Raw genomic sequence first — 72,089 nt, 5'->3', positions numbered from 1 at the left:
AGCTCATTCTAAAAACTAAAACTAAGAAAATAAAATAAGAAAATAAGAACTAAAACATGGTTCTTATTTTCAACATAGCTGTGGATATTCTATACCATTTCTGCCAACAAATGCCCCTTAATCCTACACACTGGTCCTTTAAGTAACTTAACTGTGTAGATAGACACTGGGACAGAGACACAGTCAGTGGTTGTGTTTGCTGTGCAGGAAATCCTCAGTATTATTCTATATATACAGCTACATGACTGTGGATTGTTTGATTATCCACTGTAAAACACTGATTTATAAAGTGTCTTTGTTTGCCTATTCCTGTTCAGAGTCAGAAGGGATCAGATCTGGTCAGTTTAATAGGCAGTCCTCTTCATGCTTTTTTTATTATTATTTTGACACATCCTACCAATAAAATATCAGAGCCATACAGCCCACTTTAAAGTTGTTTTTTTAATTCCTTCTTTCTAAACTGAGAACACATCCTATCCGGTTTGTCAGGCGCTTCCTGCAGGAGCAGATGGTCACCTGCCAACCAGTGCAGCTTCTAAAACAAACAACCACTAGGTGGCACACTTACTTACTTTACAAGTAACTTAATTTCAAATACTGTGTTATGAATTTCATTGTTACAATGTGTAGTCAGGGAGAACAAACTACAGTATACAATTTAAAAGCATCATATACATCTGACTGCAATGACATATAACGTTTGTGGTGTTGTAATGTTCATTTTGTTATGACAATCAATATTTATATTCTTTAAAAGCTCAAGGGTTTAGGAAACATCATAATTATGATCCAGTTATACAGTGAGAACATCTCTATCACATGAATTCAAAAAGTCAGGAACTGACATTTTAAAATAGGAAAACTGATAAATGAAATGAATTTAGACTAGAAATCTGTAACCTGTAATAATAATCAAAATGGCTACAGACTATTTTTAATTTAAGACACAGTGACATCAATAGTAAAATGGTGTAAATGAGAAAGTACATTTTAAGACAGAGCACACTACACACTAAAATCAAAAATAATAAACCATGACATGCAGTTGAACGCAAAGAAAAGAGCTAAGAATTGGACCTTGGGTTCCATTTTTCTCAAAGTATTGTTAGAAGAGCTTTGGTCAAATCAGTGTGGGGCTAGTTGTTGTAGTTGTTTGATCATTTGAAAGTTTCAAACAGGGAATAAACATCTTTAGATTTTTATGAGATTTGTTTTTAGGCCTGGGGAGTGACAGGTAAGTAGAGAGAGAGAGGAGATGACACACAGCAAAGGACTCAGCCTACATGGGGCACATCCAGGTGAGCAAGAGATCAACCCAGGAAATTCATATCTGAGGAGAAGCAGAAAACCAACTACGTGCGAACAAGATGTGCAATCTATAAATGTGCAATCTGAGACACATAACAGGTTAATCCAATTGTTCATAACACTTTTAAAGTCAAACATAGTGGTGAAGATGTTCAGGTGTGGAGATGTTTTGCCTGTTATGACTTTCATAGGATAAACAACACAATTACCAAAGAAACATAGATGTCTGTTCAGCAGAGGAAGTGTCATCTCTTGAGTTAAGAGTTATGTGAATGAGGATTCATTTGATCCCAAACACACTCAGTGGTGAAAGAAGTATTCAGATCTCTCACTTATAGAGGAAGTAAACCCCCAAATCACTTTTCCCCAGTTGAAAACCAATGAGTATGGTTTCATTGATTGAATCAAATCCAAATTGTGATCAGCTGATCTGGTGGCAAACAATGTAAATGGTGGCAGCTTTCATCACCAACCAACCTCCCCTTCCCCGCCCCTATATAAAAGCAGCATCTCCCGACTGTGGCAAGTGGATTAATAGTTAGTTAGTTGGTTAGTTAGTTGGTTAGTTAATTATTTATTTATTTAGTTAGTTAGTTACTTAGTTAGCCCCAGATCAGGAGGCGGCAGGAAGGATCGACTGGGTGTGTCTTACCCCCCTCCCAGCCCTGCCCATGGTTTTCATGTTCCAAGGGGCACTGAAGCCAAAATTCTGGGGTTTAATCACTCTTTAAATAAAAGTCCTAATGCAACACATCCTCAACCCAACCATGTCACATATTGACGTTTGGTCATGGACTTTCCACATAGAGATATGACATGCAAGGTACCCTGGGTGTATTGGTTGTTGATGCTCTGGAATGCCATGTTAACTTCAGCCTGTTACATGGATTGTCTGTTGATCAAATGTCAGTTTTCGAAGACTTCGGAGTGAGACCAGGTTGACTAACACCACACTATAAAAATATTACACTGCATGTTTTTACTTGTAGTGGAACAAAAACTTTTTTACGCTAAAACATTTATAAATGCAGGACATCTTCAAAACCTTACTTGAGTATTATCAGCAAAATGTACCTCAAGTATCAAAAGTAAAAATACTCATTTAGCAGAATAATGTGAATTTATATGAATCAGTGTTTTACTGTTCCTTCAGTTTTCTCATCCTTCAGTTTATCACAAACATTCAAAATCCGCACATCTGGAGATATGGTTTTGGACATGGTTTTCACTAGATGGGCAGGGGATGAAAAATTTGAATGGATAAGAAAACTGTCAGACAGTGGAGTAAAAAGCACAATATCTAACTGAGATGTAGTCAAATATTGTGCTTTTTTGTAATTGGAACCTTGAATTTGTACTTAAGTATAGTACTTGTTCCACCACTGTACATCACAGTTTTGCCAGGTCTGTTCAATTCCAAGAGCAACGAGTGTTGAGCTGCATGGTTTTCCATTTCAGACCTCAACCCTAACCCTAATCCCCCTAGTGAAAGGGAAAAAGGTGAAACAGACTCTCTTCTAAAAGAGCTCTGCAATAATGTGGATTCTTACAAAAATGTAGACATGTGAAGGACTAAATGTATGACTTTCTGTGAAATCTAACTTGCTTTTTCCTGAGTTGATATGATAGATGGGTTAGAGTTCAGAGCCCTGCTGTATTTGCACACACTCTCGGTTGTTCCCCAGCAACCATTACAGCATGATTTGGAATAAATATAACATGTACCTCTATGTAAAGATTATGTGACATGATACTGTGACCTGCTGTTCTGGAGACAAATGGCAAACTGAAAGATGTTGGAAAAGCTGTAAATCAGGGTGAAGCCAAACACTGCAGGGCAGCTAATGAATTGGCAAGTGGGAGCCACACTGAGCGACCTCCATTTTGTCACTCATTACTGCTAAAGGAAACTGCGAAGGCCTGCATGGAAACGTACACCTTTCACTGTCCTAAATCAAACAGCAGCAAGCCTACACCACCGCTCTTCAAGCCAAATCACAAACACAGTAACAGCCTGTTGCTCCTCCAGGCCTTTGCAATAGTGGACTTCTGATCATGCCAGAGTCCTTGAGGAAGTGTTTAAAAAGGACAGAAAGAGGAACTATGTGGGATCTGTGTATCTGACCCTGGAGAAATCATTTGCACTGATGGCACTAAGAGGCCTGGCCTCCACACACTGGGCCGACGCAGAAGATGAACACAGGAGATTAGGAAAGACTAACAGTCTCTGTCATGATGAATGGACGCCTGGGCCAAGTCAAGATGCCGAGACTAAACCCGCCAGTCCTTCTAAAAACATACAATCCCCCCTCAACACTTGTCCAAGCTCAGACGCATGTAAAATACATCCCTGGCTGTTTAGATAAACTGTGAGCCGCTCTGCAGACATGCAGTATACTCAGACTGGAATTTGACTGATGCTGCCTCTTTAGAAACAAAGACAGTATACAGTATTTATAAGTGTTGTTTATTAATAAATGACATGTTGGCCAGCCGTAAACATGCCAGTTTGGGAATAACCTTGAGAGACTAATTTAGGGAGAAAGTAGGGAAAGTAAGTTGTTTTTGTTTTCATATTTCTACTCTGCCAGTCTGATGATTGGTGAAGTTTAACCAGTCAGCTCTCTGAAAGCCAGTACCAGAAATGCTGGTCAGAAGCTGCTACATAGCCTGTATTTCGGGTTCAAAATGTAATTAAATGCATAACAGTTTTCAATATGTACTTGAAAAGCTGCCAAAGCAACATGCACCAGAGACCATGAGAAAGAGAGAATCTTTATTGAAACCTAAAATATCAACCTTCTTTAAAGTTCTATTATGGTTACACTGTAAATTATTTGACTGGACATTGACAGTAAATTACCAACGACTAGTTGCATTACTTTCACAGTAAATTATTGTGTCATGACAGCTGTATACTGTGATGTCACCATAGTCATGCCTGCGTGCTACTGTGATTTAGCAGCATGCTGCCTTAGAATTGCTATATTTCACTGTAATCTCACAGTTAAAATGCTTTTATAAAATTACTATATTTACCTGCATGAATTTTACAATAAAATTCTGAATTTGGTTGGTAAAAGCCTGTGAGGTGATAATAATGTAATTTATTGTGAAATATTACAGCTACATATTGTAACTTCATGGAAGTAAATTGCAATGTAGCAGCTGTTTAAAGCAGAATAATGCTGCATCAGAACAATAGGTACAGAGTTTTCAATGAGTGATAAAGAAATACTGTTTGTTGAAATGTTATTTGCCACACCTTATTCATTGTATTAGAGTAGGCTACATAAATATTAGTCAGATCTATACAAATGATTAATTTCTTTACAGCTGCTACAATTGTTGATTTAATATGAACAATTGCTGGCTCACCAGACTTTTCAGTTAAATATTGTTTTCGTACAGTAGGGTGAGCAGTCACAAGAAACAGATATTCCTTTTTCATCATAATTAGTGCATGTATGCAAACCCCGCTAAAACCTGCTAAAAATACACCAGAGACTCCTTTCCCATTGCCAGTAGCCCACAGCTGGGTACACAGCTCTGTGGCAGACGAGTATGTCTTTCTGTATGTGTGTGTGTGTGTGTGTGTGTGTGTGTGTGTGTGTGTGTGTGTGTTTTGTTTTTTTTGTTTTTGGTGTGTCACATTCAATGTCACGGGCAGGCTGGAAAACAGGTCAGTGATAACTTTATGGTGGTTACCTCTTCTCTTACTTATTGAGTTTCTCTTTCTAACTGCAGGCCGATTTGGGACACATTTTGAGTGCTGCTTGGGTGAAGACCAATATGGGGTGTCACTTTATACCACATTTACAGCAATATTTGAAATATGTTAAATATAATGTCACAGTTAAATATAAATATTAAATGTTAAACCTAAATGTTAAATCTAAATCTAATTGTTAAATCTAAATGTTAAATGTGAAATCTAAATGTGCTTGGTGAAACTAAATATGTAGCTAATATGCAAATGCACACTGCCCGTCATATGGAACATATGCTACGCGAGTTAGAAAACAAAGTTTTTTTGTGCAGTGGGAAAGGGGCTGGAGACGCAAAGTTTACAGTGTCAGCTGTTGAGGCTGCTGAACACAGTGTAGCATTTAGCAGTTAAGGAGCAGGGTGTTTTTCTCAGGAGTTGGTGGAGACCAAAACAGAGCTAAAAAGAAAGTTACCATGAGACTTAAATTATCAAGTTGACAAGAACATGACTTCAAATGACTTATAATGTTGCTTTGTGTTTGCTTAATGTGTAAACAAGCCACATTTAAAAATTTCAAGTGCTTTTACACTTTGAGTTACATTCACACACAAACTAGTGGCTGAGGCTACCATAAAAGGTGCTACCTGCTACCCAGTTTTTAGAAATTTCAGGGGGTTCAGTATCTCGCCTTAGGATACTTGGACACGCTACTGAACTGGGGATTGAACTGTTGATCTTTCAATTAGTGGTTGACCCACTCTACCTCCTAAGCCACAGCTGACCCCATATCAGCTTTATAACATTATATGTCAGTGTTGTGTTGTGTTTACAGCTTTTGCTGCCCCCAAGAAGCCAAAAATCGATTAATGCAGGTATAATAATTTAATTCAACATAAATTTTCAACCATGAGGCACATTTCTGTCACCGAGCTGACAATGTCTGAAAATGCTCCAGACCTGCAATGTTCCAGTACGCTGCTGAATAAGGACGTACCTGTATGGCAAACTGAGCCTTCAGTGTTTTATAAAAGCTCTGTCTTAGTTCATAAAAATGAAGTTGGGGAAAAATGTCAGTATTACAGCACTCTATAGTACAGTATTTCTGATCATTTAAGCACACACATTCCATTTATGTATTTGTATCCTCTATGGTTCATGCTAACCTAATCATATTGAATTTAGATGTACAATATTGGCAATTTGTCACTTACATGTATCAGCCAAAACTCCTGTATGTATGGGCATTAATCCCCAAAGCAGTGTGCCATATGCCATACCAGTGAGGTACACTGGTATGGCATAAGTACCAGAACAGTGAGGAAATTATGGGGTCAAGTTTGTCCCAGCTAAAGAGACTTCAGTGGTATCAATAAAGTGAGTGTTTCTGACAGGAAAGCAGGAGTGTTCAAACAAATCACCCACTACTGTGGAAACTTACCTTCCACATCATGACTCAACATCACTTACTGTGGAGAAAACATGCACTCAGCTCACAACACATGGTTCCATTGAAAATGTTATGTTCATCCGTGGTTTGCTGCTCACAGTTTTGAAACCTATAGCTAGGGCTCTAGCATATGCAGAATGCTCTAACTGATGTAATTATTCACAACAAGATAGATGAGATTAATAAAACTGTAAATGGTGAGTTCTGGAACCTCCCTGAGAATATGTACAGTGAAACACATTTGTTTGACTGAACCTCAACTGTCTGAAGTCAACACACACACAGCAATAAATTAGAGAAGTGGTTTAGAGTCAATGCCCATTCCTAAAAAGACATTCCATTAAAACGCTTTTTGACACGAAGTGATCAGCTCCAAAAAACAAGCAAAAAGTGTTGCTTTGACTCAACTGAAAAACTAAACTGACATTACTGACAGATTTCACTGGCTAAAATTTATTACACTATTCTGAACCTATCTGGGATCCATGAACATGTTTGGACAGGCAATGTGTGTTGATTTGTGAAATAGGTCTAAATTAGAAGAATACAATATCAATTCAGCCCTAATGCTGGGGTGAGGGAAACTGTTTGAAAGTTGTACATGTTGCAACATTATGTAAAAGTAAAGCAAGACCTGCGTAGGCCTATGTGTCTTAAATGCAAAAACTCATTATCATGTCACAGTGAGACATTCTGGACTATCAAAATGATGAGTTGAAGCACAGACTGACAGTGAGGTTAGAGCCATTTCTGTAGTGACTCAAAATGTGTACCTCTAATGGTGTGTCAGTTTACATAAAGAGTTTTGAACCTGAAAGGACTCATGTCAATATGTGGTTTTCCCATTTTGCTGTATTTTTATAAACAGTGTTGACAAAAGGACCAATGTTGCGGAGTAACATTTACAATATATGTCAATCACTACAGTGAGAAATACAGTCCAGAATATTTCAGAAGAAATCATGCAAATAAGTTTTTTTTTCTTCTTCTTCTTTTCTTCTTCTTTTTTTGGGACAGATTTTTCTATACTCTATATGTTGTAAGTGCTGGGGGCTGATGAATGTCAGGATACTAGCCTTTAAGGTTACACTCACTCTGAGATGACACTCGCAGTTACAAAGCTCCATGCATAAAGCAATCACCTTGAAAACTAAAATAAAACTGCATTTTAAAAATACTTTTAATAATATTTTCATTTGTGAATTGCTTTATTTAAGTTTTGCATAGGTTTGCAATACATAACATTAACATCTTTGCAATTTAATAACAATGCTTGTTCCATCCATAACACAGTTGAATCAAAAATGAATTTTGAAAAAAAGTGGTGAACAAGATATCATGACCAAAAGCTAATGCTCTACAATAATACCAGTAATTGATATTTTTCTCATGTTTAGAATATTTATTTTGGGTTGTAAATACGTAGATTCAACTCTCGCAGTTATTTTTTAGGTCCATATCAATGACCAACGCCATGCCTACATATTAGTAAACCAATCAAAGGTAAGTAAGGATATTTTTTTACACAAATTGATATCTCAGTGAGTGCACATACATAATAAAAATTCTGTAGCTACAACTGCACGCAAGCACATGCATATAGAATTACATATTGACATCATCATTGCTGGAAGTTTCTCTCTCTTATCCAGTACTCGCACGGTTTGTCTCGTTCATGAGAACAAAGGCTGAACACTTGGAAAAAAGTACTTTCAAATGCATTTTAGATGACTGCTGACAAGTCACTCACACCCAATAAAAACAGAGATATAGTGAAGTGCAGCAAGACAAATGGCTTTTACCGCCAGCAGCAGAGCAAAAGCTGGCAAAGTACAGCCAAAAAGATGTGGACAAAAACTAGTCCCTAAAATCCCCAAGTCCTATTTAATTTTAATGACTCGAACCAAACAATGATTTCAGATGAGCTTGTCTTTGTCACAAGTGTGTATATTTTATGTCACTGTCATAGGCACTGCTGTTTCACATTTAGCTCAGAGGTGTTACAGTGACAAAAGTCCAGCAACAGGGGGTGTTTTAGGAGTAACCAAGCCTCAACAAAGAAACCAGAAAGACAAAGCTTAGAAAGCTGCATGAAAAGACAATGATGTATATTAGGTGTATTCGTTCAAGACTGACAGCATGCTTACCAACCACTGTTGATCAAACATAATGAACACTTTAAAGTCTCAGGTTTATAAATTCAATTCACTTCCAACTGGTTCTATTTCCTTCTGACTGAAGTATGTGGTTTAATAAGTGAGAGTTAAATAGGAGCCAGCCATTTCTGCTCTACATCTGCTATTAGAAAACCACATAAAAGGCAGCAGGGAAAGTCCAAATGTATCACTTCCACATTCTGTGCACATGGCAAAGCCATTTCTCCTCTGAGGCATAAGTAAAACACAGGCACTGAAGTTTGCTGTATTGATAATATGGGAAGGAGGAAGAAGGCGATGAAGGATTTTAGAGCTTCCATCATGGGAGGTCTGAGCAACAGCTTCCAAGAATTGAGCTCAGGCCTGTGAAGTCAGCAGGATAACCGGGTCCCATGTCTGCCATGTCACATGTTAAAGGATCAGAGGAACTGGAGGAGCTGGTTTGTGTATGTGAGTGTAAGTAAGACTATGGGTTTGACCAGATCTTGAACCAAGCAGCACATGATGCCTACATACCGCCAGCTAGGCAGCTACTAAAGTCCAGCTGAATTCAGCAATTGACCCTGACACTAATATTATCAAGCTGAGCTCTGAATTAAATGGCCACAGTGCAAACATGGTGCCCACTTCAAAAGATGTCATTTCACACTTATAACAGCCCGAGCACTCCACAAACAACAACAGCTCTTTGCCAGATGAACTGTAGTGACTAGTGATAATGTGAGAAATATAGTAATAGACATTTATAGTTATGACTAACCACAAATGTAGATACCCATAAAAATAACTTGTAGGTTGTAATTGCAGATGTGCAGATGTAATGTTTTGGTTAATCATAACTGCAGATGTAGGAAAACAGTTTGTTTACTAGTCAGAGATGAACCATCTAAAAGTAGTGGTGTGCAGTGACCTCTGCAGCAGCTCCATCAGAACTCACATGCTAAGAGTGTTTGGGAAAGTGCAGCGGTGTGTCTGTGGCTGTTCATAAAAAGTGGGAGGATGTTGACTCAATGTGAGTTAATTCTCCCTCTTGTATGATGGAGATGCTGGCACCAACCCTCACTGTTTGCTCTGAGCTGTAGGTTAACTGCTCTGCAGTAGATACTCACACTCATTAATGACGTGTATGTAAGCAGATCTGATCTGAGCCAATACTACAGATGAATGGCTTGAACTATTCTCTAAGATGGTATCAGAAGATTTACTGTTCTTATAAGGAAATAAATATCTCTGTGTTGTTAAACATGAAAATGTTTGAGAGATGTTTGGAAAAGAACAGTGAACTGTTAATTATCGATAATATATCGATAATATAATTGATTTTATCAAGGGGCCCATGTGATATCGCACATAGCTGCCACTTGAGGAATAGATGCTTACATTTAGAGAATTCCCCAAACTACAAAAGGAAACACTGAGCCAACTTTCAAATGTGTCAAACCAATCTTTTTAAATGCCTCTGCGAAAACTCTAACCACCGCAAATTAATTGGCCACAGAGGATTTAGGGCTCTGTCTAATGTGACCACACAGCCTACTCCCTCACATAATGAGGATGTTCAAAACAGCACTACAACACATCAAGTGAAGCTAAGGTCCAAACATCTAAAAAAAAATAGCAAACATCACTTTAAGAGGGCAAGTCAAGGCAGTTGAACTGAATCACCTTTAGATTCAGGAATTTCAGAATTCCTGGACCACTGACAAGCTGTTTAGTCACATTTAAACATTCAACTATAGCAATACTTTTCTATGAATGCAAAGCCTCCAGAATATTCAGGACTTTTAAGTTACAACCCAGAAATATATTTGACAAAATGGTTTCAAGTAAAGGTCCACTTACTAGCTTTTTTTGGAGCTTTCAACTGGATTGTATTGTATTTAAAGCAAAAATGGGTGGGAAGTATTACAAATGATGTGGAAATAATCATAACAGCCACTGCCATGACAAGTAAGAAAATTACATCCAATGATTAGGACTGTGCGATAGAGTGGACCTTGAGTTAGGATTTTTTTTCCAGATGTGTTCCTCTTTAGATGCACTATGTTCACAAGCTAGCAGCTAACTTTGCTTGACTGCTCTCTGGGCCCGGAAGGGTAGTGTATATTCGGTTAGAATGGGGATTCTCTTGTTTAAAACTACTTCCTGCTGCTGCAAACAAGATTAATGAGAGCTGACTGAACCAACACAGTAGAGTTCTGGGGTCTCATTACAGAAACTTTCGAACTCTTATCGAAGTCTTATTGTATCTCAGTTTAGAATGACCTTTAAGATTTTTGGTATCACAGAAACATTTTTACCTACTGCATTTAGGAAAAAAATCCTACCTTATTGATTTAGAATTTAGCCTTCACAGAACTGTGCTAACTTAGGGATGTGAGAAACCTTACATTAGGATAGTATAGACCCTGTCCTCAATTCAGAATAACTGCCAAAATTGGCATAAGCACTGTTGTTAGGTCTCTATGGCACTGACAGTGAGGATGACAAAATTAACACCGTAATATAATGATTGAAAGGCTACCCAAACTGTATGGCAGTGCTTAAAATTTCCTGGACCATGCAGAATTACTATTGCAACAACACATCATCAGTAGGGTAAAACTAACCTGTCTCACGACGGTCTAAGCCCAGCTCACGTTCCCTATTAGTGGGTGAACAATCCAACGCTTGGTGAATTCTGCTTCACAATGATAGGAAGAGCCGACATCGAAGGCCCCTCCAATAATTGCCACCTTAATGCGGTGGAGGGGTTTTGCATGTCCCTGTGACCCTGGGAGCTGTGTTTTCTGGGGCAAATAGCCCCTGGTAGGGTCAAGACAAAGTGGTCCCAGGAGAGGGGCCAGACTAAGAGCAATTCACAAACCCTGATGAACTTGGCAAAAAGGAGCTGGAGTACCAGGCTCTCCTTAATCCTCAATCTGGAGCTGCCACCCTGTAGGCCCACCACCCGCAGGAATAGGCATCGGGGTGCGGTACATTGTATGCCAAGTGGCGCTTTTTCCGGTGTTTCCCAGGGTGAGAGGCGCTGGCCAGGGGTGGGGATACTCATGAGCCACTGATTAGGTGCCACTGTGTTGAAGTTCTCCCTTGGGAAAGAGAGGGTTGCTTTGATGCAACTGCAGATCACTCAGAGGAGGTCTCTGACTGCTGTTTGTGCCTGCGCACCAAACAGAGGTTCAGAGTACCTGGTCTTCTTGGAGTGGGGAATGTCCTGGAGAGGCACCAACTGTGGATTCTATAGTTGTGTTGGAGGACTTCAACACTCAAGTGGGCAATGACAGAAACCTGAAGGAGGGAGACATTGAGTCAAATTTAAAACTGCTGGCTAAATCTAAACATAGATTTAGTAAGAACGTTATTCACGTTGGTGGCAATGACACCTGGTTACGCCAATCGGAGGTCACTAAAATTAATGTTGCCTTGGTGTGTGCATATGCAAAAACCCTGTCGGACTCCATAGTTTTCTCTGGACCCCTCCCAAATCTGACCACTGATGACATGTTTAGCTGCATGTCATCATTTAATCGCTGGCTGTCCAGGTGGTGTCCAGCAAACAATGTGGGTTTCGTTAATCATTGGTAAACTTTTTGGGGAAAACCTGGTCTTATTAGGAGAGACAGCATTCATCCCACTTTGGATGGAGCTGCTCTCATTTCTAGGAACCTGGCAAACTTTATTAGTAATTTAAATCCCTGACAACCCAGAGACCAGGACTCAGAGTCAGAGTCCTACATGCTTCTCTGAGCTTCTAGTGCAGTTACCCACCCATAGTTTTATACAAATGGTGTCTGTCCCCCGACCACCTAACTTATCTACTGTAAATCTAAAATTAAACAAAGAGGAGTTGTGCATAACAACCTCAGAAAAATTAAAATCTCTTTTGTGACAGAAAGACAAAACAGGAGAACTAAATGCAGACTGTTAAATATCAGGTCTCTGTCATCTAAAGCAGTGTTAGTAAACAAATTCATATCAGATAATCATATTGATTTACTCAGCCTCACTGAAACCTGGCTGTGTCAAGATGAATATGTCAGTCTAAATGAATCCACTCCTCCCAGTCATAATAATACCCACATTCCTCGAGGCATAAGCTGCGGATGGGGAGTTGCAGCCATTTTTAACTCTAGTCTGTTAATCAGCCCTAAACCTAAACTAGATTATAATTCATTTGAAAGCCTTGTTATTAGTCTTTTGCATCCGACCTGGAAAACCTTGCAGCCACTTTTATTTGTTCTAGCACTACCGTAAGAAACCTCTGAGTAATATTTGATCAAGATTTGTCTTTTAATTCTCATTTAAAACAAACCTCACGGACTGCATTTTTTCATCTGTGTAATATTGTGAAAATTAGGCCCATCCTGACCTGAAAAGATGCAGAAAAATTGGTCCACACTTTTGTTACCTCTAGGCTGGATTACTGTAACTCCCTATTATCAGGTAGCTCTAGTGAGTCTTTAAAATCTCTCCAGCTAATTCAGAACGCAGCGGCATGTGTACTAACAATCAATCAATCAATCAATCAATTTTATTTATACAGCCCAATATCACAAATCACAATTTGCCTCACAGGGCTTTACAGCATACGACATCCCTCTGTCCTTATGACCCTCGCAGCGGATAAGGAAAAACTCCCCAAAAAAAACCCTTTAACGGGGAAAAAAACGGTAGAAACCTCAGGAAATGAAACTGAGGAGGGATCCCTCTTCCAGGACGGACAGACGTGCAATAGATGTCGTACAGAACAGATCAGCATAATAAATTAACAGTAATCCGTATGTCACAATGAGACAGAGAGAGAGATAGAGAGAGAGATGCAGGTAATGACAGTAGCTTACAACAACATTATTGAAAGTAATAATATTATAGTTCTGGCTACTGTGGTACAATATGTTGAAAGTATGTATTAATATCTGGCAGTATACATGTGTGACAATAGTCGTGTATAATAACAGTAGAAGTATGACTAATGACTAATGATGGCAGCAGCAGCAGGAGGCGTCTGGCAGGACCACGGCAGCAGCACAACCACACACGTCACGCTGTCCAGGCACCGCTGCGATATGAGTTAATCTGAGAGACAGTGGAGCACAAAGGCTCCGGAGAAGAAGCCGAGTTAGTGACATCCAGAATGGCCGAGTTAGCAAGATGCAGTAATAGAATACCAGAGAGAGAGAGAGAGAGAGAGAGAGAGAGAGAGAGAGAGAGAGAGAGAAGAAGAAGAAAAGGTGCCCGGTGTATTATAGGGGGGTCCTCCGGCAGACTAGGCCTAAGTCAGCCTAACTAGGGGCTGGTACAGGGCAAGCCTGAGCCAGCCCTAACTATAAGCTTTATCAAAGAGGAAAGTCTTAAGTCTAGTCTTAAATGTGGAAACGGTGTCTGCCTCCCGGACCGTAACAGGAAGATGATTCCACAGGAGAGGAGCCTGATAGCTAAAGGCTCTGGCTCCTGATCTACTTTTGGAGACTTTAGGGACCACGAGTAACCCTGTGTTCTCAGAGCGCAGTGTTCTGGTGGGATAATAAGGCACTATGAGCTCTCTAAGATATGATGGAGCTTGACCATTTAGAGCTTTATAAGTTAACAGTAGGATTTTAAATTCAATTCTGGATTTTACAGGGAGCCAGTGCAGAGAAGCTAAAACAGGAGAAATATGATCTCGTTTCTTAGTTCCTTAGTACAGTACAGGCCAAAAGTTTGGACACACCTTCTCATTCAATGCATTTTCTTTATTTTCATGACTATTTACATTGTAGATTCTCACTGAAGGCATCAAAACTATGAATGAACACATGTGGAGTTATGTACTTAACAAAAAAAAGGTGAAATAACTGAAAACATGTTTTATATTCTAGTTTCTTCAAAATAGCCACCCTTTGCTCTGATTACTGCTTTGCACACTCTTGGCATTCTCTCCATGAGCTTCAAGAGGTAGTCACCTGAAATGGTTTCCACTTCACAGGTGTGCCTTATCAGGGTTAATTAGTGGAATTTCTTGCTTTATCAATGGGGTTGGGACCATCAGTTGTGTTGTGCAGAAGTCAGGTTAATACACAGCCGACAGCCCTATTGGACAACTGTTAAAATTCATATTATGGCAAGAACCAATCAGCTAACTAAAGAAAAACGAGTGGCCATCATTACTTTAAGAAATGAAGGTCAGTCAGTCCGGAAAATTGCAAAAACTTTAAATGTGTCCCCAAGTGGAGTCGCAAAAACCATCAAGCGCTACAACGAAACTGGCACACATGAGGACCGACCCAGGAAAGGAAGACCAAGAGTCACCTCTGCTTCTGAGGATAAGTTCATCCGAGTCACCAGCCTCAGAAATCGCAAGTTAACAGCAGCTCAGATCAGAGACCAAATGAATGCCACACAGAGTTCTAGCAGCAGACCCATCTCTAGAACAACTGTTAAGAGGAGACTGCGTGAATCAGGCCTTCATGGTCAAATAGCTGCTAGGAAACCACTGCTAAGGAGAGGCAACAAGCAGAAGAGATTTGTTTGGGGCAAGAAACACAAGGAATGGACATTAGACCAGTGGAAATCTGTGCTTTGGTCTGATGGGTCCAAATTTGAGATCTTTGGTTCCAACCGCCGTGTCTTTGTGAGACGCAGAAAAGGTGAACGGATGGATTCCACATGCCTGGTTCCCACTGTGAAGCATGGAGGAGGAGGTGTGATGGTGTGGGGGTGTTTTGCTGGTGACACTGTTGGGGATTTATTCAAAATTGAAGGCACACTGAACCAGCATGGCTACCACAGCATCCTGCAGCGACATGCCATCCCATCCGGTTTGCGTTTAGTTGGACGATCATTTATTTTTCAACAGGACAATGACCCCAAACACACCTCCATGCTGTGTAAGGGCTATTTGACCAAGAAGGAGAGTGATGGAGTGCTGCGGCAGATGACCTGGCCTCCACAGTCACCGGACCTGAACCCAATCGAAATGGTTTGGGGTGAGCTGGACCGCAGAGTGAAGGCAAAGGGGCCAACATGTGCTAAACACCTCTGGGAATTCCTTCAAGACTGTTGGAAAACCATTTCAGGTGACTACCTCTTGAAGCTCATGGAGAGAATGCCAAGAGTGTGCAAAGCAGTAATCAGAGCAAAGGGTGGTTATTTTGAAGAAACTAGAATATAAAACATGTTTTCAGTTATTTCACCTTTTTTTGTTAAGTACATAACTCCACATGTGTTCATTCATAGTTTTGATGCCTTCAGTGAGAATCTACAATGTAAATAGTCATGAAAATAAAGAAAACGCATTGAATGAGAAGGTGTGTCCAAACTTTTGGCCTGTACTGTATGTATATGCCTGTAATATTAATTACAATATTATTACTTTCATTATTGCTGTTGTAAGCTACTGTCATTACTGTCTGTCCTGCATCTCTCTCTGTCTCTGTCTCTCTCTCTGTCTCTGTCTGTCTTGCTGTCTCTCTTTCTGTCTCATTGTGTCATACGGATTACTGTTAATTTATCATGTTGATCTGTTCTGTACGACATCTATTGCACGTCTGTCATCTATATCCCCGGCAGAGGTCACTGAAGTAGTCAAAAAGCTCCTTGGCGACAAGGTGTCAGGTGTGGATGAGATTCACCCTGAGATGCTGAGGGCTGTGGACCTTTTTGGGCTGTCTTGGCTGTCTTGGCTTACCTTTTCAGCTGATACCTTTGCTCCAATTATTGGTGTATCACATTGCTCAGCCTCCCTGGAAAGTTTATTCCAGGGTGCTGAATGGGAGGCTACGACCAAGTCTAACCTTGAATTCGGGAGGAGCAATGCAGATTCCATCCTGGTTCCGTCCACAGTTGAGCAGCTCTTTACCTTTGCAGGGATGCTGAAGGGGTCATGGGAGTTTGCCCATCCAGTCTACATGTGTTTTGTGGACTTTGAGAGGGCTTACGACCTCTTCCCTCCTGTGGAGGGTACTGCAGGGATACAGGGTACCAGGGTCATTACTGCAAGCCACCCGGTCCCTGTATAACCAAATTGAGAGCTGTATCCGCATACTCAGCACAAAGTCAAACACATTTACAGTAGGCGTTGGCCTCCACCAGGATTGCCCCTTGACACCAATTCTGTTTGTGATATTCATGGACAGGATCTCAAAGCACACCCTGGGAGAGGAAGGGGTCCAGTTTGGGGACCTCAGAATTGCTTCTCTGGTCTTTGCAGTATGCATGTTTGCAGCCAAGTATGAAGCAGTTGTGATGAGAGTCAGTACCTTCAGATCTGAGGCAATGGTGGTTCTCTGCTAGAAAATGGTGGATTGCCCCCTCTGGGCTGTGAGAGAGGTGCCGCCCTAAGCGAAGGGGTTCAAGTATCTCACGGTCTTGTTCACACGTTAGGGTAAAATGGAGCATGAGATGGACAAGCAGTTTGACATGGCATCAGTACTGATGTGTTTTAGCTCCACCTTTTGGTATTGGATCAGTGTGCTAGGGATAATGAAAAAAATGAGCCAGAATGGAATGGTTCTCTCTGTACCATCCAAAGACAATGGAAACTCTGGTGTCAAGATCTGTCAGTATACTTCAGTGGATTAAACCATTTAGCTTGTGAATTATATTGTTTGGAGGGAGGATATCTTTTGAACAGAACAGAACTGAACTGAACTGAACTGAGAGACTGTAATTATAATTGACTGGACTAGAATTCCTGTGGATACTGAGAAATCCTGGAACAGAGTTTTTGTAGATTGTACTTCAGGACTGTGTTTCTTGCTGGATCTGTTTCACTCACTCCACATTCACTTCTACAGATTAACTGATTACTTGTGCTTTGAATATATTGTTTGTTGGATTTCAAGAGATGTGGTTCAGTGATTTGTTAAAGAGGATGGAAATCATCCAGGGTATTTGAGTCACATTGCAGTGTTTAAAAGGGTTAATTTGATTTTTAAGGTGTATTCTGATACATGTACTTTTTATAGAATTTGACAAGACTCTGACAATGGTCAGGCCCCGACCTGACTGGCACCCCAGCTACTAGTCAAACCATTACAATATGATCTCAGAGCAACTCCACCCTAATACTTTATCACACAACTTACACAACACTTAACTTGCATTTTACTGATGGTCATTGGTGTTGTTTAGATATACTTATGTAATATTTATATGTACATCTTTTTTTAACACTGTTGTGTACATAATAGACTTAACCTTTATTTGTCCAGGTCTGTTGTCCTTGTTCCTAGCTGTTATGCCTATTTCTGTGTAAGTTCATTGAAAGCAATGCAAAAAAAGAGTCAAATTGTATGTGTCCACGTTGGCCAACAAAGGTGATTCTGATTCTGATAACTACTAAAGCATGCTTGAGCAACGTATTGGAGGTCAGCCATGAACAGTATTACACTGGAGGCCTGGGGAGGGGAGCTGAGACAAAAATCTCCGCCTTGTCTGTGAGGCACTAAAGCCATTTAAAGCTCAGCATTGGTGAGGATTGAAAATGGCCAATCGGTGATTAGAAATGAAACAGCATGAAAATTGAGGAGGTGGGAGGGGCCTGACAGTGTATCCAGCTAATAAGAAAGGGAGTCTGAACCTCCGCCATTTTGACTGTAGAAGAAACAAGGAGGTGTAGAACAGATGTAGTAAGAAATGTGGTGGAGTGCATTAGCCAGGCCCCACCCTCTGCCAATTACATAAGAAAATGTTATGCCAGGAAGAGAAAAGGCCAGACCCCCACTGCTATAAATCTGACACCCTACTCCTTCAACCACGACACCAACAGCAGCTTCACTTTAAGTGAGTGAAATCAAAGCCGTTTACTCACTGCACCACTTTGAGGATGAACTGCCTTTTCAGCTTGACAATCTCTGAGGTGTCTGAGACACGCAGTCAAAAGCACTGATAATACAAGGGGGTGAAAATGAAAAACATATTCATCATTTCTAACTGGACAAAATCACTGAATTGGCAGTAAATTGTAAGATCAGCAATCAGTTTATGTCTGAATCATTAATACAGATGTGTCGGAGACTTCTTTTCAGCAATGCAAAATGCAAATACACAGTTTGAATAGAGTTATATCTCAATGCCCTCAAGCAGGAAAATGACCTTGTTTTTAACTGTGGCTGATATTGTAAGTATAACATTGTAAACACAACGACACTGAAAGATTAAAATTAATCTATTCAACAGACAGCACTTGGATGTCAATAAAACTGCTAAAGACTATTTTCCATATGCTGTTTAAGCCATGAATGGGGTCAGATATTTTGACATTAATACTTTGACATCTTGTGCAGTTTATGTCAATACTACTGAAAACTACCTGATTCACAACTTTATGTTACAGTTATTTGAAATTAAATTTGTAAGAAGAGAAGAGCCATTAAATCAGAAAAGTAAACAAACTGGAAGTTGCTGATTTTCTCACATCTCATTGTTATCCTGTGAATCTCCATGTCTCAAAAATATTGAGTTTCATTAGCTAAAACAATAACCCTGTCTTATGTTAAATGAGGATGTGTTTTTAGAAAAAAAGTTGAATTTTTTTAAATGTTTCTTTAACCTCGGTAGTAGTGAAGTATAGAGGTAAATTTTCTCAATCCATAAAGGAAGTAAGGACATTTTATTTGAAAAATCAGAATTACCTCATTTGGAGATACATGTTTATCACTGGACACTGAAATTTTTCATTTTCTTGGTATAAATAAAATATTACTATGAAAAGAGTGGACTGTTAACATAAAGACATGGCAATGTTTTTATAATGTATGACACTATGGAACACAAGCAAGATATTTCAATGTATAAGCATATACAGACAAATAAGGCATTTGATACAGAATGCACTGCAGTTAGGAATTCAGTGGAGGATACACCAATAGAGTTAATGTGGTTGCATGAACTGTGTTTTTTATATTGAAAACGTTACAAAATAAGCTATTTCATACAACTTCTGTGAGACAGGGTTGAGTCCTGGGGATACTGATGTTTTTCTTCCTTCTAGTGATCACCAATTGGAACTCATATTTCCCAGTGCAGCACTGGTGTCAAACTGACTGTTGCTACAACCTCCTCCTGCTCCAACCACGTGACGGTGGGAGTGTGCCTACGTTCAGTTCCTCTTCACAACCTCAGCTCAGATCTGCTCCTATAAAAAATATCTAACTTTTTGATTGCAACAGTTACTTGCAGAGGTGCTGCATGTGTGTGGACACTGAAGGAGCGCAGAGGTCAGAGAGCAAAGCAGGAGGTAAGAGGTAAGAACGGATATCACTAACACTGATCCAAAACTAATCAGTATTTTCTGAGTAGAAGGCTGTTTTTTTAATTATTATTTTTCTTTTTTTTGTACTTGTGGTTAAAACTGTTAATTTTTTCTTAGGGAGTCTGGTGCATTTCTGCCTGACAAAGTCGGTTTCTGCCTTCAGCCTGTTGAAACTGAAAAGTAAAAATAGTTAAATTTGGTATTTGCATGAAATAGCTTTTTTTCTGATCCACTAATGATCACATTTCTGCAGGTTTGCCACCTAAATTTACCTACAGTAAGTCCATTGCCTTTGGCCTCATGACCATAGGGCACCCTTGTTAATGTACTTTACAAAATAAATTTGACAGGTCAGTCTTGTTTTTATCTCATGATAATATTAGAGGTGGGAGATGTAATTACCAGTTCTCCCCAATGTACCCAATGCGTAAATGTAGCAGACTTTACAGGCTGTGAACGAGTTATGATATCATTGTGTTCCAATTAATTTGACTGATTTTCTAATTGGCGATTATTGAAATAAATGCAGCCACATCTTTCTTTCCCTGCTGCGGACAGAACTCGCCTAAACATACCCCAGGCGTTATTTTACAGCCAATAGCTTAATCAACACGCAAACTGAAAGGTGAAAATATGAAAGTAATAGGCTAGAATTAAAAAAAACAATTCAGTGATTAATGGACTTTAAATGGGAGTAAATTAAGCAGATGATGTGATGTTTATAGTGTAGTGTGAGAATGTGTGTGTGGTTAATAGTTTGAGGTTGAAGAATAAAGCACCCAGCAGCCGCTCCAACTACACTTTTCAGCAGATGGAGAGAGTGGTTAGGTGTCTGTCAGCAGCGCGATCAGGCTGCTTGGAAAGGCGGCGGAGCAGAGCTGAAAACATACGCACAGGCGATTGACAAACGGTGGCCGTTCATTTGCCCATGTCACCAACAGATATATAAGTCATACTGGTACCTGATTTATAGACGCGCCGCAGACTTATGCTTCATTTACTGCAAAACCACAAGCACATATTTCACCTGCAAATACAGCGCGGCCATCCACAACCGTGAGGCTGCACCTCTGCAGGATGACGGCTGGTGGTCGGTTGCTACCACACACACACACACACACACACACACACGCACGCACGCACGCACGCACGCACGCACACACGTGCAAAGCATAACTCGCTTGCTTTAAACGCATGAAGTGATCCACTGCGTGACAACACGTTTTTTTTTTCTAACAAAGGTCCGATTACCAGAGTATTTTTGTAAATCAGCCCATTCTTTTATCGCCATTGATTCTATATATAGTCTACCTGCATTTTTAAATGGAAAAATGTAAAACTTCAAGCCTTGAAACTTTAAAACTTGAATTTTAAACTTGAATTTGCATTGTAACAAAACGGGCCCATTTTCTGACACCAGAAAACTAAAGTTTTCCGCAAATAATAATTGTCAGTCATTCAGTCTATTAGTGTGGAGAGTCATTACGTTACAGGTTGGACTAATTTCATTCTTAAAAAGGCAATGAAATTACGGCATTTTATTTTGTAGACTGACAGATAATTTTAAGAGTCGATTTATTGGCTAGAAAATGAAAGAATATTGCTTTACGCGGATTAGAGATTGTTTTCGAGGAATATATCTTAATATTAACTGCCATTATTTGGAAATAAGTTTATCGAAATCTTGATCAGAGGAGATATCTATTTTGGTGGATAAAAAAAATTTGGGGGTTGAAGTATTCTTGTAAAAAAAAAAAACTGGATGTTGATCAACAGTGAATCTCCTGAGGCAGCTGAATGTTGGGGATATCTTTCGGAGTTAAGTTTAATTCAATGCACAAAGTGTTTGTGGCCATTGAGGCCATGGCTATGCTTCTATGAGCAGTGAGTCAACATCAGGTCAACTGAATTAAAGGCTTCCTGAGGTGTAGTCCACACTGCTAACCTAAAACAGGCTAATGACACAGAGACGGCTCGCGTCACAGCGGCTTAATATTGACTGCTCCACAGAGGCAATTACAATGCAAAAGACCAAGTAATCTTTGTCCCCAAATCAAGATTATGTGGAAAATGATACGGCAAATGTATTGCAAAAGTGCATGCATATAGATGCCAAATGTAGATGGTGGTGGTGGCTGGATGTTACCAGGGTTCCGAGGAAGAACACTTGGAAGGCACTGCTTTCCCGCTGCAGCATCGGGGTCAGCCCGGAGAGCGAAACGGGGAGACAAATCTCACACACACATAAAGGGGGCTGAGCAACTGTGTACATGTAACGTGCAGCAATGTATGTGTGTGTGTGTGTGTGTGTGTGATTCCAAGAAAACACCACACTGACTCGCCCCCCCCCCCCCCCGCCCAGAGCTCAGATAGTGCACTGCACATGCGCAGAACCCAGCTCGATGCTGGGTAAGCTGAAAGGCACTAAGGCAGTCGAACCGACCGACGCTCTGACACTACCCAGCGGACAGCCGCCGCCGCAGCCTCCGCACTCCCGCCTGAGAACGGCTCTTTTTAAACCACGTGCAGCCGCTGTGGGAAGGGAAACACCCTGCTGTTAACAGGCTGAAAGACAAAGCTGCGGTGCGCAGGGATGGATTTAAGCAGATGATAGGTGACTGACTGCATGAGGTACAGTAGAGACACGTCTGTGCTTCTGATAAGCTGCAGTGTAAATTAATTATTTGCTGATTATCTGCTTGCGTGTAAACAGCGCTGTGTGTTCCAGACGGGCTATTAAAGACATGGTGTTAGAGGACAAGTGGGCTTTGAAATACACAGTGTCATCCTCTGTGAGGGAGATCAGCTGCGGTACGAATGGTACCACAATCTGATATGGAAGATTTGAATCTGACAGTTAGGGCAGAGGAGGGTGGAGGGAGAGAGCAGGAGTGTGAAATAAGATGAAGTGATTAAGCAAATTAGATTAATACCGAGGCTTTCTTTTTATTTTTCACTGTTCATTGCCTATTGTTCTTTTTTCTTTTTACATGACATTGTTATATTATGTAATTAGGCCTACATCGTAATCAAATGCAAAAGTATCGGTCTTATTTACAGATGCAAGATGGATATTCTTTTTCTGTTAAAACAATTTATAAAAACAACACTTAATTTTACTATAATTATTGTTGTTATTTATTAGACATACATATATAGGCTACATAGGCTAATTACAACTTTTTTTTTTATTGTAGCCTATTGCTAAAATATTGAAAGATGGCAATTTTAACGTAAGGAAATGATGTGAATAGGCTATATAATTTTAAATTCACACTTTACTGTCAAAATATTTTTTTCAGATATGGAGAACGGTGTTTAAAGGATTTGTATTTTCATTTCTCATTAGCTTAAATTAGCCCTGGACAAGACATTGGGTAGCCTATTATTATTATCATTATTATGATTAGCCTATTATTATTGTTATTATTATTATTATTATTATTATTATTATTATTTTCAATGGAATACGGTTAGAAAGCCACACTTGATTGGCACTAAATTCACTGTGGGAGTTTCCATGACGCTGGTCATTGCATTCCATCTTTGAAAAAGTTTACAGTGTTGTTAGATTAAATGCCAAATCAGGGCTTTAATTTATGATGATTTTCTAAAAGTAATTTAAATTTCTGTAGAATGTGCAGATTTGTAGTGAAGTGTCGCCAAATTACTGTGAAACTAGAGAGAGATCTTGGAATTTTATTCTTTCTTTCTTTTTCTTTTTTTGCATGCTTTACGTACGTATTCCTCATCTAATATTGTTTGTTGTTTAGACTGAAGAACGTTCCCTGTTGATGCTCAGGCCTTTATGCATCAGGGCTGCAGACACAAAATGGCGGCGGGTTGAAATTTATTGGGTTACAGCTGTCTCAGTTTGCACGTGTCATATCTTAAATGCACACACACACACACACACACATACACACACACACAGAGACACGCATAACTCATGTATTTCTATTTAAACTTTTCAGGGTATTATATTTTTGCATTTTTGCATTTTTCATTTTAAGGTCTGCACTCTACTTTCTGCAGACCCTTTCCAGGATCTGATATGTTGTCAGTAGAGAATGTGATGTAATGTTGATGGCCAGACCACGTGACCTCCACCAAAAGCATGTAAAATAACAGTGAAGCTTTACATTAATCTGTAGTCAAATGTGCACCAAGGATAACAGAGTTTTTCTGAACCTTTTCTCAACATGCGAACGCTCAAATTTACCTTCTAGATTTTTTCCAGACTTTCCAGATCTGCATATGAAAAAGACTAACACTATTAATCACTGCTGCATAGGCACTATTTCTTCTTGAAGTGCAATGCAGTGTTTTGCAAGCAGATTCACTTAAAGCAAACATTTCTCACAGTACAAACATCAGGCAAAAACCAGACTCCCTTGTGGATTCTGTACATTTAGGCAACATACAACAATATGTGCTCAAAACAAACATCTAACAGCACTTAAGGACAGAACCTATGTTTTCATTTGTTTACCCTTTTTTAGTGTTGACAGGTTATAAAATAGCACTGTATGTGCAGGAATATGTGGCCTGAATAGTTCTCAAACTGAATGCCCAGACACAGTGACAGGAACAGAAGGAGAAGCAGAGTTCTGGCTCATGCTGCTCAGTTAAACCACAGTGAAAGGCCCAGTTTCACTCTGGTCTTGCTCTGGTCATTTCCCAGTCAGTCCTTATCTTTATTAGCTTTCACAGATGTCTTCATTAGTTTACTCTGGACGCCGCCTTTCCACTTTCATGGCTAAGAGAGTGGCAGTTCTGTGTTTACAGACTCACATCCCCTGTGTGCAACCAAGAGGAATGAACAGCACTGTGCTCTCAGAGGCAGGGAGAAGAAAGGAACAGGTTTCACACTGATGTTCAGCAGTAGTTTGTGTAGTTTTTGCCTAAATTCTTTAGAAAGGCCTGTACTTAGTGTCATTGAGAACACTAAAGAGTTACAGAAGAGTGCTGAGAACCTGTTGTTAGTGTGAAATACAGTAGCTGAAACATGATATGAATAAGAAATTATTGTCAGATTATGAAATACTAAAATGTGACGTGTTAAAATGCTTTTGAATTCACTTGAGAATAAAGCATTTTTAAAAAGAGAAAATGTTTGTGAAACAGAAAAAATGGTTTGTTAATCCTTGACCGATAGTTCCAGCCTCTTAAGTAGCACTTAGAGAACAGTGTTTGCAGTTTGGAGCCTGATGGCACCCTCGAGAGTCTTAGGTAGACATGAAGTTCATAGCAGCAGCAGGATGAGACACAGACACAAATGTGGAGGTATGAAGATGTTTGAAAGACAACTTTCAGTGGTTTTGTTGGTTTGAATGACACAAGGACCTATGACCGTCAACATATGACAAGGGCAAATACATCCCCCGTTTTACTCCCACTCTGTTACTTTAACTGGATTTTTTCACTGGTTTTTGGTCCCGACCTTTCTTGCTAAAAACTTGAATCCATCCATTTAGAAAGGGTTTTAAATCGCTGGCCTGTGTACTTCATAATTACATCAAAAATTGGCCTTCAGGAACTCCAGTTTTACAGTGTGTTACAGTACTTCATATACCTCACATCTTCTTATACCATACTGCACTCTCAGTAGTATTTTTACTATAGTTATGACTGAGTATGTCTGTGTGATTTGCTGCTGAGACTTTGAAATCTGAAATACCTGAGCTTTGACTTGTTGACTACCTATTTTTTTTTTTTAATTTTGTCTGAATCCAAAGTAAGACTTGCCCAGCAAAACAGATTCATGTAGAATTTAGAGTCTAACAGCTGATGCTTACACTCCTGGTACAAGGCTGAAAACTCCTCACATTCACTGGAAAAGAGCAACGGAGTGTGCAGAGCAGGCTACATATACATGTTGCAGTCTATAGGCTATATACTGAATGTGTGCATTCTTCATTATATCTGTCAGATGTGTCAGATGCAAGGTCTGATGCACATTGAACATCACAGCTACTCACTGATGAGTCTGACAGCTAAGTATTTTTTCTAATCGTGCAGAGATGCTGCAGGAGAAGCTTTCACCCGTAACGGATGAATGTATGAGCCAGGTCCAGACCGGTCGGGAGACGGATCTCCCTCCAGACCATTCACGACTGGGCCTGTCTACAGCTTCCACCATTCCCAGCTCTAGTGAGCCTGACCAGGTATACATGGAGAGACCTCACAGCAAAAACACACAGTTGCTTCTTGTGGCTGCAGTTTATAGAAATATGGAGGGCTGATTCTCCAAATAGTTAAACCTTAATTAGAATTACATGTTTATTGGGAATTTTTAAATAAATATATTTCATCTAATATATAAATATATATTTTAAAATGAAGCAGTTTCAGTGGAGAAAGACACAGCAGATACATCTGTTTATCACCATAAACAGATGTATCTGCTTTGTCTTTCTGGTGTATCAGACCAACACCTAAATACAGCTCTTCATTAATTGTGCCCTGATGATTTTTTTTTTTTATGGTGTCAAAACAAATGAAATACTCTAATCAAGAATGGTCAAATCAGTACAATAATGGAGTGGATTTAAAATTTGACATAAACTGCAGATGATTTTATACATTGCTCTGCAGCAGTGGTGGACGAAGTACTTAACTAAAAGTAGTGACACCACAGTGTGGAAATATTCTGGTATTAAAAAAAAAAGAATTATGCATCAAAAATGTTAGTTAAGTAAACGTACCAAAGTAACAGCATCAAAACATACTTAGAAGACCAAAAGTAAAAGAACTCATTATGCTGTATGGTCCATTTCAGAATATTATACTGTATATTATATTATATTATATTATATCACATTATTAGATTATGATTATTAATTTCATGATTTTACATGTGTGTGTGTGTGTGTGTGTGTGTGTGTGTGTGTGTGTGTGTGTGTGTGTGTGTAGACATTTTTTTGCAAGGTTTCTTGTGGACCAATAGAGCCCCATTATATATATTATTATTATTATTATAGGCCTAATGTCATTTATTGATTACATTTTGCATTGTTAATCTGAATCTGTAACTAAGTTATCCTAAGTAACTAAAATTGTCAGTTAAGTCGGTTAAGTGTAGTAAAATGTACAATATTTCTACAAAAATAAAGAAGCAGAAAATAGAAATACTCAGTAAAGTACATGTACCTCTAATTTGTCCTCATATACAATTTGAGTAACTATACTTAGTTATACTTTCTACCACTGCTCTGTAGTTTAAATTCAAATACTTAACATAATATTAGGTTTTTCTTGATACCATATGTTGTGGTAATGACAAGATGGTTTGGTTTGTGTTGAGTGTAACAGTGATTTCCACTCTTTTTTCAGAACATTGAGAACATTAAGGTTGTTCTTCATGAGAGTGAGCTGTGGAAGAAGTTCCATGAGGCCGGTACAGAGATGATCATTACTAAAGCAGGCAGGTTAGTACAGCAGTTAACACACCATCTAGAACAGTCTACACGCAGAAATGGGAAATCATCAGTTAGTTTCAGTTTACAAATTAGCCAAAATGCAATAATTCTTAATTTAAACATTTCTTATCCATGACCAAAAAAAGTGATGTCCTGCATGTATTTAGAAAGGTGGTAATTGAGAATGGATGTGTATATATGCTACTATGTTAACATATTCCATTATTAGAAATTACTGTAATAATCACTGCTGGAAGAAGTATTCAGATGTTTAACTTTAGTTAAAAGTAGCAACACCACACTGTAAAATACTGTTAAAAGTCCTGTATTTAACAATTTTAATTGGAAGCACAGAAGTACCAGCAACATTTACTTTAAGTCATCAATAGTAAAAGTACTTGTTTTGCACACTGGCCACTTATAAGAGTGTTGATATGAATTTTGTATTAGTTTACTGATTGGTTTATTTTTTATTGTTGATGTACTGACATGTAAAGATCATGTTAGTGTTGTAGTTTTAAGTATTTCATGTACTGCATGGGTTAACTGAATAAATGAATCTGCATCATTTAATAAGATGAACGTGAGTTTTGTATGTAAAATCTTTATGTGTAAAGTAAGTTGTAACTATAGTCAGACAAATTTAGTGGAGGAAAGAAAATAAAGAAAAATCCTCCAGAAATGTGATAGTAGAGTGTTGGTATAGAACATTAGAATACTCAGAGAACAAATACTTCAACATTCTATGTAATTTAGTACAAAACTAAAATTAATTGAATTACTTACTTTCCACCACTGTGCATAATGAATCATTAGATATTTTACACCACACAAAAATAGGATTAAGACCAAAGTTATAAATAACATAATACATTACACTAGAGTGAAGTCATCACAAACAGGGAGTCAGTGGCTAAAGGGAGCCTTTCCTCAAAAAAACAAAACAAAACAAAAAAAAAAACACTTTCACTTGATTTTAACCAAGACATCAACAGAAACTTGGAAAATTTTACATATATTATTAGTCACATTATTAACCAAAAGTTGCTTATATTCTTCATAAGTTTGTGGAAAATAACAGAGAAAGTGATATTTAAGGGATGGATTCATTGCACAAAATTAGTATCATACCTTTCTGTGACCGTCTGTTTAGGCAGTTAATAGTAACACAAAGCAGTTATAAGTTTGTCTTTCAGGAAGAGACAGAAAGTTCCTGTACCAGTGACTTCATAATTGAAAACACAAATGACTGCTTGGCTTGTTGGATTTAATGCGACCTGAGGATTAGATGGTGAGGCCTTTGGACATTAACCAGAGAATGAGTACACTCTCAAATCGACCTCCGTCTGTCATTCCTCATGGGATGTTTTTTTTTTTTCTCAGTAAAAAATGTAAAAGGTCACCACATTTTTTCCTTAATGCTGCATAACCGTAAGTAATGGGCTTTCCCTTGTCCAGCTGATAAAGTGGGCTCTGAATCCTTAAAGCCCTTTGAAGAGCCATGCAGTGCTTTACCTGTGCAGCTGTACTGGGAAACCTTTCTGGGTTTACCTACTGTCAGTCTGCAGCAGACATACTGAAAGTCGCATGAAACTGGATTCATCCTTCAGGAGCAACAGCTCTGAAAATGAACTCACACTATATGATAACACCAGATTAAATTATTCAAGTATGTTATGAATAATGCATTTAGAGCTACTCCCCATGTTATCATGGCAGAAGACATTTAGTCACATTGAAGTCTGGTAGCCCAGTCAAATACAGAATACCACAGTATTAAATGTGACATTTGAGCAGAGCAGAGCATCCTGTAAGTGCAATCAGAGCATCTTGTACATTAGAAAGTTTTTCAGTGAAGTGAGTCATTTCCATTGATTCTCCCAAAATGTTTCAAATATTAATCACAGAGAATACAAGAAAATGTAACAAAATGAATCATCTAAACCAGGCACAGATTATCTTTTAGTGTTCTCAATTAAAAGTCTAATCTGTGTTTGATTGTTTAATTCTCAAAAATGTCAAATCTATGGCATCACTCAGGACACCAGTTTGTCTCATAATCACAGTTAGATGATAAATCATGAAACAGAAGCCAAAGAGGCTTCATTATTTATTTTATAGAATCACAAACCAGTGCAGATAAAATAATGACTGCATGAATATGTTCTGCTTGATAAAGGAGTGAAATATCTGGGGAAAAGACGCCATAGTCAGCCAAGCCTTAAAATCATAAATCAAATAATGAGAGGCTGGACTCTGGCTAAATGCCAGTGTGGCAACATGCTCCCACTGACAATGCTTACATGGAACAAATACATGAATGAATGAATGAATGAATGAATGAATGAATGAAAATATAGCATTTATCATTTCAGTTCAGCATGTTAGCACATTAACATTAGCCAGTTAGCGCCTAACACAAAGTACAGCTGAGGCTGATGCTGTCACTAGGCTTGTTAGTGCTTGGTCATATACCAGTGTTGATGAAGTATTGGACAAACTAAACATTTTGACCTGATGATGAGGAAAGAACAACAGATCACAAAAATTATTACAATTTATCTTGTAGTGTAAGATGAATATCATAGACATGCTCATTTTCAGGTTTGTTCTTGTATTTTGAGTTTGTATCAGAACATATTTACATGTTTCAATGTTCAAAGAACACGTTTATCTCATTCTGTCTGCTGCATATAGCCTCATTGACCCTTTGTCTGAAACACTCAGTCTCAGTGCCTGTTCCTTCAAAGGGGGCTCTATGCTAAATTCAGAGCGTATGAGTTGTCTACACACAGTTCTCAACATTAAGGTGGCTGAGCCAGCTGCCAGTTGCTAATTCCATAAACAGCACTAGACAATGGTAACAGTGCTAACAATGCTGACCGAGTTTATAGTGCTGTAAGGGGAAGAACTTGAGAGTGAACACAGTGCAAAGCAGCAACAATGAGCTAGCCAGTGGGATAAACATATGCACCGACATGCACACATGTCCCAAATGACTTACAACAACACACTACAGAGAAGCTCGAATCACAACTCACACAGAGGGAGCATGACTTCATTCTAAGCTCAGTAAGCCATTATTCCAGCAAGTAGTGGTCCCCCACCCCCCCAAAAAAATCTCACTCTCTACTCAGATCAGTTTTTCAGCCGTAATCTGATCCGAATTCAGGGCAAAATTAACAACACTGGCAACCAAGATTATAGGCTTCCCTGATTATTATACCTTCCCTGCTATTATACCTCTGTCACATAATGTTAGCTCATGCATACACTCTGTAAACCATAAACAAACACTCTGTTTTATATTTATTGTTTGAAGTTTGGTCACTGACAAGCAGTATCGATCCATCCTTGAGCTTCAGTTTGAAGTGTATCCTGCTGTGTGCAGGAGCATGTCAATATTTCACTTTTTTTCAGTGGAGTTTGTTGTAACTACTTCTCTAATCTCACTCTGTATGGAAAGTAAAAATCAGTGCATTTTTTTTCCCAGAGCAGTTTGGTGTAACTGTTCCTGTCATATGATTCTGTACAGAGAGTTGGGTTCTTTTGTTTATTTGTTTTTCTCAGTGTAGTTTGGTGTAACTGCTCCTTCCATTCAAGTCGGTGACTCTTTTTCTATATGCGGATCTGACAGAGCAGAGGACTCTAGGTAGAGAGAGAGAGGAGGCATATGTTTTATGGTGAATAAGGACTGGTGTAATGGTGGGAATGTGAGGTGTTGTTCACTTCCTCCCCACTATGCGGCCCAAGGAGAATAAACTGTCACTGTCTGTGTTTGAGTGGACTGGCCATGCAGCCATCTTGTTGAGGTCAAGAAATGTGAAATAACTTCAACTCATCCCCCCAGTGACACGAGAGATGGTGTTATCAGAGTCTGGAGCATGTTCCAAGACACCACCACGGACGTCACCCATGTAGTCAACATGGATCTGTGGTGGATTTAATTTGTAAAACAACAGAGACAACAATACCCAAAACTACAGTTAAATCATTCCACAACCACAAACCATGGATTACTAGAACCATCCAGGATGTCATAGACACACACACTGCAGCTCATCTGGGAACATGGACAATTATAAAGCAGCAGCCTACAATGTAAGAAGGGCAGAAAAAGGACAGAATCACAGTGCACAAGTTAGAATAGAATAGAAGGCCTTCTTTCTATTCTAAATGCACAAGTTGAATAAGCTGATCAGATCGCATGTCACAGGAGTCAGACTTTGTATGACTTTGACAAATAAATAAGTGACTGATTGATCGATTGATTGATACCAAATAATACTGGAGGGTATTGCATATACCAATACTTTACATTCATAAGAATGTTATACATTATCTGAGGTAGTCGAATTAGGCACAGAACAGTATACTTCTGATAATTACATTAGCCTACAAGTTGTTTATATTCATATAAGGTTATGAAACATATGTTATACACTGGGCACTTAATGTGCAAATGTAAATGAAAAAAACAAAAACAGTTTCACTGTTTGAAACTGTCGATCTACTTCATCAACATGTTTGTAAAATCGGGAGCCAAAGGAAAAAAAACATATGAAAGGGGTGTCCTGGTTTAAAAAGAGCTTTGGACCCATAGTTGTAACATGAAAGGAGGGTCGGTGCAAAGGTGGCAGGTGAGGAGGTACAGAAGCATCATCATGCAGGAGATCCAACATTTTCCCAACACTCTGAAATGAAACTTGCTCAATCCACTCCCATGCAGCACCTAGCTAAGCCTAGTAGACTTGTTATTGTGAGTGTAATTGTCCAGGCATAATCCTCCCTCTTCAAAGCACCCAGCGCAGCTCTCTCCTCACTCTCCATCTTTGTATACAGCCTGTCAAGAGAGCAGTGGCAGGTTGATAAGAGGAATCTGGCGCCCACAATACTCCACGTCTACTACATTGTAGGACCCCCCCCCCCCCCCGCATCCTTTTGATCTTGCCGTGGTACTGGAGATTCCCAGAGAGGGAATGGATCACCGGAGGGCCTAAACATGTGGGATTGTTAAGAGAAACAGCTGGCTGGGCACAGAAACACACACACACCCTGACACTGATATCATACACACACTCTCAGACTTCCATTTCTCATGCTCCTCTTAAACTCACTCACTTAGTCACACCATTGTATGTATATGTATGCTTTCATATTGTCTGCCTTGGAGAATCTGTTGTCTAGAACTGCAAAACTTAGAATTTTTTAAATAGATTTAGTAGATATACAACTCCAAAATATACCGTGTTTGGACTTTGTAAAACAAAAACTTTGATCCTGTCAGTCAAGTGGGATATGGCAAATGATTGGAACTATATTAATTCTACAACATGGTTTAGGATTAAGCTATGTGGGTTGCATTCGGATAATTTGGTATTATTACATGCAATGTTTTTTTTTTTAAGTGAAAGTTGTGCTATTTCTTATCCAAAAATCAAAACACACTGTCCTTGTTCAACAATAAAGGTTTATCGGCCTCAGTATGCTACCAACAAAGAGTTTGTTGGACTGCCTAATGGCATCTGGAACCTCCTTTCTGATAGTGGAATGGGGAGGCTGTATTAAACCATTTTTGTAACTTTCCAAAAGTGGTAATCCCAGACCGTTGTACGCTGTAATTGGCCAGGCGTGAGGAGATGTAAAAGAAGGCACAGTTAGACCATCTTTAAGCTGTCATTTTGTCATTTTTTACACTTACAGTATGTCACTTTTTGTGTATGCAGCCAAGCGCATTATTTTGATAGCCTCTACGGAGACACTGTCCAAAAGTGTGACAAAATCCCCATTTGTATGTTTTATTTTGTCTCCACCTCACTATAACCTGAAGTGTGGCTGTTCTAAACAATTTCTGCCTTAGACTTGACCAGCTGGCACATCATACAACCCAAATTGTAGTTTGAAGTATACTCAGACGTAACAGCATACTCTAGGACCAAGCTAAGTAATTTGTACAGAACTAAGACACATTTTACTCACAATATTAATTTGTGTATTAGATTGTAGTGCATCCAGTTTATCTGTCTGGCTTGACCATAAGCTGAGGACTGAGCAGCAGCAGAGCCCATCACTAGGTAGTCATGGCCATATTACACAAATCTGAGGGCCACATGTGTTGACACAGGCCTCCATCTGCTCTGTCTGTATAGTGTGAGTGGAGCCAGGGATGGGAAGAGGTCTGTTTTGAATGTTCCTCTAAGATTAACCCGTCTTTCAGTGAGGATGATACCGGGACTGATCTCTCCTACTGATTGGATTTGAAGCCTGGGAGAAAGATTTAAATTACCTGCCCTCAATCCCCCTCTTCTCTCTCTATCTTACGTTAGGGAGTATTTACAGTAACATGATCAGATGGTGTCAGGCATTACGAGCCTTTGAAGGGCATTTGCTCCAATTGGAACAGCAAATATGTAGATAGGGGTTTTGATACTAAGCCATCTTCCAAGAAAGCATTCAGGGTTTTCATTAGAGTGTCCTCCAATGTTTGAACACATTGCCATGACCAGCACCCACAGATAAACTGCAGGCCTTTTTGATTGTAGCCTCTTGAGCAATGATGAGTCGGCTGTCTAAACTACTGTCCAATCTTGGGTGCCATTAAAAAACACTTAGGGCTTTATAAGGGGCAAAGAGCCCCATGCAAAATTTCCTTTGGCACAGATAGGATGAAAACGTTTTTGGTTTCCCAGAAGAGGTCAGGAAAGGTAGTTCCCTTCATATGATGTATTGCTTTGAGTGCTATATTAGCATATTATATGTTTTAGACTGGATGCATTTAAAGATGAAAGATAAAGTGTGTTCCCATACTTTTTATGACCTCTTGGTATCACAAGTATGAGAGAGTTGAAGTTTTCTACCAAATAAATCCCTGCAAGGAGACAAATCATTACCAGGCCAAAATATGTGATATTTTGATGGTAAGGACGACATCAAGAAAATGATCGTGGAAGGTTTGGCAATTGGATTTTATTCTGTACTTTGCTTAACAGGGTTATTTGTATAGAAGTAGGTTTGATCCACTTTATGTACAGGTCAAGGTGTTTCAGGTTTCAGAGAAGGCAGCTTCTCATCCTGCTTTTCTCTCAGTCCCACAATAATAATAATAATAATAATAATAATAATTATAACTTTAATTTATATAGCGCCTTTCAAGAAACCCAAGGTCACTTTACAATACATAGTAATGAAACAATATAATGGGTCCTTTCTCATCCCTATCCCTTAAGAACATCACTGAGCTACAGTCGGTGAGCTAATCCGATCATCATCTGCACTATCTGTGACGATACTGCACTTATCCTGCACACACACCTGTTTTAGTGGCCCCTGCAAATTCAGACCTTTGGTAAAAGCAGGTTTTTATTAGTCCCTGAAATTGTTTGTATATGAAAAGGCAGTTCTTTTTTAGATGTATGATACAGTACGATCAAATCATTCCTAAAGAATCCAACCACACTGATATATGTGTGAGAATACGAATGTATGTTTGTATGTATGTGTATGTTTTTAAGATGATAATCGGATACTCAGTTGTTAAATCAAGTATTGCCTCGGCTTCATGTGAAAGCACATTTCTAACACCTTTTTATTTACATTCTTCAACAGGAGGATGTTTCCCAGCTACAAGGTTAAAGTGACTGGGATGAACCTCAAAACCAAATACATTCTACTTATTGACATTGTCCCGGCTGATGACCATCGCTACAAGTTTTGTGATAATAAGTGGTAAGTTTGCAACTGCCACAGCCATAATGAGTGTTTTTTTTTTTGAGGGGGTGGAGGGGTAACCCGCTGTTTGAAGTGCAGAAGGACCATCTCCATGAGCAGCTCTCCTGCTTTCTCTGCTCTGTTAGAATGAGCTAACACAGCAGCAGCGGCTAACATCTAACACCGAGATGTTAAATGGTCCCAGCATTCTCAAACTGACACTGAAATGGCTCAGCGGTGTTGTTACGCTGTTAACAACAGTTAACAACTGTTGGGTAACGTTAGCTGTGTGATACTTACATTTAGCTCTGTCACTGTGTTTGTGATTCTGTCCCAGGCACAGAGCTCACACTTCTGCAGTGGTCATCTCATAATAAACAAAGAGAGAAAATATAGGAGAGGGGGGCAAGAAGGGGCTGAGCAAATAAAACGCTGCACGCAATTAAATGAGATTTTAATCGTTTTAGTATAAGAATAGTAAAACTTGCATTGAAGTCGCAGTGATGGTTGTGAAGCTTCCAGTGAAGGTCGGCTGAATTTGTGTTAATTGTTGTGATCATAACATCAATATCTTTGAGAGACCATTTTGTGCATCCATTGAAATGATTTTCAAAGTCGTTGCTATCTGTGCAGGGAAACTACTGTATGGTTAGCATTAGGAATATATGTTGATAGCAAAAGACTATGGTCAAGGTGTAGTCAGGATTAGGCAACTTTAATACTTAATTTTATTAATTTCAAGTTTGTTAGGGAATGTGCAGCACTGAATAATATCATAGTATAATTTCAGAGAGGGATATCCTGCATTATTACCTACAGCAATATAGTAAGGTGATGTGGCACTATACAAAAATAATAGTAGACCCAATTTCCAAACGTTCCTTTTTTTCTTTTTCCTTTTTTAGTCCTTATTTTGATTATTGTACAAGAGCAGATCATCTGAGGAATAATCTGATATGTTGGGAACTGGTGGTTAAAAGTTTTAAAATAGCTTTCAGAAAAAAATGAGTGATTATTAAAAATAGTTGTTAATTATATTAATATTATTTAATTTACATTAAATTGCCTTGTGGGACACCCAAAAGAGGAAAATGATAACCAATTAATTAACTCAGTCTCATAAAGTATACTAAACTATCACTTTGGATTAATAATTTAAAAAATAATAACCAAAATAACCGTATCAATAGTAGAGATGGAAGGATTTTGCAGGTCTTGACACAGCAGAGGTTGATGGAATTAGGGCTGAAACGATTCCTGAAGTAACTCGAATAATTCGATTACTAAGCCTCGAGGCATCTTTGTTAAATCCAGTACAAGTACAGCGCGCTGGATATTTATTTCTGTTACACAACCCGCTTACGTTACCTCCACTATAGAGCTATAAATTAATCATCAGTAATATGGTTGACGATTCATAATGAAGATGGTTTGCAGTTAGGCCTACGTGTGATGAATTAGTGGCACGGGGGCTATTGATAGCCACAGCCATGCGTAATGGTCGCTCGTAATGACAGTTATTCTGTTGGAGAACCAGGCTGGTGCAAGACAGTCTGTAAAACTGCATTTCTTCTCTGCCATATTTTGAATCAACAGGTCTAAGTGAGCCACACAGATATCGATTTGCAGAGTGACTGAAGGGTGTTTCTGTATCAATTTATGTCTCACTGTGGGAGTGTCAACAAAGCTTGTGCATGTGCGCCCAGCTCCACAATGCCTGAGACATAAGTGCATGTGAAGCTTTCTAAATCTATAAGTTCCATAAGTTTAACATCCGGGCGTAAAGAGACCTTCACATAACTTTATCAAGCAGCCAGCCGGTCAATAAGCAGGCAGTCCTGCGTGGAGTTTCCGTAACCATGTCAGTGATGACGCCAAGTTACAGACCAGCCATTATGCCAGAAATACGGAACAAATTGCGTCCAGTATTGAATCAGAAAGAGACAGTTCATTTAATTGTTCAACATGGGACGATCCCGTAGCCTATTATATGGGACGGATGGCAATTCTATCGTCTATATTCCTCGGTGTGGTGCTGGCCTAAGTCACATTAGGCTTACCTCAGTTTTACTCCGCATAAAAAGAGTCTGATGCATTTTAGAATTTCTCCTGGGGGAAAAAAGAACTTGTAACTTGTACGGTACTCTACTCGGTCAGTTAATTAAGTTAATTATTGAAAAGCTATTTGACTCAGAAAGTAGTGACGTTACCACTACGCTACTGACATTGCTGTTAAATTCATGACACGGCTACTTGTAGTGAGCTACTGCCCAACAGTGATTAATTTGACAGCGTGAGAAAAAGCGGCGTAGCGTGAGTGCATGTGAAACTGGTTATTTGCATGAAGTTGACAGCTCTGACTTTTTTTTTTTTCTTATTTTCTCGTTTCTCTTTTATATATTACTACTGTCCTTAAATAAAGCGAAAGTAATTTGATGCAGTATTTCTTATCACTTGATTAATCACCAGAATATATTCCATTATTTTTATTGAGTTACACATGCAACTGCATATTGATGTAAAAAGAAATCTGAGTTTGAATTTACACTTTAGAACTAGAACTACAACAGATACGTAGACAGGAAGAGATGCTAAGGGGTGCAAAGGTAGTGGCCCAGGCTAAACAGGGACAGTGGTTGAATTGGGAAAGTGTAGAGAAGAGGAAGCTTAGTTGGAGGGACCTGTGGAGTATGGAGGAGAATCGTATTAGATTCCTGGTAGGAGCTACATACGATGTGTTACCAACCCCCCAGAACCTAAAACTGTGGGTAAATGAGGACCCATCATGCCCATTGTGTTCATGTACCGCAACCTTAAAGCATATTTTGTCAGGCTGTAAAGTTAGCTTGTCACAGGGCCGATATGCATGGCAACATAACCAGGTGTTGAAAAGTTTAGCTGCAGGCATCGAAGGGAAACGAAGACAGGTGAATTCAGAAGGTGTTAAGGATAGGAGTTTAGTAATTCAGTTTGTCCGTGAGGGAGAGAAACACAGAAGAGATAAGTTAGTGAAGAGGCAAGGGTGTGGCCGCCTAGAAGGTGCTTGTGATTGGGAAATGCAAGTAGATTTAGGGGGAAAGCTTGTTGTTCCCCAGGAAATAGTTTGTACCAGGCAGAGGCCTGACTTAGTGTTGTGGTCAGTGAGTCAACGGATAGTTTTTTTCATTGAGCTGACAGTTCCTTGGGAAGACTCAGTGGAAGAAGCCTATGAAAGAAAAAAGCTTAGATATGCAGACTTAGGAGCAGAAGCTGAGCAGCGAGGATGGAAGACTAGGATTTGTCCAGTGGAAGTGGGGTGTACAGGATTCATAGCAAGATCAGCTGTCTCGCTCCTGGGGGAACTCGGAGTGCAGGGACAGAGTTTGAGGAAGACAGTGAGGGAAATGTCAGATGAAGCAATTAAATGTAGCCAGTTTATCTATAAGAGAAAAAGTAATGTCAGTTGGGGGCCAGCAGGGAGAACTACTAAACAGGGCACATAACTCCTTGAGATCAGGTGGAGAGATCCACTTCCTCTCAGGAGGAAATCCAGGAAGAGGAAGGTTATTTAAGTGTGGGAGTGGCCTATCTGAATCCATTTTGTTTGAGGCCATGCGGCAAGTTGAGTGTGCTTGCTGATTCTGTAAGTTCATTTAGCTCCCTTAACTTTAGCTTATATTGTAGTTATGCTATGTAGTGTGTGAAGTAGAGTGTGGTGAATGTGCTAGGAAAGGTAGTATCAGCCCTGCTTCTACCTAGAGCTCGCATGTACGGAGCCTGGGTTTGGTTGAAGGTGGCAGTGCTGTTTGGGCTGAGAAAGCCATGCGTAAGTAAGGTAAAGGAGGTTATTGGGTTGGTGCAGGGAGGGGAGCAGTGAGACCTGGCATTAGGGGAATGTCTCTGGGACGCTAGAGATCACTGTCTAGCCTCCTGGAGGTGTCGTGGGACCAACTAGACGAAACACTGGTGAAAGGAGGTTCCCACCCGATGACCCCAAAGACATGCTAGTTATCACTGCTCATTGGTTTGTATAGTTACGCCTTGCCATATTAGCTTATCATAGGGCTTAGGTTTTTCACTGAGTGTTGATCCTTTTTCTAGAGCACAAACTTCTTGTGTTTATTTGAACTTGGTGAACAGATTCAGAACTGGATGGCAGAAATGATTAAAGGCTACACCCACCATAACTGTGGATGCGACCACTTTACACTTACACATACAGTTAAACAAAACAAAACAAAACAAGCAGCAAAACAAGTAGCAACAACAAAAAACAAACACACAGAGTAATAATACATAGAAAATACATAAGTAAAGGCTTAATTCATGAGACTAGCTGAGGGACAGGAGTTATGAAAATAGTCTAAGAAGGGCTGCCATACCCTGTGGTGCTTCTTGGATAATCCTCTGAGGTGGCACCTGAGTTCCTTTAGCTTAAGGTGTGTCATGACATCCTTTACCCAGTGACCGTGAGAAATGGGAAGTTTATCTTTCCACTTAAGGAGGATGAGTCTGCGGGCTAGGAATAAGGTGAAGGCCACAGCTTGTGCCTGACAGTTCGGGAGAGGTACCTCTTCTGGGACCACACCAAAGATGGCTTATATCAAATCATGTAAATACCCCTTCATGAAAGAGGTCAGTAATGTTTTTCACTCCCTTCTGAAACCAGAGGTGGAATGCAGAATCCAGAAGAGCACGTTTAAAATGGGGATTGCATATTATAGGGATGCATGGGATTTTGTGCTTATAGCCAAAATGAACTCTAACTTGCTTCCATATAAGAAGGGAGCTACTGATGATGGGGTTATTGGGGTGGTGTTTTCTACTAAGTGGCATAGGAGAACAGCAAGTGAAGCAGAGTCCACTAACCCACATGCATGTTGTTCCTTGTGGCACCAATCTGAGAGACAGTGGAGCACAAAGGCTCTGGAGAAGAAGCTGAGTTAGTGACATAGGATAATAAAAAGATAATAGGATACGAGAGAGAGAGAGAGAGAGAGAGAGAGAGAGAGAGAGAGAGAGAGAGAGAGAGAAGGAAAGAAGGTAAGAAGGGGCCCGGTGTATTATAGGGGGTCCTCCGGCAGACTAGGCCTAAGTCAGGCTGGTACAGGGCAAGCCTGAGCCAGCCCTAACTATAAGCTTTATCAAAGAGGAAAGTCTTAAGTCTAGCCTTAAATGTGGAGACGGTGTCTGCCTCCCGGACCGTAACAGGAAGATGATTCCACAGGAGAGGAGCCTGATAGCTGAAGGCTCTGGCTCCTGATCTACTTTTGGAGACTTTAGGGACCACGAGTAACCCTGCGTTCTCAGAGCGCAGTGTTCTGGTGGGATAATATGGCACTATGAGCTCTCTAAGATATGACGGAGCTTGACCATTTAGAGCTTTATAAGTTAACAGTAGGATTTTAAATTCAGTTCTGGATTTTACAGGGAGCCAGTGCAGAGAAGCTAAAACAGGAGAAATGTGATCTCGTTTCTTAGTTCCTGTTAGTACACGTGCTGCTGAAATGACCTATGAATATGCAGGATTTTCTTGCTCCAGATAAATGTGCTAATGTGCTTATCTAGCTCCTTAAAGAATACCTTAGGTATAAAAGTAGGGATTGTGTTATAATAGTCTGGGTAAAATAACCATCTTAAGTGAATTAATTTACCTGCTAATGAAATGGGGAGATATTCCCAGCACTTAAGATCCTCTTTAGCTTTTTCTAGAGCATGTTTGAAATTCTTCTGATATAAGTCTGCATATTCTCTGGTCACGCACACCCCGAGATAGGTAAAACAGTCCAATCCATTTTATTTATAAAGCACAATTTAAATAAACACAAAAGTTTCCAAAGTGCTGTACAGTAAACTAAACACAATAAAACATAATAAAAAGACAAAATACTACATAAAATCAACAACCTACGTTGTGTTACAAGCCAAAGAAAAGAAGTGCGTTTTAAGAAGAGTTTTAAAATTAGACAGTGAGGAGGCCTGTCTAATGTGCAGTGGCAGTTCATTCCACAGTTTTGGAGCTGCAACTGAAAACGCTCGGTCCCCTCTGAGCTTCAGCCTAGTTTTGGGAACCCTCAGGAGCAGCTGGTCAGATGACCTGAGAGATCGGTGGGTGTGTAGGGGTGCAGAAGCTCAGAGAGGTACGCTAGGGCAAGACCATTTAGAGATTTAAAAGCAAATAAAAGAATTTTAAAATTTTAAAAAAATTAAAATTAAATTCTAAAATGAACGGGTAGCCAGTGGAGTGAAGCTAAAATCAGTGAAATATGCTCAAACTTTCTTGTGCCAGTTAAAAGACGTGCGGCTGCATTCTGTACCAGTTGAAAACGTGCAATGGAGGACCCACTGACCCCCATATAAAGTGCATTGCAGTAATCTAGCTGAGTGGTCACAAAGGCATGAATTACTGTTTCAAAGTGCTGTCTCTGGATTTTACTTTTACTTGGTTTTACTTTTGCCAGCTGCCTTAACTGGAGGAAGCTTGTTTTCACCACAGCTTTAATTTGGCTGTCAAACTTGAGATCCGCATCCACTTCTACCCCCAGATCATTAACAATAGGTTTGGCGTACTGTGCCAAGGAACCCAGATCGACTGGGGGGGGGGGTCACAGAGGTGCGACCAAAGACCATCACTTCAGTCTTCTTTTAATTAAAATTTTAAAAGTTTAGAGCCATCCAGGCCTTGACCTCATCTAAACAATTTAACAGTGGCTTAAGGGAGAATGAATCAGCCTTTTTAAGGGGGACATAGATCTGGCTGTCATCAGCATAACAGTGGAATAGAATGCTGTGCTTCCTGAGAATAGAACCAAGTGGGAGAAGATACAAAGAAAATAAAAGAGGGCCCAGCACTGAACCCTGTGGGACCCCACATGAGAGAGAAGCAGTGGAGGACACAGAGTCACCAAGGCTGACACAGAATGCCCGATGAGACAGGTAGGACCTGAACCATTCCAGTGCCGAGCCCCTAATGCCCACCCACTGCTCCAAACGAGCAATCAGGATGTCATGGTCCACCGTGTCAAATGCAGCAGTTAAGTCTAGGAGCACAAGGATTACACAGCGACCAGAGTCAGTAGCTAAAAAGATGTCGTTAAAAACTCTTAAAAGCGCTGATTTTGTGCTGTGCAATGTTTTAAAACCAGGTTGGAAAATTTCAAGAACATTTTGTTCATTTAAAAAGTCCATGAGCTGAGAGTATACAATCTTCTCTAAGATTTTAGAAAGGAAGGACAATTTAGAAATGGGCCTAAAATTAGCCATAGCAGCAGGATCCAGTCCAGGTTTTTTAATTAGTGGCTGCACAACTGCATGTTTAAAATTTACAGGAACAACTCCTGAGGACAGACTGCTGTTAATGATGCTGTGTAAATATGGCCCAACAGTGGGGAAAACCTCCTTAAAAAGTTGAGGAGGAACAGGGTCATTGGGCGAGCCTGATGGCTTTAAATGCCCCACAGTCTCCTGCACAAAAGGCAGGGTCACAGGCTCAATTGAGTCAAAAACAGTAGAACAGGGGACAAACACTGAGGGGTCATAAGCAGGAAGTGAAATAAGTGCTCTGGTAGAAATGACTTTAGCAGTGAAGAATTGCAGAAAGTTTTCACACACAGAAGGGGAGGGCAGACTGTCAATTCCCACAGTCTGTGGTGCATTCAGAGCAGAGTTGATCACGTTAAACAACACATGAGGTTTGTGGCAGTTTAAGACAATAATATCAGAGAAATTTTTCTTTTAGCCTCTTTCACAGAGGACTGGTAACGACGCCAACAATCCCTCAACATTTGAAAAGACACTTCCAGTTTATCCTTTTTCCATTTGCGCTCAGCTCTATGACACTCCTGTCTGGCAGTGCGGGTTGTATCATTCAACCAAGGCTCTGATTTAACTTAATGCTGCCTGCTCTTTAATGGGGCAGCAGAGTCAATGGCAGTTTGACAAGTGTTAAGAAACTGAAAGCTAAGAGCCTCTGTATCATCACACACAGGAATGGGAGTGACACAGTTCTGACTGAAGGCGGCTGAGAAGCGAGCAGCAGTGAAAGGGTTAATAACCCGACATCTGTGAGCAGCAGCGCGAGGTTTAACTGAGTTACAGCACACCGCTGCTTCAGAAAGTACAGACATATCAGCCAAGAACACAGAAAAGTCAGTTAAAAAGTCTCTGTTGTATTTGAGAGGTCGATAAACCACAGCACTCAGCACTGTGTGAGAACTTCCCAGCTCAAACAAACTTAATTCAAAGCTGGCAAGAGCCGATGACAGCAATATCTGTTTACATTTAAAATCGCTTTTGTAATTCCTCCTCCTCGACCAGATGTCCGTGGAGAATTAAAATAGCAACACTCGGCAGGTAAAAGTTCTGTGAGGGCACTGGACTCACCAACACTCAGCCAAGTCTCAGTGACAAAGAGGAAATCCAGTTCACGAAATGTGAAGAAATCCTTCAGATGAAAGTTTTATTCGCAAGCGATCTTGCGTTAACCAGGCCAAACCTGGCAGGAGCTGGCGGGTCTGGGCGAAGAGGCCGCAGGTTCCCCGGATCCACTCCGCGCCAGCAGGGACAAGGAGGGCAGGGACCGCGGGGCAGATCATCCGAGCCGGCCACCGGTACCAAGCAGACAGCGACAGGGTCCAGCCAACATTGAGAGACACAAAGACGAGGCACCGCTCCACATCCACCACGGTCAGGACGCACCAACCCAGCCCTCAGCCTCACCAGACAGCCGCCACGCTTACCACGGCAGCGGTGGCATTTTTGCCGAGGGAGTGGCGCTGGCGTGCGGCAGAGGTATGCCGGGATGTCCGACAAAAAAGGAGGCAGCGTTTGCTGTCCATAATGATCTAAGTTGACTAGATCTTTAGCAGAGATTCTCAGATCTAGCAACGTTTGGCGATCATACACCAGCAGACAGTTGACATTATGTACAACAAGTGTTACAAACAATATAAACACAAACAGCATTCAGAGCGGCTGACGGAACGCCTCACACACTGGCGCCATCTTCAACAACAGAGTGAGTCGCCACCTTGAAAGGAAGTTGCATGAAAGAGAACCTTGATGCACTTGCATTAATTGGGACAAGTATACTTTTCGTTAAGTTAATTTTATAGCCAGATATCTTGCGAAATGAATATATTATATCCAGAGCAACAGAGACTGAAGTGAGAGGCGATGAACAGTACAGGAGCAAATCATCCATGTACAAGGATAGTTTATGCAAAATACCTCCCTTATTGGTTTTACTTTTTAGTAGTATTGTATTATCTGAGGATGACTCGTTTTAGTAACTATCTACAGTAAAAAAGAAAAAAAACAAGCAAAGAAACAAATAAAAATCATTTTATACACTGGGCCTTCAAAGTGCTCTCTGAAACTACACCTGGCATGGCTTGTGTCCAAAAAATGAAAAAATCTAAACTTTGTCGTAGAGCTAAACCAAATGCACCATTGGAAAGGTCTTAACCCGGAGAGTAACATATGTCCGTATGAAGATTCTACATGGCTCCTGCTTTCAGCCATTCACCTTTGAACCTTGTCCTCAGTGCATGTTTGTAGGCTTATAACTCAGCAAGAAAAGGGGGTACAGACATGGGACCAACTGTTATAGAGAGCTCTTGACCTCAACTATCATGTGAGTGTAGTCAACAACTGGGGGTGCTGTCAGATATGGGTAAAATATGGATAAAATTAATATTCACCCATTTAGAAATTAGATATTTAAAATCTGATTACACAAGTGTGTTTACCGTCCCCTTAAAGTCCACAGTGTACTCTCAATTCAGTATTTACAACTTCCAAATCTAGGAATTTCCAGGGTTCTAAATAGGGTTGTAAAAAGATATATCTACCGAATATATCTAATATCTAGTAAAGCCGAACTAGTTATTGCAATGCACTTAGATGAACTATGTTAAAAAAAAAAGTAAAGATGTTGGCTAATTTTTCTAATATGCTAGAAACGGTGTTTTTAGGACGGTAGGTTTGTTTGCAGCTTGTAAAATAGGGTCATAAAAAGATAGATCTACTGAATATATCTAATATCTAGTAAAGCTGAACTAGTAATGACACTGCACCAGGATGAACCTACGTTAAGAAAAGAAGCAAGGATGTTGGCTAATTTTAGATATTTTAGATAGTACTCTAGAAACGGCGTTTTGGGGACGGTAGGTTTTTTGCGGCTTGTTGTAAAATGAGTCGTAAAAAGATACATCTACTGAATATATCAAATGTCTAGTAAAGCAGAACTAGTAATGACAACTGCACCTAGATGAACTATGTTAAGAAAAAGTGAGGATGATGGTTAATTTCAGATAATTTAGCTAGTACTGTAGAAATGGCGTTTTTGGGACTGAATATTTGAATAGACCTATATCAAATATCTAGTACAGCCGAACTATCATGTTATTATTATTATCATTATTATTATTATTATTAACACAGGAATATATTTGCTGTTTTAATATCAAGAACACTTTCGTGTTTTTGTGTGTATACAGGACATTGTTGAATCAGGGAATCCGTGTGGACACCACGACAATGGATCCTAACTGACTTTACATTGGCATTGTTTCCGTGGTACCAGCATGTAATTTCAACCCATTTCGTGCTGCCACCACGGAATGCGGTTAAGAGGTCGTGGTCATTTCACGTATTTCTGTGAGATCAGGTTGTGTCTGAGTGGCTGTTACATGCTGTGTGCAGGCTTTCCATCATCTGCTCCAGTGCCGTGGTCCAACTGCTAACTTGGTCAATGGTACCTCTGAGCTCCTCTCTTAGCTGGGTGATTTCTCGCTTCAGCTCCAGTGATTGAATCTTGGCATTTTTATCGATCTTTTTCAGCAGGTCTTCCCTTAAGCACTGGATTGCTTCCATAGTGGTTGATGAGTTGGTGCTGCTAGCATGGTCTGGAGTTTTGCTAGCATTGGTGCCATTCTTAGCCTTAGCACTAGCTGAGGAGTGTTTCTGCTGAATTGAACTCATAGTCAGAGATTGGGCACAAAATCGAAAAAAGACTGTGGTTGAGAAAGGGTGTGTGTGTGTGTGTGTTAGTGTGAACAAACAAAGACCAATGGCTACCTGAGTCAAAGGCCGCATGGCCTACAGTTAAAAATGGTTGACCAGGGAAAACTACACAGAACATGACCAAATCAAAGATGGTCACTGAGAAGGGTGGGGAGGGAATCTTTCTGATGTGTTACATATGTGGTCTGTGTAGGAGGATGATTAATTTGATTAGTTTGCAAGACCCTGCATTAGCTTACTAACATCAACTTAGCAGTAGCAAAACCCAGTACTACCCAGTAACTTGACTACAAAGAAATCACAACAATAAAACCAACCGAGTAACATCATATCAATATATATATATTGAAAAAAGTTAAGCAGTTTTGCTTAGCCTGTGTTACTGTGCTAATATTAACTAGGTCCAGTTACCTTACCAGTCAGGTCATGAATAGAGTTGCTTTGTTGTGCTACTTGTTAGTCTGAACTATGGTTACAGTGCAGTCTTTGCTGTGCTGTATTCCAGTGGCACAGGTAGGAGGAGGAAACTGGTTGCTCTTTGTCCTTACAGAGTTAGCAGCTGGACGCTAACCTATCCTTGTTGCTCCTACCCAGATAGCAAACATACATCTGGCCGGCATCGGCCCGATGTATCAAGTTTAGATCATTAAGACGTAGCAGGGAGAGCGTTTGCTCATTGCCGATACGTCGCTGAGACGTCGGCCTTTAATCGAAAATGACCACCACACGATGTTCAAATGATCAATAAAAGAAGCTGCGCTCAGTGGGCACTCCTTCTATATTAATATTCATATGTGCCGTTAACTACAACCTTCATTCATTTATGTCGGACCTTTCAAACTACAAATATTTCACCATCCAATGTGAGGAATCACTGCTAACATTCAAAAATAGCTACAATAGCTACATTTCCACAAACAATATCTGATGGCGAGTCCACTTCTTCTGGCAGCCTGCAAGAGACAGAAAAGACGATAAGCATATAACTTCAAGACACAAATCCCAACTTCACTCCTGTATTTTTTTTTTTTTTTTTAGTATTTCAGCTGTCTTTTAGCCAGATTGAAGGCTTTGGGTCTGTCACTCTGCTTAATTTAGTGTTGAAACAGTTAAATAATGGGATCCAATAACTTCATTAACTGTTAACAGCAGCTCACCAATCAGTCCTTCATCTCGGAAAAACAGTGGTTTACTTGTAGCCACCGGGTCAGTTTGCTTTGCAGAGGAGGAGACCTCGACTGATAAATTGCCCATAAAATCACATTGACAACATACCGAATGCATCCTTAAACTTCACTATTTGACCTCCGCGGTCCTCTCCGCTCCTCTGACCTACACTTGAGCACCCGTTCTGGGATACACAGTGTCGGCCCGCCCGGCCTGACCTCCACGGTCCTCTCCACTCCTCTCACCCACACTTGAGCATCCGGCTGCGGTGGTCAGGCTGGGTGGGACCATAGGTGAGTGGATCCCAAGTCTTGAGCCCTGCCCGGGACCATGGGTGGGAGCTCCGGGCACTTCCACTTTAACCCAAAACGAGTGCTCACGATAACCAGATAAGCAGATAGCATCAACTTGGGAAAATAAAATGAAAACACCACAGATGTAGCCTGTTAGCTAACATGAGCTAAACTAGCTAACAGCTAATGAAAGATAACGTTAGCTGGTGGGGACCTGTGCTATATACACCCAGTTGTGCCTCGCCACTCACCAGGAACCTCTTTTAACGGACACAGAATAAACAACATAGCCATTTTCTGCCAATTTATTCCGATTAGTTTACCTGAAACTAACTGCGATGAGATGCTGCGACCTGCGAGCTCAGTTCCAAACAAAGACCGTGGAGATGAAATTGCGCCTTCCGTGGCCAGTGTAACAGAGACGTTTGATGAGCTGGGACAAAAGAGTATTACATTTAAAGATATCCGCCCACGCTTGTTAGACATTATAAATTAAGGGCCGATGTGTCACCCTTAGGCCAACGTCAGCCAGATGTATGTGTGCTATCTGAGTAGTTGCTTGTGATGTTAGCCTGCGGGCATTGTTGTAGCTGCTGGCGCTAACTTGTCTAGTCTCCTCTACCCTAATGCCTGGATTACACTACACGATATCAGCCCGAATATAGCCCGACGCAGCAACAAACAATCCAATCGTTTCTTTTTGTCATTCATGACTGCTCCTTTCACAGCCGTCATTTTGACCAATAGGAACATAGAGCGATATGCTGCCGTGGACAACTGTACCGCAACAACACCTCAGCCTTTTAGATATTTCCTCCAGGGATGTTATCACTAGAGAGTAAAAAGGGAAAAATGATGGGGTGAAACAGCAAAGGCACTTTATTAACCCGCTGAGTACTGCCATCAGCATCAAGTTACCAAACAATGTTACTTTTTCATAATGGAGACGGACATAAAGTACGAAAAATTAAAATATAGTGGCGGGGCTTTTACTTACCACAAGTGCAGAGGCTACCAGCTTCATTTGAATAAGACTACATTATAAATGGGCCATTATTATTATTTATCTGTATTTTTATATTTTTACTTTTTATGTGCTCCCGTTTACCTTGATAAAGTTAATGTATTGCACCGTCATTTCAAACTCAACACCCTCCTGTATCTGTATAAAGTTAAAAGCCCATTATAACTTTGGTGGAGAGAATCCCTTAATTTTCTAAAAAGGCTTTTATTGTGAAACATCTGCAGGAACTTGTGGAGGATTCAGTAGCCCCTTTTACACTGCGAGATTTTCCACGAATGTTGGGCCATTTTGCCGGCCAGCTGCGAGCGTTTAGACACACAGAGGCGGAATGGCGCGTTGATCCGAGGCGCCCAATTTTACACCTCGTAGGGTAGTCATATTGGCGGAACCCTTTTAGTTTAAACAGACTGAGACGGCCTTCCGTAACAGGAGGGGCTGTTAATGACTTGTGGGAGGAGCTGTTGATGATGCTGCACGTGTGAGCCACTGGCGGTGGATAAACAGGAAACAGCTGATAGCAGGAATTAGCGAGCAGCTAGTAGCAAGAGGGAAACACAAACCTGAAAGACACTGTAGAGATGAGCAACTGGGGAGACAAGGCATTGCGTGCCCTCCTTGCCCTCGCAAACGAAGAGGCCATTAACCGTCAGATGATAGGGATGGTAAAGAACAGGCTGACTTATGAGAGAATCACCGCCTGACTAACCGCGGCTTCCCTTCCACGTCACTGTTTATGTCACACGCTGAGCCACACATTTTGTTACTTGCTCACGCCCCCCATTGCCCCGAAAAAGGCGTATTCTGTATAAACAAAAGTAGGTAGGCGGCATTTTGCCGCACTCCCTGATTTTGTTTTTATACTGCCAATGCTGAAAAAAGACTGATTGGACTTTCCTGCAAATTTGCATAATTCTTATCTAAAAAGGGCTAGTGACTTGCATGTTTGCATGTAGCTCCTGCCATCTGGTGGTACTTTTTACGTTACTACAACAACATTTCAGCTGGCACATGAACAGCCACAGTGACTGAAATAAGAGTAACAATAATAAAAATAGGACAAAAAATTGTGTTGTCTGTCATGTCTGTCGGCCAAGTCACGGCATGATTTTATGACTCCACAATCACGTAATCTGACATAGTGACTGTCAGAATGGACAGAAATGTCATGTAGTGTGAACCAGGCATTAGAAGAGTTCAGTGTCTACTTTGAGCGGGTTATATGTGATGATCAGAGAGCCATGGTGGAGAGAGATATTGCTTTGTTACCTAATACAGCAGGGTGGTGAGTAAAAGCTGAAGATGGGCAGGCTGGTCCTTCTGCAGCAGTACCCTCCTTTGTGGAGATTCCAGAAAAGAAGAGCAAGTACATCAGGCGCTATGTTTTTGTTTAGCAGGGTTTTCACGCATAGGATGGAGGGAAGTTTCCATTCCATAATAAAGGTCCATCTTACCTCACAGAAATTAATGAATCATCTGTGGATACCAGAGATCCCAACAAATAGTTGGGATCTCAAAGTGTCAGGTCATCGCTGGCTGAACTCAGTATTTCTCCAGTGAGGTTATTTCCTGTCATTATATCCTGGAGGTTATGCCATTGCAGTTATCGGTCCACCAGTATAAAATTAGAACTTGATCATAGATGGACAGAAGGTTTTTGCCAGGAAAAGTGAAAAGACCACAAAATCTCCCCCAGAAAGAGGTCATTTTACAGCCATTTGTTTTTGATCTTGTAGTATGGCCTACAGTTTGGTGTGTCCTGGTGTTTCTCAGGAACACCTTGGAGAAGCATAATTAGTAATTACATTTTAGCAGAGACCACCTCCTTCCAGTCCTCCATTATGGTAATGGAGGCTTGGTTCATGTGGTGACAGGAACAGACATTTTTAGTAAGCCCCCCAATTATCACGGTTTACTTATGCATATCTCTCAATCTGTTTTTAGGATGGTGGCTGGCAAGGCTGAGCCAGCAATGCCAGGCAGACTCTATGTGCACCCTGATTCCCCTGCTACAGGAGCTCATTGGATGAGGCAATTGGTGTCATTTCAGAAGCTCAAGCTAACAAACAATCACCTGGATCCTTTTGGGCATGTGAGTACCTGCAGAGAATATTAGTGCTTTCTATAACTCAAGGAAAGGTTAGTGTATTTAGAAACTGTCGTGGATTTTTGACATTTAACTTACCAGTGTCATTGCTAAGATCCCAGCACATGGCAACACTTCTTAACTCAGATTTTCAATGGTGTCATTTAGAAATCTGTGGTTTACATCACATGAATCGTGGACAAAACCACTAGAAGAAAACCTACGACTTTAACAAGAGGTTGATGGTATGCTACTGGTTCAATGTAAAGAAAGCCAAACTGTTATAGAGATGAATCAAAGTATTGGACAAGTTGATGATGAAACCTGAATTGAATTGTAATCTATCCAATAGTTTCCCTTTGAAACCACTAAAATGTCCACCTCATGGTGATGCTAAAATGAAATTCAGGAGATCACCAAGGTCATAAATATTTATCCTGTGGGACACATTGTCTGTACCAAACACTTTTACCACGATGAGTATCTGTATCAAGTTTCATGGCAATCCATCCAATAGCTGAGATATTTCAGTCCAGCCCAAGATGGTGGAACAAACAGAAGACCAACATTGCCATCCACAGTGCAAGCATGGCTAAAAACAAGAAAAGGATCAGAGCAAATTAATGCCATTCCTGATGGTCTTTTCAAGTGGGCAAATGATGAGTGAAGTGTTCATCTGCCCTGCACTATACAATTAGAAAAATAGCCTACTAATCAATATATGATTTAATAAAGGGGTTCTAGATGTAATCCCTTTAGATGTAGAACTACAGGCATAAAGATAAACCACAGGTGAAACACTTATTTATTTCTAAAAGCTTTTGTGCCCCCAGGGCACTTTATTCATTTAGACTTTGTCTGTATGGAATACACCTCCTCCAACACTTCAATATGTTGTTGAAATTTTATGACTAGAGGGAACTCTGTTCAGCCAAAAATCCCACCCAGTGTCAGAAACATCAGAGTGAGAAGAAGCTATTTGTGAAACATGCAGCTGATGTGAAAAATTTTGTTGATACATGAGCAAACAGACAAAGCTGAAGGTGTTTTTCACAAGCAGATTTCTGAAAGGAGGGTTAAAAGAAACTCAGGAGGCAGAGTCTGCAGAGGGAGGTGAAGAGTGTGACTGTGGCAGTGCTCCCCAGGGGGACTCCGGGATAGCTTGTCTGAAGCCATTCCATCAATGGGGGGACTCATTAGGTTCATAACCTCTCAGATCAGTGGCGAGGCCTGCTGTCAGATTGAGTTGAGTGCCTGGCCAGTGATAAGGGCAAGTTATGAGGACAGAGTGAGTCTGAGGCCAGGCAGAGCCCAAATGATGCCTAGACCAGGAGGTGTGTAGTAGGGCAGGGCCTCATACCGTGGAGTGAAAGAACTCTGATTCTATGGAAGCACATTGCATTCACTGGATAAAAAAAAAAATTAGACACCTTATCTCGTAATTACGAGATCCTTATCTCGTAATTATGAAAAAAGATTTCATAATTACGAGATAAGGATCTCGTAATTATGAGATCAGGAAAGGTGCCACATTAGCCACTGCTTCACTCAGAACCACATACTGTACATACACGAAGGGGGGTTGGAACTACTGTAACCAGCTGCCACTCAGGTGGTGCCATCTTGACTATATTACACTAAGCAAGGACAACAGTGCGCACCGTATATATTTTGATCTATTTTATACTTCAGATTTATATTGTTTGGCATTAATTGGTGACAGAAAAGAACGAATTTCATTCTGCAGGGAAACATGTGTGCATATTGAATCTTGAATCTGTGTTTTATGAAGACCCTGTGTGCGCTCAGAGCTGTGGCACGGGGTCCTTCGCCTGTGGAACGAGTAACGTGACCACTAATTTGTCCCCAAACGAACGCATGTTTCTGTTAGGCCTATGTGTTTCACTAACGTTCTTTATGTATTATAAAGAATGTCAGACTAGCCAATCAGTGGCAGAGCTGGGCCAGAGTCACAAACAGTGCATTTCGACTGACACAGAACCAAATCATCAGAACACCGGCACGGTGCCGGTTCCTGAACCTAATTAAGTAGGCTACTTACAACGGCATGAAAGACAATCTGACATTCTAACTGTTGTTGGTTATTTCCTTAAAAAACTACAACTTTATTCTCGTAATATTATGATTTCAATCTCATTAAATAACGACTTTAAAGGGCCAGTGTGTAATATTTGGCAAGGTTTATTGTCAAATCTGAATCTGAATCTGAATATTCTACCCATTAATATGTTTATATAAGTGTATAATCGCTATAAAATAAAATTTGTTTGGTTTTCGTAGCCTTATAATCATGCTTTTATATATATATATATATATATATATATATATATATATATATATAGCAAGAGCCTTGCTTTAGAGAGGTCGCAAGAAGGAGGAGGAAACAGCAGAGAGTGTTAGTAGTAGTTCGTCGATGGAGAGTATTGAAAAGTTTTTTTAGTTATAAAGTTTGCGAATGGACCACACTTACCACGCAACAGGAGAGAATGAACCCAAACCATCATCTGCAAGGAAAAGAAGACACAACTTCACTCCTTGTGATGCACTCTCTGCGGCGCTTTTCCTCCTGATGATATATCTCCCCAATGATGGCAGCACCGAATCCCATTCTGTGCCGCCAAATGGGAGCGAAGGATTCAGCCTCTCTTCTCGCCCACTCAGTGTACTCCGGCTCAAACAGGTATGGCTCTGGGTCTGTGTTCGCTGCAAGAAACTCGCGTTCAAAGTCGTCCATTGCAGCTACTATAGTCTGGAGATATTGCTAGGCTAAATAAACAGCTGAGCTCTGTTTACAGGCTACGCTGTCAGTCAGTGTGCAGGCTGGAGATTGGTGGAGCAGAGAGGGGAGTATGTGTGTATGAAGTGTGTGTGTTTTGCCAGAAGAGTCAGAGTTTGGGATGGAGTCTTTTACCCCCTGGAGTGTTACCGGAGTTTTTGGAGTGCTCAAATAAACTGGCCTTTTTCCTGAGTGCTACTCCGGTCTCCTGCTCGAGAGGGATTCATTACAATATCGTAACATGGTTTAGATTTCTAAATAAACATTTACCTCGTTGCTAGATAGACCTACTCCTGAAAAACTCGTGTCTGCGCGAGGGTTTTTGTCCCTACGAGGCCACCGTCATTTACCCGATGGGAGGGGTGAGCGAGTGAGCCCCACAATTTTACACACTGGCCCTTTAATCTCATAATTCGACTTTATTCTCGTAGCCTAATATTATGACTTTTTCTCAGTTATGACTTTATTCTCGAAATCTCCGATTTTTTTTTTCTTCAATGTGGCCCTAATACTCTGTCGTACCCTAATACTCCGTCGTAATTTCCAATATATATACACATTATAATAATGATACGGGATATAGTTGAGATGGCACCACCCGAGTGGCAGCTGGTTACAGTAGTTCCGACCCCCCTTCGTGGATGTGCAGTATGTGGTTCTGAGCAAAGCAGTGGCTAATGTGGCACCTTTCCTGATCTCATAATTACGAGATCCTTATCTCATAATTGTGAGATCCTTATCTCCTAATTACAAGATCTTTTCTCATAATTATGAGATAAGGTGTCTAATTTTTTTTTATCCAGTGAATGCAATGCGCTTCCGTACTGATTCAGTACAAATTATGCGCATTACTGAACAAGCAAATTCAACTACAGTTCTCACTTTACCTTAGAGGAACTGCCCTTTATGGCAGTACAACTTAACAAGTACATTTTACCAAATTGAGAATTCCTGAATTTAAGGATTCCTGAATTCCTGTTTCGGGATTGAAACCCTGTCAAGTCTTTGAAAATCTCTGGTCTACAGAGTGTAGTCCCATTGTAGAGTGCTAGGTTCTCTCGCTGCAGAATAAATAGTTTCTAAATAGTAGAAAATAGTTCTATTGTCAATACTAAAGGTCTATAGACATTTATTTCCAAGTTCCTTCAAATACATAACAGTCATTCTTCTCTACAGTGTACAGTGTACAGTGTCTACAAAGCTCTCACCAACTATTTTCGTGTCTTAACAATGGACCTGCTCAGCATCAGCAATACAAGCTTTCCTCTGTTTACTGATAGCAAACAAATATTAATGACCTGGTATAGATTTGCTGCTGTTAGCCAAGAGATGTTGAGAGCAATCTCCACTTATATGGAGCTGATTCGTTTCATATACTACTGATAGGGTGGTATCTTCACAAACGACAGTCCAGAGTAATTGATGTTGATCATTAACCCCTTCCTAACATGGTACTATGGTTAATTAGCTCAGTATCCCCAAGAATGGCATCCATATTGGGCAATACAGCCCTTTATGATTTGTACCCATTGCCGTGGGTCATTACCATTGCAGGAACAGTCATTACCATTGCAGGAAATATTATGTCTTTAATGAGGCAATGCTGAAAGGGTGTGGAGGTTTGGGTTGGTTGAAGGATGTATAGACTGGAATTTAGCCCTGTTTCCACCAAACACTTTTGGTATGGTACCTTTCAAACCAAAAGTTGCCTTCAGACATGGTACCCAGGCCTTAGCGTTTCCACTGCAAACAGTACCCTTAAATGTGGGTAGGGTTGTTGTCACTCACTGCTTTGTCCAACACTCACTGTATTTCCTCATTACCGGTGACACAGATGAAAGTCTGCACCTCGTTTATCGTCCACAGAACGAGGGTGCAGGCAGACATTTTCAGAACAAAATAAAACAGGCTGCAGTGAGAGTCTCTCTCCATGGGATATTTAAAAAAGGGGGTTTGTGCATTTAGTCCTTCTAAGGCAAGCTCGGGGGTTTAGTGTTGCTGTAGCCCGACACTACACAACCCTTTTTTTTTCTCCATGTGAGGATAAGAATATATATGCAGTTCACATAATCTGGCTGAAATTATTATATATAAATGCTTGAAGATCCACCCATTACTACGAGTGTATGTCATATAAAAACTTAAGTAATGGTCAAAGTTGTGACATGGAATATTTAAGGTGTGTTGATTGATTCACGTTGTGATCTCATGAAGTTATTTTTTCTCCGACTCCAGCTGCTGCAAGAGGCAGCAAAACATCCTTTCATTTTATAGTTACAGTCTACTAATAAAACTCTCCACGGTATAAACAGTGGTTACATGAGCTTCAAAACCAGCCACAACTCAGCCCTGAGAAGAGTGACCATCCGTTATTGACCAGTCAGTGGACTGCAGTGTTCACAGCTCCACCTTTTAGTACCAGATCTGTGTGCTAGGTACCCCAACAGAAGAGTGACCAAAAATGGTAACGGTACAGAACGGTTCCATTGGAACCATCCACAACATTTCACAGTGGAAACAGAAAAGAAGGTGTACCGAAATTAACTGGACCATACTGTATTTTTTTTTTTTTATTATTATTTATTTATGTGTCATACACCAGTGAAGGTGCCCAGCCTATAAGGGCTTACAAGACACAAATTTCATAATCAAAGCCAGCAAACATAATCAGCAGAGTACAAACAAAACAAACAACGCAGATTATACATTTCAAATAGAATTCACACAAATAATTCATTCTTTCCTAATTTCCAGGCACTTTTTATGAAGGTAGCTATAGTAAAAACCTCTTCTTGTCATGAACTTTGGCACAGAAAAGGCAGGGCTCAAATGCATGACTCAGACCGGTTACACACAGTAAAACAAGGTTTATTTCAGGCAGCGGTATATACACAAGGAAGCTGTACAAACCAGGCAGAGGTATCCAAGACGTGAGGCAAAAAGGCAAGGTCAAAAACAGGCAAGGATTAAACACACTATGACTATGACTGAGGAAAAACGCTGGAACGTGAGCAGTGAGCATCGACGAACTGGCAACGAGACAAGACACACGGGGGAATATATGCAGGGCTGATGGGGAGTGATTAGACACAGGTGCGGGAGACACAATCAGGGATCAGGTGCACACAGACGGGGAGGGGGCAGGGCAGACAGGAACCTGGAACAGAGACAGCGGTGAGTGATCACAAAATAAAACAGGAAGACAAGACATGAAACATGAGGGAGAAAATAAAATGCTTAACAAACAGTGGAACATGACACTTCTCTGAAAAACCATTCCGACTTAACCTCATCCTCAGTCCAAAACAACTCAGGCTTCACATTCTGCATTTTCAGAAATAAAAGCTGCCTGGCTTCATCATATAGTGGACAATGAAACAGAAAGTGTAGTTCATCCTCAATTACATTTAAATCACACACAGTACAGAGTCTCTTTTCCTCAGGTACAGAGTTAAACCTTCCTACTTCTATAGCCAGAAGGAGAATCCCAAATTTCAACTGGGCACATAGAGATCTTCTGGATCTATCCAGGGGTAAAGTCACATATGGTTCTGGACAATAAACATTTTTCAACTGACAGTAAGTTCTGAGTTTTGGTTTAAACCAGATGTCATTGGCCCATTTTTCTTTATACTCAAGGAATAACTTATGCTTCACAAAACTGACACTACATCGCAGACCATTTGTGAAGATGTGTTGTTGATCAGCTTCATTAAAGATAGCGTTCATTTCACTACACTTTAGCTATTCTACCCTCTGGCATAGAAGACAGACGATTCCAGAGCCTCAGCATTTCCCCCTTCTGCTTAATTAAGCAGGGTTCCCAACCCATATCGCCTTGGAGTGCAAACACAGGTATAAATTTGTACTGCTACTACTGTACTGCTTGGTGGAAAGGGGGCTTTTGTCTCTTCACAGACCTTTAATCAATAATCACCTTTTAATTAACCGTAGCCACAATCTTTTCCCTAATTTTAAAGGTATACTATGCAGCATTGTCTGTTAGTTTGTAAACACCCTCACCAGCAAAACTGAAGTGAAAGCCAAATCCAGATTCACTTTTGTTTGCTGTTTTGCCTCACTATATTTGCATGTTTTTTTGTTTGTATGTTTGTTTGTTTTTCCCCGGCACTGTGTCTCCTGGATGCCTACTATTTATGATTTGGTACCTGGTCGCTACCATTTTGTAAAGCCCCAACCTCACCAGTGCACTGTGGGGGTGCACGCCCATTAACATCCTGAACAAAGAAAATAGTAAATAAATATCTAAAAATAATCATGCCTAAATGTCTTTATATCAGGGAAGATGAAAGCATATACCTTCTTTAGCTCTTTACTGATATGAGAAAGGTTTCCCTGATTACTACTTTCAGACACTAATCCAAGAGTCTCCAGTATCACCCTCAAACAGCAGCCAGACAGCAGAGCAGACAAAGGTCAACAGAGAGCCTCTAGTGAACCAGCCAATAGCTTATCTGTGTCTCCAGCCTGCCTGTGAGCACGGGTCCATTTGGTGTTCAACCTGACCCTAGCTTCCTATGACCTGTTCAACCTTTGCCTCTCTTTGAGAGCCCCCTGGAGGAGAAAGCTCCAAAGGAGAGTGTCTGGCAAATGGGAAGGGGAGCTGAAGTGTAGATCTTGATGCTTATCAGCACTGACAGAGCTGGACAAGTAATGACCCTGCCCTACTGTTGCTAATGCTTCACTGGGCACAGCATTTGGCTGCGGAGAGTGGACTGATGCTAGTAAGCTGACCTGCAGCCACCCAAACTACCTAAACACTAAGCATGTTCAGCACATGCTACCTGCTATACTAATATACAACACATTTAGATTCCAGATCAAGTGATATGAAGATGAAAAATGTAAAATGCTCGCTGAACTTATTAATTCTAACAACTTTGCACTTGGAAAGCTCAGTTCCAATGAGGAATTCAGCAACAGATAGTAACAGGCATGGTATACTATGCGCACGGGATAGATTAGCTAACAATATTAAAAAAGATAATTCACCCTATCAAGCTAACTACTTGGCTAACACAGTAATAGAGAGAGGCATAAACACACCCATTACAAATAGTTTGGTCTTATGGCATGGGTTTAGGTATGTCAGATGAGTTGTGCACTGGCCCAGGGAGAATTTACTTGCATGTTTTAATTCCAAAATAGTTCAAGCACAATAGAAGTTGTTCAGCTGCCCATAAATTTCCACCATGCGTTGTAAAAAGCAGTAAGCATAGACCGGTGGCAATGTTCCCCTTCACAGAGTCACAGATTGTGATGCCCACTCCCCCTCCATAAAAATTCTGTGAGGGCTCAGGGTTGTGCCACAGTGACATCAGCAAGTGCAAAAAGTGCATAATTTTACAGCATGTTACACTCATCTAACTTTGAGTTTTAACACTGAATGAACATTATTATTGATATCTATTGATGAGTTATGGTTCTATTATACACAGAGATAATATGCTGAGGGTAAAAAGTAGTAGCATTTACCAAAATACCAAATTACCAAAAAGCTGATGTGATATTTTGTTTTGTTTTACACTGTTAAGTAGGGCGGCAATAACCTGCGTCTGAAGGGACGTGGCTTGGGGACCAGAGGGTTCCTGCTTCAAGTCGATGGAAGTATGTACAGGTAGCTGGAGAGGTGCCAGTTCATCTCCTGGGCACTGTCAAACCCCCAACTGCTCGGAGCACATGACTATGGCAGCCCCTCCATAACAGCCCTCTCGACATCAATAATGCATGTCTATAGGTCCTGTGTGTACATGTCTGTATTTTGGGCCTTTGTGTGTGTGTGTAACAAGACAGTAAAAAAACTGAATTTTCCCAATAGGAAAACCGCAAAGAAATAAAACCATGCAATTATACAACAGTCATCCAAGGTTAAAAGGGAAGAATAAGTAAATGTATCAATCAGTAATTAATCGAGTAATAATTTAAAAAAAACATAAATACAAACACACAATTAAGAATTTTGAAACAGATAGCCGCCAGTTATAGGCTATGTTAAAAAGGTGTGTTTTGAGTCTTCGTTTAAAACTGTCCACTGAGCCAGCAAGTCTAATATTTAAAGACAGGGTGTTCCATATTTTTGGGGCGTACCAGCTAAAAGAATCATCCCCAAAGGTTTTTGTACTGACATTAGGAACAGATAAAAGGGCAGCTGCAGAGGAACTCGGGCTTCGTGGAGGGACATAAGGTGATAGGCAATCTATTATATAGGAGGGGGTGAGGCCATTAAGAGCCTTAAAAACCAAAAGGACTTTAAAATCAATTCTAAAAGATACTGGGAGCCAGTGTAAGTCATGTAAAATAGGAGTTATATGGTCTCTCTTTTTAGTTTTTGTTAAAACCCTGGCAGCAGCATTTTGAATATTGATTATTCATTTGGCCCTTTTCATGGCAGACATTTTTAAATGTCATATCAGGAAAAGCTCAACATTGATGATTACCACATTCCATGTATTTGTTCTAGTTCAAGGGCATACATATGTATGCTTGCTTACTAGGTAGGTCTGCTACCTAGTAAGGCCTCCAACTAATAGAAGTATTCATGGGATGTTGTGCAGTTCATTTTCAAGCACTTTTTATGACTTTTTAAATGTGTTGTTCATCATTATCATGAGCTTTTTAATTATGACCCAGGTCCATAACTCATATTGTAATCTCAATGTTGATTGGCAGTGGATATAATCTAGTCCACTGTATAGTGATTTTATAAACCAAATAAACCTAACCTAATAAACAAGGGGCCAGTTAGAATAACAGCCCATTTTGCTGAAAGGTAACAGCAAAATGGGCTGGATTCTGGAGTGCAAGAGCAATATCATGTGTAATGTTCTGCCTGATGTATGTGGTGCCATGGGTTGGAGGACTTGTTTGGTGTGTCCCAACCTATCAGAGCATACCATAGCTGTTTAGCGGATTTTTTTTATTGTCAGTACATCAAGGACTGTAGAATTTCAACTGTGTAATTTAGTTACCTGTTAAGACAGTTAATGTTTTTTTTTATAAGCCAGTGGTGAAAAAAAATGTACCTCACCATACTGGCTGTTAATAGGCCGTTGCTATAAGAAGTTAAAAATGAAATGTTTTTTCCCTCTCTTTGCCCTCCTAGATCATTTTGAACTCTATGCACAAATACCAGCCCAGACTGCACATAGTCAAAGCCGATGAAAACAACGTCTTTGGATCCAAAAACACTGCTTACTGTACTCATGTCTTTCATGAGACAGCCTTCATCTCTGTTACTTCTTATCAAAACCACAAGGTACAGCCACTCTCAACATGATACAGTGTACTACATTCACTTAAAGTTAATGCAATATTCCTAGTTTTACAAATATAAAGTAACACTTGTTTATGTTAGTGCTTAATTTTTTGAAAGAAGGGGATTACACTCTTTATATTTCTGTCTGACTGTGAATCATGTTTATCTAAACTGGAGAGACTGAAGCAGTGGTTCTCAACCTTTTTTGTGTAAAGGACAACTTAAAGGGATAGTGCACCCAAAAATGAAAATTCAGCCATTATCTACTCACCCATATGCCAATGGAGGCTCAGGTTAAGTTTTAGAGTCCTCACATCACTTGTGGAGATCCAAAGGGAGGGGGGTAGCAACACAACTCCACCTAATGGAGGATTATGGCGCCCCAGATTCAGACGTCCAAAAACACATGATTGAAACCACAAAATATCTCCATACTGCTCGTCCATAGTGATCCAAGTGTCCTGAAACCCCGACATAAAAAGTTGTTTGGAAGCAGTATGGAGATATTTTGTGGTTTCAATTATGTGTTTTTGAATGTTTGAATCTGGTGCGGCGTAAGCCTCCATTAGGTGGAGTTGTGTTGCTACCCCCTCTCCCCTGGGATCTCCGGAAGTGTTGTGAAGACGCTTAAACCTCACCTGAGCCTCCCTTGGCATATGGGTGAGTAGATAATGGCTGAATTTTCATTTTTGGGTGCACTATCCCTTTAACTGATACACGTCAGAGCCCATGATTTCACTTTAGAGACCTCCATCTGAAAATATTTTGGTTGTCAGATGATTAATACCAGAATTCTATGTTATCAACTACAGCTGAAGAGATAACCGTGGAGGAAGTGAAACCTATGATCAGAATAGTCACTGTTATGGCTCTCACATTGGGTTCACTTCAAGGAGTGATAATAAACTATTCCTCCATTTTATGGAGGACCCCTGGAACTCCATCAAATACCCTGGTTGAGAACCACTAGTTTAAAGGGTAGTACATTTTTCTAGGTGTAGAATAAGTTGATAAAAATGTAGTTATTAAGGATGCATTAGAGTGCATAGGTGGTGCTCCTGTCCCCCACAGCAAAGAACCTAAGGTTGAAAATCGTCAGTGTTGCTGGAATTGCTTTTCCTATGGTTTGGTTTATACCAAATAGAATGTGATCTTAAATAAAACATCATGTTCCCAGATCACCCAGCTGAAGATTGAAAACAATCCATTTGCCAAAGGGTTCCGGGGTAGTGAAGAAGGAGATCTGCGCATTTCAAGACTACAGGGGTACGTTCACACAAAACAGAACCAGCAAAGTAAAGCTGAACCTGTAGCACACTGGAAGTCTCTCTTAAATATAAGCTCTTTAGGAGCTTTGTTTGTGAATGGATATAAAAAAAGATATTTCACCACCTTGAAAGACTGTGGAACTGCAAACATGGCAAACTGATTCCTTTTCTCATCTGTTGTTGCTCCTGATGTATAGGAAAGAATATCCAGTGATTTCAAAGAACATGGTTCGCCAGAGGCTCATCACCTCACATAGTCACCTTGCAGGGAAGCTTGGAGCAGGAGTTCACACGGGGCACCCTCAAGTCCTGTCCTCTTATCAGTATGAGAATGGGGTTCCTTTGTCTAACTCAGACCCCCAAGATCTTATCTCAAACCACTTCCCCCAGAGCAGAGATCCCAGCCTCCTGTACCACTGCTTCAAACACAGAGGTATGTTTTTAGCCTCTGCTGTGTATGCCATTCTACAGAATCATTTAAAAGAAACTATGCTATTAACGTTTTTCCTTTGCAGATAATACCCGACACCTAGAACTTGGATGTAAGCGGCCATATCTGGAAACATCATCTGCGGTCTCAGAGGAGCATTATTTTCGTTCAGCTACCTCATATGAGTCGCCTTTACGGTCTCATCCATACTGCACTGAGGCAATAACTTCAAGAGAAGCTTGTATGTACAGTGGTATGGAAACAGAGTCTGGATCTAGAGCAGGGGACCCAGATGACCTGACCAACACCTCCTCAATAAATTGCAACATGTGGGCTACAGTGCAGCCCTACCCACGTTATAGCGTGGACGGTGTCCCGTACCAGCGTTTCACTGCTCACTTCACCAACGCTGCCACAGTCACACCTGTTTTACCACACCCCACATCATCCATGGGGTCACAACCACAGGCTGACTTAGGAGTCTACAACTCAGCTACCGTCCAGCGAGGTCTGCCTGTCATAACTCCTTCATCCTCCTCTTCATCCTGTTCTCCAGCCGCTCCAGGATCCAGAGATAGGTCAGGCCATCCAACTATGTACCACAAGAAGCCAGAGTCACCACTCCAGCCTCACCGAGATTTCTCAGCCTATCCCACACAAGGCAATATATCCATCCGGGATCCATCCTATCAGTACCAAGTGGGGCTGAGTAGCGCAGGGACTCACTGGACTGACAGCTAATGTGGACATCTGGAGAACCCAGTTTTGTCTAATATACAAGTCTGAAATTAATCAAGGTTCAAAACCCCACTATGGGCTGCACATGCCAGGCAATGATAATGAACTATAGCTTTGATTAGTGCCAAATTGCACTCCAAAGCCATTTACGTCCATGCATTCTCAATGAAGCACGGTTACATACAACACTGTAAATGGTGAGCAGTGGCTGACCTCTTCTTTACTTGTGCAGATGCATAGCATATGTGCAAGCCTGTGATCAGATAGGGTGGTTTTCTAATGTTAAAATGCAAAGTGCAGACTTGAGCAGCACTGATAAGTCAGTGAGGCGTAAGCTCAAGGGCACAAGATGTGTTAATCTGACACAAAGTCTGAGTTCTTGGAATAAGAATAAGCATACTTTTTCAATAAATGAATAAGGGAAAATCAACTATTGTTGTTGTCCTCCACCACGAGAATGAGAGGAATAGGTATTTAAAATATGAGTAGGCCCACATTATATATAATACATACATATATATATATATATATATATATATATATATATATATATATATATATATATATATATATACTGTATATATGTATTATATAGAAAACTAAGCACTGATGGTTTTAGAATTTTCTGCAGAGCTCCACCTAGATAGAGGATGTTAAATGAATAAGGCTAGAATTATTTTGTATGTTTCATATTGTCAATAAAATCCAATGAAAAGACCAAAACCAACAATATGTAACACCATCTGTCAATCATTCTAACTCTACCTCTGTCTGTATGACTCATCCACAACCCCACCGGGGAGAAGATGTAAACCTTAAACTTGGGTCACAAATATACAGTTTCATAACTCAACACATGTCTCAGCAATTTCATAACTGTAGTTTTGGGCAAAAACAAACATTATAGGTTGGGAACTGTTTTCAGCTGCTGACTAATGTGAGCTAGTTCAGGCAGTCAACTCAAGTCCAACACTTCACTTACCTCAGATACTGCTCTCATTGCAACATATATCCATCATACCATTTTAATCGTGGCAGTGTGCTTAAGTTGTCAGGGCTCGGCTCACTCTTATACAGGAATTTCGGTGTGGCTAAAATGGGCTTGTTCAAGTCTGAGTAAAGCAAAATAGATGACAGAACAGCAATTTGGGGTTCAGTATCTTGCTCAAGGATAGTTGACAGGGATGCTTGACTGGAGTAGCTGGGGATGGAACCGCCAATCTTGGAATTGGAGGATGACCTGCTCTGCCTTTGAGCCACAGCTGCAGCGATTTCTGTCTGAACACATTATACATGTTAGAAAATACTTGAAAACGTGAAAAGACTGGGAACTGTGCAGTACTGAATTGTTAGAGTCAGATCATTAAACTGTTTATCATCGTTTTTGTGTACAGGATTTTTTTGGGTGGGACTAAAATCCTGCTTGGCAACACACTAGATCCATCCTTATAATCACCCCTCCTCTATTATGTAAATACTACGCTACAACTGACATTAGAGCGCATAGTATCAGCGTGGTTTCCTTTGCCCACTGTGTGTGAGCTGCAAGTTTGCTACGTCCCACAAGCTCTCTGAGCCCTTTCAGTCTAATACATATATGAATAAACATCTCTGTTAAATGTCACAATCATATAAACACAAGGAAAATAGCCATCACTAACGTACCTTTTAGTCTGGCTGAATAAGCTACCTGGCTGCCAACAGGTCCTGCTCATGGTTGTGGGTGTGTGCCTTGTGCTAATGTTAGCTGCCAAATGAGAGGCTATAGCCACGCAGCAGCTTTCATGCTGACTGTGCAACCATGTGTGTGCTGCTGGCCTGGGTGCTACGGAGAGTGTGTACCTGTGCAGCAGCTCGTCCTCCAGCTCATGGGCCGTGTCTGTTACTGTGCTACTGGGTTAGCTGCTGAAGAGAGTCTGTAGCTGTGCGCTGACTAGTTCTTTGGCTCAATGTGGTTTTATCCACCATTGTTTCTTACCATCATCCTCATAATTCACAGCGAAACCGAAGTGACTCCAAACACCTAAAGGTAATCAGAGGATCTTCTATTTCAAGTCTGGTAATGGCATTAAAGACCGTTTGTAACCATATGCTGTAAAGCCCTGTGAGGCAAATTATGATTTGTGATATTGGCCTTTATAAATAAAAATTAAATGAATAAAAACATATCACCAAGGTAGCGTCGTACCAAATGGTTCAATATGACGTGTATTGTTACACCTCCAGATTTTAAAAAGTTATCAAAGCCAAGCTCCTTTGAGTTCTATTTATACCCACGTGCTAAAAATTGATTTGCTACACCCTGATGTATAGGGTAAAAGTCTATTAAGTCTACTGCAGAGTAAAATGGATCATATCAGAATATAACAGACATAAAAGTTGATTCTGCGTACACTAGGAATTGTATGCACTAAGACTTTGGATCAGCTAGCTATGTAGGCCAGTCTTTTGCCATGACGTACATACAGGGCAATTCAATCAAGTAAAAGGCGCACAAAGAAAATCCATTGTGAGAGTTGTTTGTGCATGGGTCTCATTCAAAACTTAGTAACAACACTTTCCACAGGTCTATGCTATAGTATTGCGTGATACTAGCACTAATCTAAAGAAAACATCTTGTTGTAAGTGTAAGACTAAGCCATACTACTGTGGTTGTTCGTCAAAGCTTGGCTCCAAACTCATGACTTCAAACAATATTCTAGTGAAATGGGACGGCAACTAGATGCAGGCTTACAGAACTCCTGTTAAGCTGGGTGAGTACTGGATAAGAGAGCTTCACACAAATCCCACTCCACTTGCTTGGAAAAAAGTCCTTGCACGACTGCAAATACAAAACAGCCTGAGCAGGCAAATACGAAACAGCCTGAGCAGGCAGGAAAGCTGAAAGACAAGGCTCTCTGTAGCAGCACATACAGTAGAGTTTGAACTTGACAAGTAGAGATTCGATGGGATCTTATGGTGATCTCTCATGCAATTGTGCATTGTCCCTTTATTTTATGCCATGAGAACATTTTCTGATATACTGAAAATTTTTGCACACCTGATAAACATTTTCAAGCATGACCAACATTGTACTAAACTACATTACACATTTAAAATGAGATGACAATTTTTGGTCCTTGAGGCATATTATAGCATTTTCACATTTAATTCGTTCTGTATAGATTTTATGATTGTTATATCATGAACAAGCTGTTAAATAAGGCCATGTTAGTTAGTTTGTTTTTATTTATACAGGAGAATGAGCATACCCTAAAGAACATACATACATAATGAAGTTTTATAACTAAGTTTGGGAATAAAGACTGCGCCTCAATCTCGTCCATTTCCGCATCAAAACTTTTTAAGCACACCTTATCCGTTTCCCTCCCCTATGACTCCGTTCTCACATGACCCGTGTCAGACGAGTACAACGAAGAGAAAATAGCTTACCTTCAAGCATGGACCAGGAACTCACTCCAAATACCTCCGTCAGCAATCTTTTTGACGAAGATCAATCTCTTGAAGTCCCTGAATCCTTTCCATCTTCTCGCATTCAGTGCCACCAGCAACACCGGTTGCGCTCGTAAATTCACATTGCCTGACATCCCCAACATTAATCCTCTGACAACTCCAACATCATTGGTCCCTCGCCTTCCAGCAGCCCAAGGGGAGGATCCCGTATTCTGTGTCGTCCCCTCCAGACGCCTCTCGCCTCACACTTGCGGTCCAGCCACTCAAAAGACAGAAGTAGCCACCCGGAGTAGTATTCACCATGGCACCACTCCAACCCGGACTCAAACATATCCAATTGGACAGTCGTTCACTTAAAGCATGCCCTCTCTGAACAAAATATCCCTTTCCACCACTCCAACAGGAAAGCCAGACTTTTCAAGCGGCTCATCAACTCCCAGCAAAACGTCATTCTCCACACTTCGACACCACTTCCGGGTTCCCGACACCCCACTCACCCCCATGCCGATGAGGTCATGACGCAATCCAGAGACGCCAGGGAAACTTTGCCCCCCACATCAGCCCTCTCTGAGGGCCAGGTCGTATCTACCATACAACCTCCCCCCGTTCCAGCACTGTCTTCTTTCCCTCAAGTGTCACAAAATACCCGAGCACATGCATCCCTCCATCCCAGCATGCTTTCTTCTTCTCTTGCTCCTACTTTTCCTATGCCATCTCAGCTCTACCCACATGGATATCAACTATCCCAGCCACACAAAGCGCTCCAACGACCGCGACCCATGGTAGTATCAAGAGCCAGAACTCACTGTTTCCTATAGTTCCTTCTCTTCCCCCTCCCCTTCCCCATCACTCACATGTACCTAACCTTGGCAATTCCACTTCTAATGCATCCCTTTTTTCCCACAGCTCCACACGTAGCCAGTTCCAGCGCTTTTCCCACATATCCCCCTCCGTCTCACAGCTTCACGTTAGCCACACTTTACCCCCAGTCCACCTAGCTGCATCCACCCAACCATCCCCCGTGTCACCCACACCTAGGCAACAGATTCTTTCTGGTAATTACACTGATCTTGCTCAGCTATTACCTAAATCCACATGCAGGTCAGAGCTGAACGACTACTTGTCTCTGATTCTTGATCTGGCCTCACTCCAAGCATCACTGCCTACCGAGAAAATTCAACAGATTTCACTGCTCATTTCCAATTTCATTCTTGCCCACACATGCACCAAACGCCAACTCTTTCGCTAGCGGCTGCTAGGCCACCTCAGCTACACCATCCGTATAATTCCCAAAGGTCGATCCTTCTTGTCACACCTCCTTTCCATCACCGCATCTGTTCCATCTCTCCACAACCAAGTTTTGCTTGAAGAACCATGCAAAATGGAACTTAAAGTGTGGCACCAGTTCCTCACCTCTGTCAATCTGTTTCTTTTACGACGACTACATCACCAGGCTAGAAGACATCCAGCTCTTTACAGACACAGCCCCTTCATTGGCTTTGGCAGCTACTACGGCAGCAGGTGGTTCCCCGTCAAATGGCCACCTGAATTGTCATCCCTTACTTCTTCCTTTACCATCTACAAAATGTATCAGGTCGTCATTGCAGCCATTCTTTGGGGGCATGGTCTAAGAAGACCATTGCCATCTACTCCAACAACAGTGCTGTCATAGACATCATTAACAAAGGACGTTCTTATTGTCCACACATCATGCATTTCATGCGGAGGCTCACCCTCATTTTAGCCCAGCACCAATTCATTATCCGAGCCACCCACATTCCAGGTCATAAAAATGTAATTGCCTTCCAGAAGTTCAGGCAATTGGCTTCAGCCTCCGACCCCATTTGGACTCCGGTCCCACTGTTTTCAGCCACCATCTTCAACTAACCCAGTGGATGGAACATCTTGTCACCACTTTGCAAGACGCCATCATTCATAGCACTGCTACCCGAACACTCTTCGTATCTCACTGGATGGAATTGCTTCAAAACATTCCACACCTCCTTCAGCCTTGCATTCCTTCACTCGATGTCCTGACCCTCTCAAATTTTATTACATTTGCCCATGCCATTCTCAAAATTAAATCTTCCACTAAACGAGTCCATATCAGCAGAATTAACTTCTTTGTAAAACTGTCCTCCATGGCACCGTGTCCAGCCCTGAACCACTCACACATCAGCATGTTAATCAAAGGCCTCCGCAAGGCTGAACCACATCCCGTGCCTAAACGTTTTCCCCTCACTTCAGACCCTTTCACCTGTTGCATGCGAACCCTCCGTTCCACCCACAGATAAAGTTTTGGAATCCATGTTCCTGCTGTACTTTTTTTGGCTTCCTGCGCTGTTCAGAGTTCATCGCTTCTACCCTAAACTTCCATCATCTCAAAATGCCACCTTATCAGATATTTCCTTTTATTCATCCAAAACCCTCACCTACCACCTCAAAAGCAGCAAAACCAACCAGTCAGGTCTACCACAACCAGTCTACCTCTTTCAACCAGACTCATACTTGAGTCCATACGAACCTGTTCTGAACTACATAAATTCAAGACTTGCCAGCAAAACTTCTCCTCATGATCCTCTGTTTGTCTCCGACACAGACCAAGTTGCCACCCGCTTCTGGTTCCACCACCACTTCCGCCAAATTCTTACCAGATCAGGAATATCCCCCAAGCTATACTCAGGACATGTCTTCCACATTGGGGAATCACCACCACTTCCAGGCAGCGAATCTTGGACCATATAATTAAAATCCTTGACCGCTGGTCCTCTCAGGCATACCTCACCTACATCTACAATGATCTTAACGACACCAGAAACATCCATATGCACCTTTCGTCATGACGTTTCTCTTGGGGACTCTATCTTTAGTAGAGCAAGCGAAGAGATGACTCCACTCTGTCTCAACTCCCCTGGTTCCATTGCACTGTCCTCCCTTCAACCGACACCGAACCATCATCAATTCTACCCTCCACTCATCTGCAACCCCCTAATTCTCCCATCCTTCCCCCCACCCTCCTCTGTCTCTATATCCCCTCATCCCTTCATCCCACATCTCTCGATTCTCATCCCTACTTCCCTTGACTCCCATCCCTCCATCCCTCAACCTTCATCTCCATCATTCATAATATGTAATAAACTAATTGCAATCTATAACTCCATTGGCATGGTCTTTCTTAGCGAACATACCCTAAACAAACATAGTAAAGACTTTATACCAAATAAACACACCAGCCTAAACTTATATCAGAGTGAAAATTAATCAAATGAATTCTGCTGGGTGAGATGAATTGAGATTAATATTACAAACTTACAGAAAGCTTTGTCAGGACCTACAAATACACAGTATGTTATGTTTGTCTGTAATCATGGAAACAATAACTTGCCAAAGCTGAGCATTTAAGTGTAACTTTCTCTTCTAAATTAACATATTAATGCTAAAGTGCTCTATGGTGACGAAGTTGCCACTTAATTTGAATAAGTCTCTAAACATCGCTTTTTTCTGTCACAGTCTGCTCTGCCCCTCTCCTGCCCTGCTGCTTAGCCACACGCCATCAGCTTAACTGCTTCCACCTGCTGCTGTCACCTGCTCACCATCTCCAATCAAGCCAGTATATATGCAGCTTCACTCCACTCACTCTTTGCCAGATTGTTTTCGCGCTCATGCCTGACTCTCCAGCAATTGTTCCCGGACTGCTTACCTGGTATCGACCCGACTTGCCTCCAGCCTTTGCTTCACGTCTCAGCCCCGGTAAATCCACCAGCCTTCTGTCCCCGACTACAAGTATTGCCTGCCTGTTTTCTGTTCCTCGTCTGCCTGTGGCTGGTTGGCACCTCGCCAGCTCACTTCCTCTGGTGCCGTCAGCCCCGTCGACTCTGTCTCAAGGTCTGGATCCACACCCAGCCCTCATCTGAACCTCTTTCCAGTAGGAGTTCCATCAGCAGTGAATTTGTGCCTTTTCCCCTCCACCACACTCGTTGAGGCTGTTGAACTTTTGGACAATTACCTGCTCACGAGCCCCATGCCCTCCCTGCCTGTCCCATTGGTCCTGTGGTAACTTACTTGTCTGGCACGTGGGAGACCTGTTCTAATCCTGCCATACTCACCTGCTCTGTTCTGCTGCATATTCTGGTTAGCTGTGTCCCTGCTTCAACCTGCTGAATAAAGACTGTTAATACAAGAAACCTGGTTCACTTGTGCTGCAGTTGGGTTCACTGTATACCTGTTACATTTTCAAAGGTCATGGTTATGTACATTGTTTGTCCAGTTGTCCATAGTTTTTCCATACAAGATGCACACTGTAAACCCCAATTCACTCACTCAACTTAAAATATTTTTGGCAACAGTTTGCACTCAGAACTTTTCGTTTAGTATAATGCAGTAACATGAAAGTTTTGAGCACCCCGCACACACAATAAAGGCTCATTTATGCTCCCTTACATACGAAAATGTATACATCCGTTTCAAACGATGTTACGTCACTGCCCACATACTTCCATGTGCCCTTTACCAATATATCCACCAGGGGGCAGCCCAGTGTCAAAAGTTTAACAACAAACTCAAAAACAAACATGGTGACTGTGGAGGAGATATTGATAATGTACCTCTTGCATAAAAGACAAAAACAGGGGCAGCGTTGTAGGAGGCGGTGGTTGGTGAGGCCGTTAAATACATCGCGACTGAAGGATGGAGAATTCTTTTCTCTAGTACTGCCACTAAAAGAAACTGGAATGTTATTTCTTATTTGTGTCTCACTAGCGCTACATATCGGGTTGTGACAGCAACACTGCCCCCACGGTTCCCGGTGGTACTGCTCCGTTTGGCCTGTATCCATAAGCTTTATGGAAACGTGCAGAAATACGGACGAAATGAATGCGGAGCACGGACAGAAGGCTCCGTCCGTATCTGTATCCGTTTTTAACGTTGAGCATAAATGAGCATTTAAAGTGTCACATGACCCTTGTCTGACAGGATGTTATGTCAGTTTAATACAGGTGGGAGGTCACTAATTCTGCATAAGACTTAACTCATGGTGCAAAATGTCTTCTACAACAACATTAACTGTAACCCATTAGAACCATTGTGAAATACATAAATATTAATCATTGTGTAATGGGTAACATGAGTGATTTAGAACACAGTTAAAGGGATAGTGCACCCAAAAATGAAAATTCAGCCATTATCCACTCACCCATATGCCCATAGAGGCCCTGGTGAAGTTTTAGAGTCCTCACATCACTTGCGGAGATCGGCGGGGGGAGCGGCTAGCACACGTAATGGCAGACGGTGCCCCAGACTAATGTCCAAGAACACAAAATTGAATCCACAAAGTATCTCCATACTGCTGAAGCTGCGACATAAGAAGTTGTTTTGAAAAACGTCATATGAACTCTGTTTTTAGCCTCACTGTAGCCTGTAGCTCTGACTGCTTCTCTCTACACACTGTGTAGTGTGCACAATGGCAAGATCATTTTAAGGGTCCTACAACATTTTTCTTGGAATGGCATTCATCTGAATGAGTAAATACAGCAATGACAACATAGGATACAGTGCACGGATTTACACACAGGTCATA

At 40.8% G+C, this 72,089-nt stretch overlaps 1 protein-coding gene across 3 annotated transcripts; it reads left to right on the top strand.

The window, feature by feature from the left end:
- The first annotated feature begins 19,744 nt into the window (after nt 1-19,744).
- tbx4 (T-box transcription factor 4) lies at nt 19,745-63,603 on the top strand. 3 transcript variants are annotated; one of them, XM_049576770.1, is made up of 9 exons: nt 19,745-19,845; nt 25,875-26,020; nt 27,189-27,283; nt 34,880-34,999; nt 50,411-50,558; nt 60,473-60,625; nt 61,803-61,891; nt 62,091-62,326; nt 62,409-63,603. In XM_049576770.1, exons 2-9 carry the CDS (start codon nt 25,877-25,879, stop codon nt 63,062-63,064), a joined length of 1,641 nt encoding a protein of 546 aa, XP_049432727.1. In that variant the 5' UTR covers nt 19,745-19,845; nt 25,875-25,876; the 3' UTR covers nt 63,065-63,603. The 3 variants fall into 3 exon arrangements, with proteins under 3 accessions (XP_049432727.1, XP_049432725.1, XP_049432726.1); XM_049576768.1 differs by lacking the exon at nt 19,745-19,845 and adding an exon at nt 22,276-22,467; XM_049576769.1 differs by lacking the exon at nt 19,745-19,845 and adding an exon at nt 22,276-22,484.
- The last annotated feature ends 8,486 nt before the right edge of the window (nt 63,604-72,089 follow it).

The sequence above is a fragment of the Epinephelus fuscoguttatus genome, linkage group LG5 (assembly GCF_011397635.1).
Source record: "Epinephelus fuscoguttatus linkage group LG5, E.fuscoguttatus.final_Chr_v1".
Taxonomy (NCBI): Eukaryota; Metazoa; Chordata; class Actinopteri; order Perciformes; family Serranidae; genus Epinephelus; species Epinephelus fuscoguttatus.
Note: the sequence above shows the minus strand (reverse complement) of the source record. Positions and strands in the feature narration are given on the sequence as shown.

Bases quoted from the DNA above. Each gene is read 5' to 3' on its own strand.
- tbx4 (XM_049576768.1), top strand. The intron at 27,284-34,879 runs GTTAGTACAGCA...ATTCTTCAACAG, and splicing joins ATCATTACTAAAGCAGGCAG to GAGGATGTTTCCCAGCTACA. The intron at 35,000-50,410 runs GTAAGTTTGCAA...ATCTGTTTTTAG, and splicing joins AAGTTTTGTGATAATAAGTG to GATGGTGGCTGGCAAGGCTG.